This window comes from Musca autumnalis, unplaced genomic scaffold, assembly GCF_047663935.1.
Source record: "Musca autumnalis isolate F117 unplaced genomic scaffold, ASM4766393v1 scaffold_3, whole genome shotgun sequence".
Lineage (NCBI taxonomy): Eukaryota > Metazoa > Arthropoda > Insecta > Diptera > Muscidae > Musca > Musca autumnalis.
The window spans coordinates 139,029,307-139,101,395 of NW_027411866.1; positions in this window are offsets into that span (position 1 = coordinate 139,029,307).

Here is a 72,089-nt window from a genome sequence, read left to right on the forward strand (position 1 = left end):
AAGTGCTTTGGAGGCCAGCGATGTGTAAATTTATTTTTAGAAGGAAATAATTTTAAGACGTAATATTAAGAAGAAAGTTGTAAATATATGATACTGTCAGAAACTGACTGATGTACAAATTAAAAATTGACTTGTAAATAAATACAAAAAATTAAATTTTAAAATCATCTATATTTTTACTTATTTGCTTGGATGGCATTAGTTTGTTCACGTAGCTAAATAAAGAATACGATAGTCTTTATTTTGTAATAACAGCATAATATTTTTAAAGTTTATATTTGCTTGATAATGTCATTGTTGATGTACGACTTTTTAACATGGTGATTAATACTGCACTGATGTCATTGTTAATGTAGATTTGACTCATACTCAATACAATATGATCTTATGGTAGATTTGTCTCCGATTTTATACTTTTTTTCAACTTCGGATCAAAATGTGTATATTGACAGAAGGCTCATTATACAATCAAGGAATAAAGTCTACATACACCCTATAAATGTTGAGTTTAAAGGGTAAGGAAACATTTTTATGCTAATCCAAGTACATAGTTCTTTTTAATATCCACAATAAATAAAATTAAATACAACAAAAGTCTATTGCATAATATAAATAACGGTAAATTCTACAAACAAGGACAACTTTCAGTCCCACTTATTTTGGGAGGTTTTATAACGTACTAAGCTGAAAGAAATCTACAAAGGTCAGCTTTAACGAGCTATCAGCGAAATGTGACCCTAAATAACAATAATTATCCAGCAAAATCTGTTTCTACTTAGCCTGAAAGATATCATAGACAGCCAGAGACATACGCTAAAACTTTAAAATACAATTTTTTTTTGCTTTTTCCGTAAATTTGTTGGCAGTATCCATATTGCCTTGGGGTGTATGTACACTTTTTTCAGTAACATTTTTCAATGTTTCTAGGATTTACCGTTATTTGTATTATGCAATAGATTTTTTTGTTGTATTTAAGTTTATTTATTAGAGATATTAAATAGAACTATTTATTTGGATTTTCATAAAAATGTTTCCTTAACCTTAAAACTCGACATTTATAGGGTGTATGTAGACTTTATTTTTTGACTGTACCTTAACATTTATAAAGAAGGTATGTATATACAATTTAATATGACCAAAGAAGTGCTTCATCGAAATAGCTGTTTTAGACCCCAGGTATGTTTGGACGAAATTTGTTTCAGACAATTTGGAGTCGACTTAGCCATGTCTGTACGTCAGTATGTCTGGCTGGCTGGTGCGCATGATAACTCTCGAAAGGATCAACCAATTCGAACCAAATTTTGCACTCCGTAGTATTTTGCCCAAACTTAGTTTAAGGGGTTATACCTAATTGTCAATTTCAAAAAATCGAAAAAAATATTGGCTTATTTTGAAGTACAGGTCATGGCACAATTATCAGGTAGTGGCATCGTAAAATTTTGAATATGTTATGTCAAAACTTTCTTTATGTTGTTGGGGAAATTACAAAAAAAAATATATAAAGGGATTTGACTTCCTGACTACCTGGTAGTTCTGCCATGGTTACTACCTGTACCTGTAGAGTGTGCGGCAAAAAATTTCAAGTCGATTGGAGCAATATTGGCTGCGATATGACCTTTCAAAGTGGAGAACCCGTAGTGGTTTGTGTGTTTAGGCGTACTTTATGGTTTATTATACCACTTCTTTTTGCACAATTTTAATGTACCTCACAATGGCTACCTGTTGGGAATTCCCTGAAATGAATTTACTTGAAACCTATGAATGAGACTCGAAGAAATACACTGGCCTATTAAATTCTAATCCATATGGCGAGGTAGAAGTAATAAAGAAGGAATGTATCGGACAAGTTCCAAAGGGTAGGGGGTCCCGCCTTCGAAGTTTTGTAAAAAGTAACAAAAAGCTTGGAGGCAAAGAAATGTTGACAGAAAAATTTATTGACAAGCTCACTGTCTAATATGAACTTGAAATTCGACGCCATTCGAATTCATTTCACGATATGAATGCACACGAATATGCTAAAAAATCGAAGGCAACGACAAATTTCCATTTTACAAGCTGTATCGTCGGCGGAAGAGCTCCTGTATGGACCAGGAATAGATGACTCCTTGTATTTTTACCAAAAATACATTTTTATTGATGTATGTATATCGAAATAAAAACTTAAAATGCGTTTTTCTCGAAATGCCATTTTAAAGTCGGTGCCTACGATAGTTCGAAAACGGATAGACCGATCTTCCTATATTTTGGTGAGTCTCTAAGCGATACAGATGTCATTTTAAATTTTTTGGGCGATTTTTGAGGTACCCGAAGAAGTGGACTAATATACTCCATATTCGAATCCGATCTATATCTAGAAGGAATAATACGATGTGCAAATTTTGGACCGAATCGGTTGATCCATTCGAGAGTTATCGTGCGCACCAGCCAGATAGGCAGACAGACGGATGGACGGACATGGCTAAATCGACTCCAAATTGTCTGAAAAGAATTTCGTCCAAACATACTTGGGGTCTAAAACCGTTATTTCGATGAGACACATTTTTGGTTGTATCAAAGTGTTTATCGTCACCTGAAATGCCCAAAGACGTAACCCTCAAAGGGTTATGTTGAGCGTTACGTCTTTGGGCATTTCAGGTGACGATATACCCTTTCTAGCCTAAAGGCTCATAACACTGTGCAACAAAATGGAGGTGAAAGTGTGGGGAACGGAAAATTCCTCTTGGGGAAGAAAGGCCTTGGTGAGTATATTAAGAACCACGAAGGACAGATCCGCCGTGAGTCGAATTTCCGCGTTATGGCGTGATGAAATTTCTGCTGAAGACCCAGTAAAGCATCTGAAATTAGTATGATATCTTAGTTCACTGTTGGTTTAGCTTATTTTTGAGATGACATGTCTTCAGTCAAATCGAATGAGGATTATTTTCGTAGAGAATTTCGAGCAAACATGGGTAAATTTTAAAAATGACTATGAAAACGCGACAAAATCGATAAGTTGTCAATGAGAGCCGTACCTAAAATTTTCTGAGCGACATTTTTGCATAACATTTCGAAGCTGAAAAACGTCATCTTGTGGTACATTTATAGCGGCTCTTAAAATAAGGGACAAAAAAGGACATATAAGGAAGCGAGTTAGAAGGTCGAAGTGTTCTACGAAAATAATCCTCGATGTCATCTCAAAAATAACCTAAACCAACACAGAACTAAGATATAACGCTAATTTCAGATGCCTTATAGGGTCTTCAGAAGGAATTTCATCACGCCATAACGCGGAAGTTCGACTTACGGCGGATCTGTCCTTTGGGGTTTTTAATGTATTCATTTGGGCTTTCATCTCCAAAAGGAGTTATCTCTTCCTCAAAATTTGTGTTCACAGTGTAGTAGGTATAAACAAAAGTCACCTGCCTATTTTGATGGCATTGATATAGGTGATTAATCCTTAGAAGAAGTATCTGCTACCTATCCAAAAGTATACAAATATTCTGCCAATGTTAGATTGTCAGTAAAAATAGTATAGTAATGCTATGGGCGCGTAATGATTACATTTAACGCGGAATATTAAATTTGGTAACTAAAATGTTGAAGTAATTAATGAATTGTACTTTGGCATAGCCATAAGTTCAAAATCTGTTATGCAATTATGATAAAAAATCTAACCAACAGCTGCTACATTGGTCAAGTAAGCAGTTTTCTAACAAAGCCACTTTTCTACGGACAGACTTTACATTCCACATAGTGGTGATATTACCCATACTAAAAGTATGGTTACGAATATTCTAAACTGAATATTTATTTTTTCACACAAGCATACATAAATTGTTTGTGATATCGCATATTTTTCCCCTTCAAAAATATATCGTTTTATTAAATGGTATAAACATTTTTGGTACGTACATTTTTCAATTCCGGATTATTTGTTGATTGTTTTTATTTCTGAAGCGTGAAATACGTATTTGACGATAGGCAAATATTTGTTGTGCTATTGGGCGCATATCAATATTTGTATGCTGAACAATTTGTATAACAATATTTACAATTCTTTGTCATCATCGACATCAATATTTAGATATTCCCACGAACGTTTTTACATATGTATGTAAGTGCATGTGTCTATACATATGTGCATACGTATATACATATGTACGTATTTATAAGTATCACTGAATCATTGAAGTGTCATGACATGTGAAGAGTATAGCCATATATTTATGTACGTATGTGTGTATGTAAATACTTCCGTCTGTTTCACACAAATAATAGAATTTATGATTTTTGTTTTTTTTTTTTCATTTTGCCAGTCATCCATCATAAAGTGTGTATGTATGTGTTTTTCTATTTGCAAAATTGTTGTAAACGTGGTAACATCCTGAAACACCATTTATTTTGGGCGTGATGTATGTCATAAACGTTTCAATATCAATATATGATTTTGAATATATGTATGTATGCATACACATTAGGGCTATAACCAAAAAAATACCACCACATAGCCGTGTAGAGCATGGAAAACTATTATGAAATACGGCGTCAATTTTTCTCTGTCGCGAAAAAAGTTTCCGCACCAAATGCATTGAAGTTCAGTAATGCACTTTTTAATTTTAGCTGTTATGACAACATATTTGCTTTTAATTAAAATTTTTATTTTTTTGTAATCTAATTTAAAATCATTATGAAAGCGTTCTGGACCAATTTGTTCTCAAATCGCGCCATTTCGGAGCATTTTAGGAATTTTTGACACTATTGCAATTTTTGCTTTTTCTTTATAAACTCGTGAATTTTATGTTTATATTTTTTGTACCTACCGGACAAAAGAATATGTGGTCATTTGCAACGAAGTCGCGAAAGTTACAGGCTGTTTTTGTTGACTTTGCGTAATAGTTTTCCATGCTCTACACGGCTATGTGGTGGTATTTTTGATAATTGCAAAAAAGTGCAAAATGTTATAGCCCTAATACACATAAGTACTGAAACATACAAATATGTTTTTAGGAAATATTTATACTAACGAGTGTATATACACATTCATACGGACAAAATATGCTTCATCGAAATAATGGCTTTAGACCCCAAGCATGTTTGGACGAAATCCATTTCAGACAATTTGGAGTCGATTTAGCAATGTCCATCCACCCGTCTGTCTGGCTGGCTGTTGAGCACGAAAACTCTCGAACGGATGAACCGATTTGGTCCAAAATTTAGCCTTCGCAATATTTTGTCCCTACTTAATTTAATTTCGAAGATGGGCCATATCGGTCCACTCCTTCAGGCACCTCCCCCATAAAAGATAGGAAATGTTCGGTGCGAATTATAACTTTTAAAGATGGTAACCGATTTAGTCCATACTTTACACATCGTGAAATCACTACCAGGCATAGATGAGGTTCCAATATGGAATCTATTGGTCCACTCCTTCGGGTACCTCCAACAAAAAATTTCGGAAAAGTTCAGTTTGGGACCTGCTCTCGAATCGCTTTGATCTTTGTTGTAACAACTTGCATTTGGTCACCCCCATACGACGGTATAAGTTTCATCAGGCGCAAGTCTATACTTCCTGAGAAAATAGCTTGAAAGGTAAAAAAAACCTATGACACCGTGTATAGTGGATGGAGCCCAGGATAACTCTCGAACGGATCCTAATATATCTACCATATATCGATCAACTTCGAATATGTACTTCGTTTGTCCACTCCTTCGGGTACCTCCCACACAAAATTTCGGATAAGTTCACTTTTAGACCTGCTCTGGAATCATTTTAATTTTTGTTGAAGCAACTTGCATTCGACGGTAAAATATTATGTTTTCCGTGGCGATGACCCACTGAAATGACTAGTGGGCGCAATATCTATCGAAAAAGTATGCCGGCCAAAATAAGATCCACTTGCATAATGGACTATGTCGGTCCATTCCTTAAAGTCCAAAAAGGGTCACAAAATACTGAAAAGACCTAAATACATTCGATCTTTCCGTATATGAAAGTTTCAATTCACATAGGCTGAGGGTAAATCTCTGTCGGCAATAATAATAATTTATATAATATTTGTAATAATAATAATTTATACTGAAACTTTTTTGTGTGAGGGTTTCTACCCACCGTGAATACTGTTCTCTGGAGGCTATATGAACCCACAATTTTCTGGTGGAAAGTTTCATACCGCCAACTTAGACTACGCACAAAATTTCAGTTATTTTGTTGGGATGTTGAGGCAACAACTTCCAAAATACCGTAAATCGGGAGGTACCGTTCTATGGGGGCTATATAAAGGCGTGGGCCTTTACCGAACAATTTCAAGCGGAGAGTTTAAGGACCCCAACGAAGACTAAATGCCAAATTTCACACGTTGAGGGCACAATATTCATAATACCGAAAATCAAAGGTAGCGTTCTCTGGGAACTATATGAATACGTGGATATACACCGGGAAATTTCAGGTGGAAAATTGTATACCCCCAACGAGGACTAACGAGGAATATTGAGATCACAACCTAAAAATAACGAAAATCTGCAGGTACCTTTCTATGCGGGCTATATGAAGGCGTGGGCCTATACCGACCAATTTCAAGTGGAAAGTTTAATGCCCCCAAATTTCAGAAATTCAGACAACAATCTTCAAAATACCGAAAATCAAAGGTAGCGTTCTATGGCTACTATATGAAGACGTGGATATACCGGCAAATTTCAGGTGGAATGTTTTATACACCCAACGAAGATCAAATGAGGGTTTTATTGAGACCGAAGTGTACAAAATTCCGAAAATCGGGAGGTACCTTCCATAGTTCTGTCGGCTAAGAATTAAAATTAACAGAACCCATACTATGTACAGCTTTTTTTATAATACTTGGAATAAATTATGGTTTCGCTCTAATTCAAAATGCATCATTATAACAAACCTATACAAGATGTTTTTTGGCTGTAATTAAAAAATGAAAATTTTTGATTCTTCTTGTGGATTATTTTTATTTGGTCTTTTATTTTTTTTTACATCAAGTCGAGAATATGATGTCACCGCCGCCACAGTTTATTGTCATTTGAGTCCTTTTTATGACATTTTCCATCACTTTGGCCAAAAATTCCGGCGATAGGTCCTCACATTCTTGACGGATATTGTCTTTAAGAGCTGAAAGAGTCTGAGGCTTGTTGACATAAACCCGCAACTTCAAAAAGCCCCACAAAAAAAAGTCTGGAGCGGTCAAATCCAAAATCTGTGACGAAATTCACGTTGTGCAAAGTCACCGACCGATTATTGGTCAAATAAATAGTCACCAATATTCCGCGTTCTGGAGCAGTGTTGCGTAACATCGTTTATTAACGTGTATTTCGCATGTGTTTACTACACAAATGTCAAAACAGAACTGACATTAGGGGACAATCGCAAAATTGATAGCATTTTCTGATAGGAGGATTACTTTTGCGCCTCCTTGATACAATGCGACGGGCTTAGATTTTTGGGAAGAATGTCGAAGACGGATCATGAATATTTCCACAATTTGGTATGTGCGATTAGATGTTGTGCCTTTACAGAATATGTGATGACAATATTGTGGGGAGTTGAATATTTTAGACGAACTGCAATGAGACCGTCCAATATTTCATTTAAAACAGAGACTTTGGTTTTCACTCTCATTGTTCAAGTACACGAAGGTATCCGTCTAAGGGAAAGGATATGGTTAAAATCGCCTTCATTTTAGGATGGCATATCAAAGAATTACCTTCGAAATTATAGGTATACTTTTTTAAACCCATAATATTAAATTGAAATTTCACCGATAATTGTAATTTTATTCAATGATTATTGAAATAAACTTTGATTTTTTCTTGAATGTTCACTTTTTATGGAAGATGATTTCACTTAGATGTCAGATTTGGAAAAGGAAGTTTTCTAGCTAAATGTGTGGTAAGAAGCTTCAGTAGAATGCAATTGGTGAAACATATCTGTTTGCCGCGATCTATGAAAAACTAAATGTGGAATATGTTACCGAATATATGTAAACTTGCTGAATCGCTTATTGATCTGAATATACTCAAGTGTAGGCAACACGGTTAAAGAACCGGATTTGGAATTTAAGGATAAACACTATTGAAATAAATTTGAGTTTATTTCTCCTATTTATTTATTTATTTTTTTCTCCTTCTAATTATTTCTCCTCTTAAATTTCATCGATTAATATTGTTATTTCCACAAGTGATTTCAATATCGTAAAATTTGATACTCATGTTTTACTTTGTACAAGGCGAATATAATAACAAAGTACATAGGGACAAAAACAAACGTATACCATTTTTTATGCTTTATTGCTTTATTGATCGAGAATAATAATAAAGAAAGTAATTTTCAAAATAAAGAAATATTAATTTGTTCATAATGAATAAAATTGTCTTCAACCTAAAAAGGCAAGACATAAAATAAAGAAAAATATTTTTGCCGTAAGGAAATTACCCTCCGTTCAAACTTTCAGTATTGATTGGATGCTAATGCACAGGAGAAAACAAAAATATTCCCAAAAAGTAAAGGATTTTGCTAGATTTTGATCAAGTATGGAATTATGTAAAATTAACAGTCCAAAATTGAAACATATAATTTCATCCTAATATATATAAATTTGTAATCTATTTTTTTTAAGGAAATAGTGTACATAGATTTATGGTTTATTTTGAAACTCATAGTAAAATTTTGTGTAGAATTTTTCATCCTTTGACACTTTTCACCTATAACCAAGTTTTATATTACTTCCATTTATCAACTAGAAAAAAGAAGGAAAAAATTTTCATCAAAAAAATTGCGAAATATTTTCATGTTTTTTCAACGAAATTGATACTGATATTTTAATGCTTTAGAATGTAAATAGACATTTCACTTCTTTGGTGACCTATGGTGAAATTTGACGCAGAATATTTTTGTCTCTGACATCATCTCTCTAAAATTATGTTTTGTGGGACAATTTTGAATAAACTCAGATGAAGTCCGACTTTAACCCTAAAACGTGTTTTTCATTTTTAGAGATTCCTGGCGATCAGACAAGATATACAGATTTGGTGTATTCTGAGATCTATACGATACGATCACATTTTTAATGAGTTTTTGAAAGATTTTCGAAAAAAGGACAAAAAAGACCCCTTTGTTGAACCGCATGAGGGTTAAAATTTTTAACAAAAATATTTCCCACACTCTCCTTAGTAAAGTTGCGAAAGACACTATATGTCTGAAATGCAAGGATTCCAAGATATCTAAACTCGAATATTTCGAAAAATTTTAAAATGGGCGGAACTTGCCCCGCCTATTTAGGTAAACTTTAAAAACGCCGATACACGTGTTTCATATTTTTAGCTCTACTTTCATAATCTACTCTATTTTCCTTGTCATTTTTTTGGTTGTCGCACAGTGTATTTTGAGGGTATGTACGGACTCTGGGATTTGGATTTACTTCAAAATTTTTTTATTATTTGTTGATTTTCCACGAAAATAATAATAAATTTAATAACTATTTAAACATCTGCGAACAGATATGGAATGCTGTTAACAATTTATGCATAAACAACAACAATAAACAAGATATTTTTAAATATTTTTTATTTATATGAGAATAAAAACCGTTATAACTTTTGCGCGCATCGTCCAGCTTTGTGAACGCGAACAGATTTCAAACCAAAAGTTTTTTCTTAACCTCTAAGCCAAAAATTGTAGATGTGCTCGCAAACATTTTTTTTTAATTTTTTTCAAATGGAATTGCAAAGGATTTTTGGTTTTCTCCATATACATATGCAAAAGAGAAATATAGTTTTATCATGTTTGTGGCATAGTCATTGGAGAATTGAGTAATAACTTGCACCAAATCACCTTCAACAATTTTTAAAAACAATTCCAGGGTTTTTATGTAAAATTTCCTTATCACATGCTGAAATAATAGCATCGGTGTCTTCCAGATATTGCTTCGCTCTTTTCACTGACGTATCAAACCGTTAGTGAGAAGAGCAAAGTTACAATAACGCAAGTGCAATATCGTCATCGCTATCTGAAACAGTGGAATAAAGATTTCGAAAAAATCAGCTTTAACATTTAATAATGGAGGAGATACATTTTTAAAATTCCCTTCATCTACTCCAGGATCTTCATCTATAATGTAATTAGGAGGGCTTTTATTAAAGTTTCTGACCTAATAATGAAAACGCGATTATTTATCATCAAAAATAGTTCTGTTGTTTTCTAAAGTATTCTCCATCATGATTTGTACACTTTTGGCAGCACTAAAACCAATTGTTCAAGCACTTTTTCCACTGCGGATGAGACATCTTCAAAACATGGTTGAACGCTTCAACAGCATCTTCTGGCGACGAAAATCGTTGACCACACGGTTTTTTCTTGATGTGCGGGAATCAAATGAAGACATTGGGTTTCCAAGTCAGGGCTGTACGGCGGAAGACCCATCAATTCCGGTCAAAAATGCTTTGGTTTGAATCGATATGTAAGAGCTCAAATTGTCATGGTGCACAATGATTCGACTTTTCTTGTTCGTTTCCAAAGACATCAGAAGTTAAACAAATTATGTTGTATCACTCAGAATTTATCGTCATACGTTTTTTCAAGTCATATAGTCGCCATATGATCAGTTTAGCCGTAGAAACAGGTGACCATTTGTTTAGAAACGCTTCTTCAATGAACAACTTTAGTGCCGAACGTACTACATGTAGTACGCTAGGAAATATGTCAACTAAAATCACACATAATTAATTTTTTGACATATACTTTTGCTTCGTATTGATTTTTACAACTGTTAAAATTAGAAAAATATAGAAAACCAACAAAAATAAAATATGCATATGACATTTTTTTCGCGCCGATTGCGTGGCATCTTCACACTTTTCCAAATTTCACAAATTACAATTACTTTAGACAAAACTTATCAAAGTACGCTTTGTTCACCATTATGTTCTGTAGCGCCTCATCAAATTTATTAGAAAATTTAACGTAAGATAAGCTCAGAAACCTGCGAATAATAGGTGTACTACATGTAGTACACTAGGCATATCTGGGTTAAAATTTCCCGTAGATGGGACTATTATTGCGACCTACTGAACAGCTTCAAAATCGGGTAAAAAATTTGTTTTTGGTCCATTTCACCAGCTAAATATTTCACGATCATCACCAATTAAAATAGCGATCTATTCTGATGTGAAAGCGACCTCCATACCAAATTTCGTGACGATCGGTCAATAATTGCGGCATGGAGTTTGATTACAATTTATAATGGACATCGCTATATCGCTTTATCTCGTCGAGATATGAAAAATGGTATATAACATTGGGGGTCTGCGACGAATATTTCGCGGTGTTACATGAATTTTTAGCAAAACAAACTCATAATACCCTTCCCACATTGTGGAGTAGGGTATAAAAAGTATCATTCGGCTTTGCCGACAGAGATATACCCTCAGCCTGTTTGGACTTAAATACTTTTTTCCAAAAAAAAAAAAAAACGTATGTATTTAGGGATTTTCAAAACTTTAGGAGTATGAACCGACAAAAGTATGGATATGATTAAAGCTCTAAAATTTGCGGGGATATCGATAGATAGAGCTTTTTTATCACACTAGCCTACGAAAAACATAATATCGCTGTAAACAGCGCCCGAGTTTGAACATAAACTAAGTTTCAACAATATTTAGAGATCCAAAGTTTGGACCGCGCGTACCATTTTAGCGAGTATTTTCGAACGTTTGTGGGGGAGGTACCGGAAGGAGTGGACCTATAAGCACCACCTTCGAATTTCATATAATATTCGAAGCAATATTACAATATCCAAAGACGAACGCAGTATTCGGTTCGAGATCTCCAGCCACAACATATGTTGCCACAGAGGTTTTTTACAACTTTCGAGCTGTTTTCTCAAGAAGTATGGACTTGCCCCTGAAAAAACTTTTACAATCGTAATTGAGGCAGCGAATGCAAGTTGGTTCAAGAAAAACTAAAGTGACTCGAGAGCAGGTATTAAAGTGAATATATCCAAAATGTTGTGTGGGAGGTACCCGAAGGAATGGATAAATATAGTCCATATTCGAACCTGATCTATATCTGGTAGATATATTAGGATGTGTAAGGTATGGACCAAATCGGTCACTCCCATTAAGAGTTATCGTGCGCAAAATTTTTCCCATTATGTTTGAACTTTTGTGCGGGAAGGAGTTGACCGATATGGCTTATTTTCGAACTTAAACTAAGTTTGCACAAAATGTCACGAAGGCCACATTTTGGACCGAATCGGCAGATCCGTTCGAGAGTTATTTGCGCTCCAACCACTACATACGATGTCATAGGGATTTTTTGTACCTTTCAGGCTATTTTCTCAGGAAGTTTAGATTTGCCTCTGATGATACACCCTCGTATGGGGGCAGTGAATACAAGTTCTTACAACAAAAATCAAAGCGATTCGAGAGCAGGTTCTAAACTAAACTTTTCCGAAATTTGTGTGGGAGGTACCCGAAGGAGTGGACCGATTGAGTCCATATTGGAACATCATCTAAGCCTGGTAAAAATTTTACGATGTGCAAAGTATGGACCCAATCGGTTAATTCCTTCAAGAGTTATCGTGCGTACAAATTTTCCGAACATTTCCGAACTTTTTTGGGGGAGGTACCGGCAGGAGTGGACCGATATAACCCATCTTCGAACTTAAACTAAGTTTGAACAAAATATTACGAAAGCAAAATTTTGGACCGAATCGGTTGATCCGTTCGAGAGTTATCGTGCGCTCCCGCCAGACAGAAAGACGGATGTGGCTAAATCAACTCCAAATTGTCTGAAACACATTTCGTCCAAACATACTTGGGGTCTAAAACCATTATTTCGATGAGGCACACTTTGTCCGTATGAAAGTGTATATGGCAAAAACCAGAAATCCTTTGCAATTCCATTTAGAAAAAATGAAAAATTTTTTTGCGAGCACATCTACAATTTTTGGCATAGAGGTTAAGAAAAAAATCTGGTTTAAAATCTGTTCGCGTTCACAAAATTGGACTATGCGCGCAAAAGTTATAGCGGTTTTTTTCTCATATAAAGAAAAAATATTTAAAAATATCTCATTTGTTGTTATGAGAAAATGTATGCATAAATCGTTAACAGCATTCCATATCTATTCGTAGACTTTAAATAGTTATTAAATTTATTATTATTTTCGCAGAAAATCAACAAATAATAAAAAAATATTTAAAGAAAATCCAAATTATCCTGTCCCAGAGCCCGTACAAACCCTCAAATATTATACCAAATTTATAGAGATTGGGTACATAAATTGCATATTATAGCAACAACAAAAGAGAAAAACTTATTGTTGGAAAATATTGTTGCAAATATATTTTTTGGTTTTATTCGAAAATTTAGAAGAAAATATTTGGGAGTTCTCCAACTATTTCGCTAAAATCCCATACAATAATTAATGTGTACTGCTGAAACTTCATCAAGAAATATGGTTTACCATCGTGAAAGCTTATTTGCTTACTGTGATAACTTATAAGGATAGGAAATTAGCCAAAAACTTTAATGTGGGCAAAAATCGCGCAATTTGCATACGATTTTGATGCGCATCCGGTTTCAGTAGCAGCCATCAAAAATACGTCTATATACACACATTTCAAATAGATTCTTCAAGAACCGCGGATGTGCCTCCACATTCCATTTTTGGTAAAAAACCGATATTACTCGCGAATCTCTGTAATTTATGACACGCGTTTTCGCACATATTATAATCGCGTATAAAGGATTCCGTTTACGTAAAAATTTTTAAAGAAAATCGCGGTTTAATACGCCGATTTTTGAAAATACATTCTTGCCAATTTTTGTATTTCCAAGGTATCTATATCCGCGGTTTTAGTGGATGGATTCGATCGCGGAAGGTCTCATCAGATCCGTCGCGTAAAAAGACTAAATTCACGAGGGATACAAAGGAAATTGAATGGCATTTGTAAATTTTAAACGCAAAAAATAGGTTTTTTTCAAAAAATTCAAGCATCAAATATTGGCCTTTAGACCCCAATTACTAGGATGCTGTAAGGAGCACACTCGTGAGATATACATTAAACGTGAGATATACATTAAAATCACCAGTTCTATAATCCTATTATGAGTTTTGAATATTATCTTGTTGCGCGTCCAAATTATTAAAAAAATTCAAAAAACCCCGAAATTCCGGCTTCAAAATGTCAGCATCAATTTTAGGTGGATGCAGTGGATATATCGAAAAATGATACACTAGTTTCATATTGCCCATGAAGTATTCTTTGAGTCTTTCTTTGGGCATATGTCTATAAAATGTAAGGTTAAGCCAGAAATCGGAAGGGAGCATAAAAAAACATGTTGGCTTCAACCCATTTTTACCTATTTTTCTACATTGATGCCAACACAGCTTCCATGTAAATTAATTTTAATGGTCGACCTTATGGGATTCTTCCTAAAACATTTCATTTTAAGGAATTACAGTCATACTATACACGCAGAGAAAAAAATATGTTTGATCCAACAATATTCCAAGAGCAAAATATGTATTGTTAACATATTGTTGGATTCCTCATGTAGTATTGTAAATCCAAAAATAGTTTGTGTCAACTGAACAATATTTCTCTCTTTTCTTCGAAAATTTGTCTCTCTTCTCTCGCTATTCGATGCCGTGTTGAAAAAACAATTTTGGTGAGTTGTGGTGTGTTTGTATGACATGCTGCCTTTACCTTTGTTTTTGTGTGTATGTACTTGTGAGACTCTTGTTTTTATTTGTTTCTGTTTTGTTTCATTCTTCTTACCTTTTCATGTTTGTTATGGTGTTTAATTATTCCTTATGTTGTAGTGGGTTCTTGTGGCTTTTTGTTTGTCTTTGTTGTCAGCCAATGCAGCAAACTATGTATTGTGTTCATCAATGATTGCAATATTATACGCGACATTTATATCCAAGTTATGCGAAAAGTGTATATGAGAAGTATATGCACTCAAATCAAAAATTTCTGGGCTGGTTTTCTGTATTGACAATACTTTTTGTAAACAAAATTAGATTATGATAGTTCCTACAATCGGTATTGTTAACGATTTTGACAATATTGCGGAAATTCGAAAGTTGTTTTTGTTTTCTATGTTTGGAACAAATGATGGTATTTTTGGATTTGGATTACAATGTTTGAACAAAACAAATACATTTTTGGAACCAAAACATATATTTTTGTTCCAACAAAAGCGAAAAATATTTTTTCTCTGCGTGTATAGAATATGTTTATAGTTCGCGAATTCTGTAAGGCTGAAACTCGGATTCATCGATTCGTTTCAAACAATTTGGAGTTGATTTAGCCTTGATTTAGGCTGGCTGGTGCGCACGATAAATCTCGAACAATTCAATCGATTCGAACCAAATTTTGGGTATCGTAATATTTTGTCCGAACTTAGGTTAGGTTCAAAGATGGGCCATATCGGTCCCCTCCTTCGGGTACCTCCTCCACAAAAGTTCAAAATATTTCTGTAAACTGGTGTGAACGATAACTCTCGAAGGGAGCAATTGATTTGGTTCCAACTTTGAACCTTTTGTTATTTCTTCCAGGAATATATCGGGTTCGAATATAGACTATATCGGTCCACTCCTTCGGGTACCTCCCGCACAAAATTCGCATAAAGTGAAGTTTAAGGGCTCCCAACGGATCGTTTTGAAATTATCTTCTGGCGCATGTCCATACTTCTTGAAATATTGGCCTAAATGATCCAAGAAACACAGACAGCACCAACCAAAATGACAAATCCTGAAGATAATTCTTGCAGGGAGTTTCTGATTGGTGCAGACTTTTCACATCGTATTATTTTATCCAGTCATGTATCGGGTTGGAATATGGACTATATCGGTTGCGTTCTTCCGGTACCTCCGACACAAAATTTTGGAAAATTGCAGTATTAGGGCTCGTCTCGGATCTATTTAAATTGTTTACAGAAGGTCCCTATTGCAACGGTACAATTTTTTCCGTAGTAAGTCCATATTTCCTGCGATAATCACTCAATGGATCCAAAACAAACTTTTTCAAAAATTGTTTCCAAACATAGTTTAACTTAAGTAAGTATTTTGAGTTTTATGTGAAGTTTACTTACCAAAAATTGTTGGTATATGTCAATGATTTGGAAGACACACATTACGGTACCTATAGATTGCACGTATTTTGAAGCAAACTCGTGACAGAAACACAATATATTTGGTCAGAAGCTGAGGGTATATCTCTCTGTCATCAAAGCTGACCGATACTTTATTACTTGTTAATTTGAACACATTTTAAGGTTGTTTAATCAAATTTCTTATACGAATCTGCACCTAATAATTTCCAATTTGATAGTACGAGTATATAACCTGATTAATATCACTTAAATTACCCTTTTAGGTAGAGACACAATACATTTGTATGTACGTACATACACGCAAAAAAAAAACAAATATGTTTGGGTGCAAACATATATATGTTTGGGTGCAAAGATATTTATGTTTGGGTGCAAAGATATATATGTTTGGGTGCAAACATTTTATATGTTTGGGTGCAAAAAAATACAAACCCAAAAGGCACAAAAAAAAAAACAAACACATGCACCAGTGGGCGCTTACTGAGAGCAAGGGAGCGTAAAATTCAATGTAAAACAGGAGGAGGCATTGTGACTCACAAGAGAGCCAATGTGCTCTAAGTGAGCGTAAATTTGTTATCGCTCACAGCCTGTGTAGATGCTAACACGTTGTGAACAACAACAAATTTACGCTCATTGAGAGCACAAGAGAGACCCAAAAATGTTCTCTGCCTCACTCTGATGTAAAACACATTTGAAATGTGTGCTCACTTGCTCTCAGTAAGAACTCACTGGCTATCTCTATAGTATACACACAAATGTTGAGGTTGTTTATTAAAAGGCAAAAGAACAACAAACACATAGGTACATACAAAATTCCAAAGAAATACATAACACACTTTAATAAAAGAAAAACTGATTGAAATAATTTGTCACACTTTTAAAATGAAAAATATATAGACACGTAGTTGAACGCTTCTCCTTAGTTGTGAAATAAAACAAATTTAACTCAAAGTTGACATCATCAGTGGGGAATCGGCATCTGCAATCAAATGATTATGTAATAAATAAATATGGATATACCATATTTCAAATATACATATGTATGTAATTACCAATATTAAATGCGATTTCTTCCTTGTCCAATAAAATAATTCCATTCAACTTTTTGATTCAATTATAAAATGTATGGGGCATTTAATTTACTAAAAACACAATTTCTTTAAGAAAACACAAAACACTGATTTATTCACTCACTTTACCGTCTTGACTCTACAAAGGCATCTAAAACACTGAAGAAAGAAAAAAAATATAATTCATATCATTTCTTCTTTTCTTTTTCTCCAGCTAAGTTGGTTAACAACAACAAAACAAGAAACACACGAGTTTGACGCATACATGCCACCAAAGCCCCCCTTCTTCGCTTCTACGTCTTCTACAATACACACAACTCTTCATTATAAAACAACATTCCACAGCCGCGAGAGCACTATTATTACTCTCGTTGACAAACATCCTCTCTCCACCCATAAAAAAATGTTCTAACATAAAAAATATGTTTTACCCAAACATATCAAATTGAGATATGTTACAAAATGTTGCAAACATATATTTGTTTGCAACCGGTCCCAAACATATGTTTGTTTGGATCCAAACATATTTCTAACATAAATTTTTCTGCGTGTAGTACATACATATTAGATTCATATTCATTTTATTTACCACAGCCTGTGTATTTAAATGGATTTCGGCTGAGCCACAAAAGCTCTCCGGATATGTGGTTAACGGGTACATTTTTGGTGATTTTGTTGGGTGTTTCTATAGCTGCCAACCGTCGTCCATTTATCTAATTATAGACATTTTATACATATGTATGTATGTTAGCTGTGGTATGGTAAACCATTTTTGTGGCATCTTTAATAAGATACAGTACACTAATTACAAATTAAATTTCAATATTGCTACAAATCGTTTAAATTATTAGATAAAGCCACAATTATTGAAATAAAATTAAAATAACTTTTGTCAAAATGGCTAATTTGTTAATTTTTATTTTATTTATTACAACAGGCTATTGTTATTACGATTTCTAAAATGTTGAGAGTTCATGATAAAATGAAAAAATTCATGACATGTCTTGAGTTATTTCAAACACATATATACTTAACAAAACATAAATTACCGTGAATAACAACTGCAGTAAAAATGTCGTTAAGTGACCAAAATTTCATGGAATTACATTCAGTGTCGATAAGAATTGCCAATAACAGGTATATACTCGTAGTTATTTGTTTTGTTTTCGAAAACAATTACAATCCATCTCAATTTTACAACAAGAAAAAACATTGTTTGTTCGAGCATACATATATTTTGTCTAGATATGTTATCGTATTTTATATGAAATGAATGAAACACGAACACACTCACATACATGCTTACATTATATTCAACAAAGGATTAAAGGCTTTAGCGATAAAATATCACCAAAGCAATAACGTTTATTTCAATAAACAGTCAATTGTTTACTTTAGACATTCAGATAACCTTCAATAGAAAATTAACGTATTGTCTGGGCCATAAAATATTTATTAAGTCGTTATATTGAAGGAATAAAGATTTCGAAATTGATCAATGTTATTGCAATTATATAAATGTAATATTGTTATAAATCTAATTCACCAAAAGGAAAACAAAAAGCTTCTAATTTTTTTAAGGCAAGTAAATAATTCCAAATTACAATGAGGTTTTCTTGCAGCTCCCAAGGTTGACATTATCAGTCTGCATTTTAAGAAAAGTTTATTTACATCTTGAGCGATGTAGGGGATGATATGTATATACAAAGATTCAGCCCTGGTCAGCTTAAGCATGACATAGTTAAGATTTCCATTAGATGATCTAATGTTAAAAAGTATGTAAGAACGGCGTTGTATACGGCGCGGCCGAACTTTTTCTTCCCTCCACCATATGTTGTATTGAAGTAAAATTGAATATAATAAATTCCTCCATCACGTCAAGGCTTATTTTTAGGAGAAGTGAATTATGCTAGGTGAACAGTATAACTTTCTTTAAAACAAGGTTTAATACGAATAAGACATCGATGTTTTCTACACATTCAAAATCCGATATCAGTCATTCTATATCGACGATGTTTGCACAAACTTTCAAATCCATAAAATCGCTACACAGAGGGGAAAAACACATTGCGAAATCGATCACGTATGTTTAGCACAAACGTGTATGACTTTTTTACAACCTCGTATCACTGTATAATATAGCCCCCATATATCGGTACCTCCCGATTTTCGGTACTTTGAGAATTTTAGCCACAATTTGTAACCGAACTATCTGCAATTTGACATTTGAGGTTCTCAGTGGTCATGAAACATCTCCATTAAACATCGTCAACATAGGTCCATGTTTTGGTATAGCCCTCATATAACGGTACCTCCCGATTTTCGGTGTTTTGAGCATTTTAGTTACAATTTTTAACCGAACTAGCTGTACTTTGCCATTTGAGGTTCTCAGTGGTCATGAAACATCCCCACCAAACATCGTCAACATAGGTCCATGTTTTGGTATAGCCCTCATATAACGGTACCTCCCAATTTTCGGTATTTTGAGAATTTTAGCTACAGTTTTTAACCGAAATAGCTGTAATTTGACATTTGAAGTTCTCAGTGGTCATAAAACATCTCCAACGAAACATCGTCAACATAGGTCCATGTTTTGGTATAGCCCCCCATATAACGGTATCTCCCGATTTTCGGTATTTTGAGAATTTTAGATGCATTTTTTAACCGAACTAGCTAATTCATGATGGCTTACAGGGTCTCTTGCAAAAACTTCATCACGCCAAAAGGAATTATCTCTGCCCCAACATTTGTGTTCACAGTGTAATTTAAGCAATAGTGGGAGGCAGTAGGAGTCTATCCATTGTCGAAAAGTTGTTCCACCTTAAATTGTGAAAGGACCCTAATTATTCCATTTTAATTAAGACTATTTTGTGGTGGAGGGTATAAAAAGTTCGGCCCGGCCGAACTTAACGACTTTTTACTTGTTATTTTTCAAAACTTTTGAAAATTTTTTGAAGTCTCTGTAAGCAGATATTTAAGTGAAAACAAGTTATAGGGACCACACGACATAACCGAAATGACATAACCGTTTGTTTCTCACTATTTCATCATAGTATTATAACATATATATCACTTTATCTTCTGTATATATAAATTGATTGTTTGTACGTTTGTTTGTGCCTTATAGACTCGAAAACCCCTGAACAGATTTTACTGACATTTTTAGGGTACATTGCTTCATGGCCTGGAATGAAAATAGGCTATATCATTTTTTGAAAATCCGCGTCCATCTGGAGATATAGCATCAAAACGGGAGGTACCTCCAAAAAATTTATATTTTGTATGCAAATATCTTTAGAACTATTACAGATACAATCTCCAAATTTTGTATGTGTGACGGAATTTGATGTAGAAATAAATTTACCAAATTATATTCAAATCGGTTCAGATTTGGATATAGCTTATACATATATTTTCATCCGATTTCCTTATTTTATGCACCAACCACGCTATTAATGTCCAATTTCAATAAAATTTTGAATGTGTGACGGAACTTGGTCCAAAAAATATATGTACCAAATTATATCGAAATCGGTTGAGATTTGGATATAGCTCTCATATATATTTTCGGCCGATTTCCCGTATTTGATGCACAAAACACGCTATATATGTCCAAATTCGCTGAAATTTAAAATGTGTTACAGAACATGGTCTAGAAATATACGTGCCAAATTATATCGAAATCGGTTCATATTTGGATATAGCACCCATATATATTTTCGGCCGATGTTCTGTGTTTGATGCATCAAACACTCTATATATGTCCAATTTCAATGAAATTTGGAATGTGAGACGGGATTTGTTCTAAAAGGAAATGTGCCAAATTATATCGGGATCGGTTCATATAGGAATATTGCTCTCATATAAATTTTAGGTAGATTTCATGTTTTTAATACGTATGTCCAATTTCAACGAAATTTTTTAGGAACTCAGAAGTCAGTAGAAGTCATCATTATATACAGAAGTACATATAGTTGGGGAGGAATAGACCAAGTCTACAGCTATTAAATATCATATATTTGAAAGACTTCTTAAGAATAATTTTTATTATGATATATCTAAATCATTATTTAAGTAAAAATTATAAATAAAAGTGTGAGTTATCCTAAGAGTAATTTAAGATATCACAATATGTTAATATGTATATGACCTGGAAAAAAAACGCCACCTGTACATATAAAAGAAATTAAAACTATCCTCAAACTTAAGGTTTTCAAACCTGGTTCTATTCTTAATTTAAATCAGTCAGGTAGATCTAAATCCAATCTGTAGAAATAAAGTGTAAGATTATAAGGCTTTAGGAGGAGTGTTACCCACTGAAGCATACAAAAATACCATAGTAGCTCCATGACAGCCATGAATGGGCTCTCCTATATTTATACGTTAATACAGCCCTAGAAATAATTATATGGTACAAATATAAATATGTCCAAATTTTTCGTAAAAATGTACATAACCGGGATTTTTATAATTTATGTTTTTAGTGTATTAGGTGCTTATTATAACCTATAACTGTTCACCTTGTGGCATTTATACATATACCGTTATTTTAATAACAATATTGTTTTAAAGACTATTCTTGAGAAATATTTATATGGTACAATGTAAAATATGTATGTTCTTATATTAATACAAAAAGATTAAGTACAGATATTGACATGAATTTAATTTTGGATTATGCGCAACGCAGTTGCATGAACTTTAAGTACAATCAGAATGTTTTGTATATCATTCCGTCTCTTAATATGACCCTGGAAACCAGATGACAATTGCATATTGGCATATAGGCCGAAATTTTGTTATACTGCAAAGTTTAACCAAGGTTTTTGTACATTTTTACAAACATTTCAATTGAAACTAAATAACAGAAATAAATATGTTCAATATCAATCGTTTAATACATCCAAATTAGTCGTTTATAACCTGCCTGGCGGCTACAATTTGGGTCAGGACCAAATAAGTGACCTACAAAACGTTACGTAATCAAACAATATGCAGATTGTTCAACTTTAAATGATAGATAACTAACAGACGATTTGAAAAAATGTAAAAATTGGAAGTTTTCGTACTGTTCGAAAGGCCAAATTTAACACCAAACTTGTCCTTTATTGTGCCGAAGCATAATAAAACACATGTACCTGTTAGACAGATACATATGCACAATATAACGGTGTAATATCATTTAAAGTGACATAAATCGAGAAATTTAGATGATATATACCCGTTTCGAGAACGTACAATAGGGTACTATATCGAACAACTGAGTAAGCAACTGTACTGTTTTGCTCATTGATGTTTTCAGGTAATTCTTCTATTATTTTAGTATTTAACATTACTATAACTTGCCATTTTTAATTTTTATTTTATCATTTGTTTATTTTCTACAATTAAAAATTGTAAAAAGAGTGCACCGTTTGATTACATAAGTTTTTGTTAGTCACTAATATGATCCAGACCCAAATTGTAGTCGTAAGGCAGTTTACAAACACCTTGTGGGGGATGAGTTTCATCATTTATATTGAAAGTAGTTGCTTCTATTGGACAGATCTGATTTAAAATTGTAAGAAAAGTAAAAAATCATGATATAGTTTTTTTAGATTGCATGATTTCTGTCCATAAATCAGTTTTCACGATTTTATTGTTTCCCAGGGCCGCAGGCAGTGACAGACCCCAATAAGGACCATTCCAATTATTCCTAAATTGCATGTTTCTTTATTGTACTTAATCCTTAATACATTTTATGTCAATAATTTTGTTCAGGTCCTTTGTAGTGAAGTTATAACTTTAAAATTTTTCCCTGTACCATATAATTATTTCCAAAGAAAAATTAATTTGAATAATATTACGGATATGTATATAAGACACACAAGGTCGGCAGTCATAGGTATGAACAAGCACACTAACCACTACTATCGTAAATAAATAACATCTAGATAATAGTCCTTAACTATAAGTTTAAAGATAATCATGGCTGTACCATATAATTATTTCTAGGGCTGTATATAAAAAAGTTAATATAATTATAGCATTCCACTATATTTTATCTTTGTCGGGGTAGCGAAGCGCACCGGGTTTAGCTAGTATTATGTATAACTTTAGTTCATATATCAATCATCTACAAGATTGGTCTTTAAAATTTTTTTCCTAGAAGGAACCATTCTTGTGATATAGCTGTTCTAAAAAACATATCATTTTTATGAATTTATAAGAGAAATATGCACATATTCAGACGAACCGGAACTAAAGAGTTTCGGCCAGTGGCTGCCAGCCCAGCATCAAACCTATGCTTCTACGTAGGTTTCATGCTGCTACAACAACAACGAAAACTCTCGGATTTTTTTTTAAGTTTTGTCCGTAGGTAGGGTTTGTTGGCCTGATTACGGAAACGTATACTTTTCATGAGCGATGGATCCGGTTTGCCGGTTACTCCATCGTTTTCAAGTCGGAAAATGCCCCGAGAATTTAAAATGTGGACCAAGTTACGAGTATTAAATTTTGGATATTTTTCCCACAAAAATTATGGTCCATTTCACCCGCTAAATATACCCGCTCATTATCCAAAAATATTGGCATTTTCGTTGACCAAAACTCTTACCGCGTGCAAAACTGTGTCAGTATTGAAAGATATCTGCGACCCCTAGCGTGATTATGGTGACACTACACACAATTAAAACTGAAAAACTAGAATCCTTGTATATTCTAGGCTGCAACTCTGTTATCTGCTCACGTACATCAACGTTATTGACATCAATGGAAAAGTCAAAGGTTCCTTTTCTAAATATAACTAACGTTGGCTGAATAAAGCAGAATAAAAATATAAAATACATATTGAAAAGTGTTACCAATTTTCACACACAAGTTTTGGTCCGCGCCGATCGGACTATAATTGCGACCTACAGAGCCGCTACAAAAATGTGTATTATTGGTCAATTTCACCTGTTCTGGTCCAGATTCTACCTCCATTCAAATTTTCGTAACGATTGGTCTATGATTGTGGCCTGTCGTTTGATTACAATTTTTTGTGGACGGACGGACGGACAATTTCACTCAGAAATCCCCATATCGCTCATTTACTCAAAGAGTGACACATTTCAAAAAAAGCAAGTTTCGAGAAAAACGCGTTTTAAATTGTCGATTGAAATTTGACTTTCCAACTTAATAAGAGTATTACACAACAAGTAAAAAAGTATCAGTCGGCTTTGCCGACAGAGATATACCCTCAGCCCGTTCAGGAGATATCGTGTATGGCATTTTAGAGACATTTTCTTAAATATTGGGGGGGAAGTACCGGAAGTTGTGGTCCGGTATTGCCTATCTCCGAACTGAAACTAAGTTTGGACAAAATATGCCGAAGGAAAAATTTTGGACCAAATCGGTTGATCTGTTCGTACTCTTCAGCCACTACATATGGTGCCATAGGGGTTTTTACACCTTTCGGGATGTTTTCACAAGAAGTATGCCCCTGAAAAAATTTTTACCGCCGTAATGGAGCAAGCAAATTCAAATTGCTTCAACCAAAATCGAAGTGATTCATGAGCAGGTCTTAAAGTGAACCTATCCGAAGTTTTGTGTGGGATGCACCCGAAGAAGTGCACAAATATAGTCCATATTCGAACTTGATCTATGTCTGATAGATATATTAGAATGTGTAAAGTATCGCCCAAATCGGTCACTCCCTTCAAAAATTATCGTGCGCACAATGTTTCCGAATATTTTTGAACTTTTGTGGGGGAGGTACCGGAAGGTAAACTAAGCTTGGACAACATATCGACGCCTCCAAACAATAGTATGCTAAGTCGACTTAGCATGTTTTCAAGTTCTTTACATTTTTATATTTAACGTCCTTTAACTTAAATTCTGTAAAATTTTGGTAATGATCGGACAATCCGAACAGAAGTTATAAACAAATATTTACTTAGCATAGTACTGAAGTTCAAAAAAATTTCCAAACTTTGAGAGCTTCTCCTGCAAACCTCACTTTTTAGACTTAGCATACTATTATTTGGAGACGTCGATATAACAAAGGCCAAATTATGGACCTAATCGGCAGATCCGTTCGAGAGTTATATAGCGCTCCAACCATTAGACACGGTGTCATAGGGGTTTTTTGCAACTTTCAGGCTATTTTCTCAGGAAGTATAAAATTGCCCCTGATGAAACTTGTACAGTCGTATGAAGGCCAGTGAGTACAAGTTGTTGTGGGTTAGGTACCTGAAGGAGTAGACCGGTATGGGCCATCTTCGAACTGGAACTAAGTTTGGGCAAAATATTACGAAAGACAAATTTTGAACCAAATCGGTATATCCGTTCGAGAGTTATCGTGCGCACCAGCCAGCCAGACAGACAGACGGACGGACATTGCTAAATGGACTCAAAATTGTCTGAAACACATTTTGTCCAAACATACTCGGGGTCTAAAACCATTATTTCGATGAGGCACATTTTGCCCGTATGAAAGTGTATATACCCTCGTTAGCATAAACGCTGAGGGTATAAAAACTAAAATAACTAGTTGAACCATATTTTGCAGAGAATTAGCCAGATATCAGTGCTAAATTTCTGTGCAAGATCAAGCATGACTGAAGTGTTTTAGTGCTTCATAAATGCAAAAAAACTTTTTTGATGATTTATGCCAAACTCCTAGAGGATAAGCTGTATTTCGTTGAGTTTTAGAGATATCTACTTGAAAATTTGACACAACATAAAGTAAAAGTCGTAGACAAAATAGAAACTGCTAACTCCAAAACCCCTCTTTTTGAGTTATGCCACTCTTTGAGTAAATGAGCGATATACTTTTTGGAGTCGAAAATAATTATTTTGATGAATTATATTAATAATATAATAATAGTTGTTCCACAAACATCACATACGGGACAAGGGAGGCTTCTCTCATATCAATGAGTGCACCCCGATTTATATTAGCTCAATGATATGGGACCTACTGTTTATTGCCGAGTCCGAACGTAGTGTCTTAAGACACCACTTTGTAGAGAAGTTTTACATGGCTGAAATACTCAGGAAATGTCGCCAACAATATTGATAGGTATTTTGCCACCGTTGAAAATTTTGATGTTGACTGGCCGGGGAATCGAACTCACGTGCATGGCGGGTGTGCATACCATTGCAGACATTTTGATGAATTACATACAGAAACAAGTAAACACGTCTTAATTTCGTCCGGGTCGAACTTTTTATACCCTCCACCATAAAATAATCTGAAGTAAAACGGAATAATTATTTTCTTTCCTATCCACAATTTTAGGAACAGATATTCCGTGACCACTTATACCTAAATAAGGTAAAAAAATCATAAAAAATGTATTCAGTCGGTCGGGAGCCTTATATGGGGCTAAATAAAAGTATGGACCTATGTTTTTGGTGGAGAAGTTTTGTGTCCGCTAAGAAACTTTAATGTCGAATTGCAGATACTTGGATCAAAAATTGTAGCTAAAATCCAAAAAAACGAAAATCGGGAGATACCATTAAAAGGGGGCTCTACCAACACATGTGTCTATGTGGACAGTTTTTCGAATTACAGATAGTTGGGTCAAAAATGGGGAGGCACCGTTATATGGACCTACGTTGACAATTTAAAAAGGGGGTGGCTATACAAAAACATGGACCTTTGCTGACAGTTTTTGGTGGAGATGTTGTGTGACCACTGGGAAGCTTAAATGTCCACTTACAAATAGTTCGTTCGAAATTTGTAGCTAAAATCTTAAAAATACCGAAACGTGGACCTATATTGAAAGTTTTTGGTTGAGATGTTTTGTGACCACTGGGAACCTCCAACGGCAAATTACAGGTAGCTTCAATCCTCAAAATACCGAAAATCGGGAGGTAACGTTAAATGAGGCTATTCCAAGACGTAGACCTCTGTTCACAGTTTTTGAAGGTATTATTTTGTTATCACTAGGAACCTCAACTGTCAAATTACAGGTAGTTCCGTGAAGAAATTTTAGCTAAAATCTTCAAAATACCAATAATGTGGAGGTACCGTTATAATAGGCTATACCAAAACATGGACCTATGTTGACAGTTTTAGGTGGAGATATTTTGTGATTACTAGGAACCTCAACTGACCACTGGGGACCCCAAAAGTGAAATTACAGGTAGTTCGGTGAACATTTTTAGCTGAAATCCTCAAAATATCAAAAATGGAGAGATACCGTTATATGGGGGCTACCCCAAAACGTTGACCTATGTTGACAGTTTTAGGTGGAGATGTTTTGTGATTACTAGGAACCTCAACTGTATTACAGGTAGTTTGGTCAAAAATTGTAGCTAAAATCTTTATAATACCGAAAATCGGGAGGTACCGTTATATGGAGGCTATACCAAAACATGGACCTATGTTGACGGTGTTTATATATAATTGTTCCACAAACATCCCAGATGGGACAAGGGAGACTTCTCTCATATCAATGAGTGCACGCCGATTCATATTGGCTCAATGATATGGGACCTACTTTTTATTGCTGAGTCCGAACGGCGTGTCTTAAGACACCACTTGTGGAGAAGTTTTTCAAGGCTGAAATACTCAGGAAACTGAGGGGGAATTTTGCCACCGTTGAAAATTTGATGTTGCTTGGCCTGGGATTCGAACCGCAGACCTTCTAAGTGCAAGGCGGACGTGCTAACCATTGCACCACGGTGGCCCCATGTTGACGGTGTTTAGTGGAGATATTTTGTGACCACTGGGAACCCCAAACGTGAAATTACAGGTAGTTTGGTCAAAAAATGTAGCTAAAATCCCCAAAATACCAAAAATCGGGAGGTACCGTTATATGGAGGCTATACCAAAATGTGGTCCGATATAGCCCATCTTCGAACTTGACCTGCCTATGGAAAAAAGACATTCGGGTGCAAAAATATAGCGCTCTAGCTCAATTATTTCGAACGCTAGAGTGATTACAACAGACGGACATAGCTAGGTCGTCTTAGAATACTGATCAAGAATATATATACTTTATATGGTCGCATATGATTAGTTCGATGTGTTACAAACAGAAAAACAAACTTAATATACCCTCCATACTATGGTGGATGTAATAATAGTTGTTCCACAAACATCTCATACGGGACAAGGGAGACTTCTCTCATATCAATGAGTGCACCCCGATTCATATCAGCTCAATGATATGGGACCTCTTTTTAAAGTTTTTTTTTATGCACTATTTATGTGAAAACGGTTAAAAATATATACGGCTATATCCAAATCTAAATCGATTTTCATCATTTCTGAAAAAAATACTTTCTCTCCCTTTTGCGTTTATATATACATTCAGCATTGCATTGCATTCGCCATTCTCTTCCTTTGAAAGTGTAATTAAATGCTATTTATTCATTAGCACACACATGATTGGTTATGTATTGTGTTAATTATGTTCAAGTGGTGGCCAAAATTTCCCTGTTTTAAAAGAAACGTGTAAACATTGTCCCCTGCAGAATTACGTAATTGTCAAGACCACAATCAAGTAACCTGCCATTTAACGTTCTGATACGCAAATGATTGGTAAACACTGTATGCATCCTCTTTACATTTTACTGATAAATCTGATTTCCTTCCCGCTTAAATGTTCTTGAGTTAATATTTGACTTTGTTTTTGTCCAGAAAGAACAAGCGTTGCAAAAATTAAATGATTTTATGTCAACAGGAAGAAGGGTGTGAATATTTTATGCATATCTGTCGACATGCTGCTCTTCGGAATTTACAATACTGTGATGCAGATTACATTTTACATGACATTTTTTTGGGAGGAAATAAATCAATGAAAATATTGAATTTTAATCACAGAGTATTTCCTGGTAACAACATTACAATGTTAATGTGTAATTGTATAATGGTTGTATGCGGACGAACATCCGTAAAAGTCAAATGAACGAATTTGGTAAAAAGAAAATTTATTTACTGATATGTCTGTTACAGTGTATGGAATTTTCTGCAGTAAAAATGAGTGCAGGGCGATCTTAATAATCTCAATGATTTGGGAACTTACGTTAATGAACCACAATGTGGAAAGGGTTTATGTTCGTCTAGAACGGTCATCAAATCAATTTATAATACACCAAATTAATCATGTTGTGGTAGATAAAATGAAATTACTATCCATATACGGAGATGACATCGATAAGCAACTATCACAATACGTGCTTAAAACAAACCGCAATGCAATGTATTGCTTCCTTCCATGCAAATACTTGAAAAATCAGTGCCAATACTTAGGACATGAGAAACGTGCGAGAGCCAGTAAAAAACTATCAATCGGCTTGGCCGACAGAGCTAAACATCCAGAGAAGTAACACACAATAGTTCTAACGTCTAGATAATACGATGTACAACGTTTGGATTAAATCCGTTTCTCATTTCGAAGTTTATCGTACATACTACCCAGTATAGTTGATGCCGCAAGGGTTTTTTGAACCTTTTGGGCTATTATCTCAAGAAGTAAGGACTTGCCCCTGATAAAAAATGTACCCATTACGAGGACAGCGAATACAAGTTGTTACAACAAAAACCAAAAAGATTCGAAGTCCAAATTTTGGACCGTTCGAGAGTTATCGAGCGCTCCAGCTACTATAATTGGTACCATAGGGGTATTTTAAAACTTTCGAACTAATTTCTCAGGAAGTATGGACTTTTCCCTGAAAAAAAACATGTACTGTCGTAATGGAGGCAGCGAATACAAGTTGTTACAAAAAGAAGAAAAACCATTTGAGAGCAGGCCTTAAACTGCACTCTTCACATATTTTGTGTGGGAAGTACTCAAAGGAGTATACCTATATAGTCCATATATATAACGGACCTGATCTATGTCCATAGAGATATTACGATACGAAAAGTATGGACCAAATCGGTTACTCCCTTCAAGAATTATCGTGAGCACAATTTTTCCGAACATTTTCAAACTTTTGTGGGGGAGGTACCTGAAGGAGTGGACCGATATGGCTCATCTTCGAACTTAAACTAAGTTTGGATAAAATATTACTAACGCCACTTTTTGGAACATATCGGTTCATCTGTTCGAAAGTTATCGTGCGCACCAGCCTGCCAGACGAACAGATATGGCTAAATCGTTTCCAAATGGAAAAAATTAGGAAGTAGGCGTTTCAAAAAAAACTTTGTCGTTTTTTCGGCCGCCCTAATGAACATACCATCGCTATATGCCTGAAAATAGTTTCCCTTTGCAGGGCAATAACCATCTCCTGACCGGAGGAGTCAGCACGGTGAACGAAGACGCTCGAACGAGGATAAGAAGAGATTGTCACAGCTCGCCAAACATCACCATTGCGGCACGGTGTGATAAATGACGTGTCTTTGCAACCTGTTATTTCCCTTGGCTCAAATCATCTTCCGGTCATCGTCTCCGTAAACAGACCACCCACAGGGGTTTGAAGTCACTTTTCTGAACCATGAACTAATTGGCAAGGGTTCAAAGAATTTTACAATCACCGCTTCGCTGATCGCTGCTGCTGCACCTCGCTAGATACCGGTCGAATTCCCGAAATCTGACCAAATTTTCCAGCAGAAGCGACGAGACTAGCATATGAGCGTGATGAGTTTCGTCCTACGAACCCTGATGACCCAAGAGTCAAAGAACATGCTCTTGAAGTCAACAGGCTAGTAGGCGAACATAAGCGCAAAAAGTGTCTAGACCACCTGAAGCAATACAACATTGGTACATGATTAAGTAAATTGTGGGCAACCGTTAAATCACTCTCGAATAGCGGAAATAAGGATGATAAAACGGCTCTTACTTTCAACGGCGTGTGATTAACAGATCCGAAGGGGTGGGCGTGTTATTTTAACCTATAGAGCACCCCGAAAGTGATAGGGCGCGTAGAGGAGTGTGTTACGCCGTATAAGAACACTCCCAGCCGAGGATCTACCACCACAATATACGATGAGCGATTTTGCAGACGTCGTCCGAACCACGAAATTCAATGGTAATGTGTAGGGAACTGTATGGACCCAGGGTTCAGAATTTAACAAGAGTTCCCAATCTGTCGTTAGCCACAGATATTGTAGCAGAAGCCAGGAAAGTTGGCAGTGTTGTCTCGCTACAGAAGCCAGGATGCCAACAGATGTGAATAGTACAGGCCAATATTCCTCGTGTCGCCAGTAGCGATGATTCTAGAGGTACTACGTCTGCATGGTCTCCTAACATACACAGCACCACAATAGCATTACTCGCCATATTCACACATGTCAGCCGAGGACTGAAACAGAACAGGTCGTGCGACCGAATAGTTATGTTGGCTTTTGGCCTATCGAAAGCTTTTAATATCATCAACCAAGCCAAGCTGTTCGAGGATATAGAGAAGACATCCAAGCTGGTCGAGGATATAGAGAAGACATCCCTCTAGCCGTGTTTGAAATGTTGGATAATCAAATACATTCGTTGGCCCCAGTCGTTTGCAGAAGTGGAGTTCCCCAAGACGGGATGATATATCCCGAACTTTAAATCCCTACGTTTCTGAAATGCCACACCCTCCAGATGGCATAGAGATCGTAACGTATGTAGATGATTGTACGATCTTGGCTTCGGCTACTATCGTCGATTACATACGTGATAGATTAAATTTCTATATTGCTGATTGTGTGCAATTCTTGACACAATCACCGACCCGGTCCGCGTTGCTGGCCCTTAAAACAGTTTTATGTTATGTTTATGTTTTAGTTTAACATACCGCCAAAGAACTAATGACTTAAGGGATGCATTTATTTCATCTGCTGGAGGACAATAACTGGAAGTGTTTGTCTGAAAACTAAACGCGGATTGCTTCTTAAATCGCCCAAGAATCGATCTAAAGCTTCTAGGGAATTTTTATGTGCAATCGTACGTACATTCGTTCCAAATGACAACTTCTATTTAATATGGCAGGTGTGCCCTTCATTCAAATGAATGTCCAGTGGCAACTTAAGGGTCCACTGTATCATCCTTCCACCTTATTATAATATATGTTAAATACCTGAGCTATCGATATGTAGTCTTCTAATTTAATACTTGCTTTCCAATAAGACCAAAGCTTTGTTATGCTGGTATTTCCATTAGTTTGCAACATATTGAAAAAAATAGGCGTGGTCGGGTCTTAAGAACACAAATAACACAACCATCATTGTCTATCGAATTAATTTTTAAACCCCGCTAGTTTATTTTCACCAGGGGACATCCCTGTACATCATCTGAAAAATACATGAAAATCGGTGCAGAAGTTTTGAAGATATAACATATTTAAATAATTCATGTCGGGCATTTAGGTCCCAAATAAGGACTTAAGGTGAGAGACACAACCACCATTGCAAATTCATTTTCAAACCAATATGTTCGCAAGATTAACAAATGAAGCGTTTTTAAAAAATAGGACCGCCCCCTTCTATATTCAACAAAATATATAGCCTATTTTCACCAGGGATCATCCCTGTACATTTTCTGAAATTTTCAGGAAAATCGGTTCAATAGTTTGGGGTCTTTGGGCCCTAAATAAGTACATTGGATCGGAGATTCAATCACCCTTGCCTCGCAAATTTATTTTCTAACCGATCGTATTTTTTTCGAAATTAGTGTTTTTTAAAAAGAAGGGGCTAGGGGAGGTACCCCATCCGAAATTCAACAAAATATATAACCTTTTTCACCAGGATGGTGAAAGTTCGGATGAAATAATTCAATCGTTCGTTTCAGTTTTGCTAAAATAGCTTTTATAAAAATTGGGCATAGCGGAGGTACCCCGCCCTTCCGAAATTCATGCAATGAATTTTTCAGGCAAATCGGTTCAGTATTTTTGAAGAAATAACGTATTTAAAAAAGTGGGCGTGCTTAAATAGCGTTTTAAAAAAAGTAGGGCATAGGTGAGGTACCCCGCCCCCTACGAAATTCAAAAAAATGTATAGTTTTTTTTTTCACCACGGGTGTTGCCAGTATATTTTCTGAAAATTTCAAGAAAATCGGTACAAACTAACGAACACACATTGTCTTTTATATATAAACTCTCGAATAGAGTACAGTCTAAGAGTAAAATTGAGTAACGTCAATTTGTGGGGTGGAAGTTCGGAGGGGGAAGTTCGGAATGGGGTCGTTCGGAGCAGGGTGGTTCGGAGCAGGATGGTTCGGAGGGTGGAAATTCGGAGTAGAGTAGTTCGGAAGGTTGAAGTTCGGAAGGTTGAAGTTCGGAGCGGGGTTGTTCGGAGGGTGAAACTTCGGAGAAGAGTGGTTTGGGGGGTGGAAGTTCGGAAGAATTAACTCAATCGTTCGTTTCAGTTTTGCTAAGATTTCGTGTTTAAAAAATGGGCCATGGCGGAGGTACCCCACCCCGCCCCTCCGAAATTCAACAAATATGTTTTCACCACGGATCCTCCCTGTACATTCTCTGGAAATTTCAGGAAAATCGGTTCGGTGATTTTGGATATACAACATATTTAAAAAGTGGGCTTGCTAAAGTCATTTTTATACCCTCCACCATATGGAGGGTATAATTAAATTTGTCATTCCGTTTGTAACACATCGAAATATTCGTCGGAGACCCTATAAAGAATATATATTATTGATCAGCATAAAATTCTATGTCGATTTGACCATGTCCGTCTGTCCGTCCGTCCGTCTGTCTGTCTGTTGAAATCAAGATACAGCTCGCAATTTTAAAGATAGAGAGTCGAAATTTGGTACAGAAGTTTTTATTACTTGCAGGATGGTTGGTATTGAAAATGGGATATATCGGTCCACGTTTTGATATAGCCCCCATAGAACGGTACCTCCCGATTTTCGGTATTTTTCAGGTTTTAGCTTCATTATCCTACCAAAATGGCTGAAATTTGGTACGTAGTCTTCTTTAGGGATATAAAACTTTCCCCCAGAATTTTGTCGGTATCGGTCCACACCTTCATATAGCCCCCATAGAACGGTACCTCCCTATTTTCGGTATTTTTAAGGTTTTAGCTTCATTATCCTACCAAAATGGCTGAAATTCGGTACGTAGTCTTCTTTAGGGGTATAAAACTTTCCCCCAGAATTTTGTTGGTATCGGTCCACACCTTCATATAGCCCCCATAGAACGGTACCTCCCGATTTTCGGTATTTTGAAGGTTTTAGCTTCATTATCCTACCAAAATGGCTGAAATTTGGTACGTAGTCTTCTTTAGGGGTATAAAACTTTCCCTTAGAATTTTGTTGGTATCGGTCCACACCTTCATATAGCCCCCATAGAACGGTACCTCCCGATTTTCGGTATTTTTAAGGTTTTAGCTTCATTATCCTACCAAAATGGCTGAAATTTGGTACGCAGTCTTCTTTAGGGGTATACAACTTTCCCCCAGAATTTTGTTGGTATCGGTCCACACCTTCATATAGCCCCCATAGAACGGTACCTCCCGATTTTCGGTATTTTGAAGGTTTTAGCTTCATTATCCTACCAAAATGGCTGGAATTTGGTACGTAGTCTTCTTTAGGGGTATAAAACTTTCCCTTAGAATTTTGTTGGTATCGGTCCACACCTTCATATAGCCCCCATAGAACGGTACCTCCCGATTTTCGGTATTTTGAAGGTTTTAGCTTCATTATCCTACCAAAATGGCTGAAATTTGGTACGCAGTCTTCTTTAGGGGTATACAACTTTCCCCCAGAATTTTGTTGGTATCGGTCCACACCTTCATATAGCCCCCATAGAACGGTACCTCCCGATTTTCGGTATTTTGAAGGTTTTAGCTTCATTATCCTACCAAAATGGCTGAAATTTGGTACGTAGTCTTCTTTAGGGGTATAAAACTTTCCCTTAGAATCTTGTTGGTATCGGTCCACACCTTCATATAGCCCCCATAGAACGGTACCTCCCGATTTTCGGTATTTTTAAGGTTTTAGCTTCATTATCCTATAAAAATGGCTGAAATTGGGTACGTAGTCTTCTTTAGGGGTATAAAACTTTCCCCCAGAATTTTGTTGGTATCGGTCCACACCTTCATATAGCTCCCATAGAACGGTACCTCCCGATTTTCGGTATTTTTAAGGTTTTAGCTTCATTATCCTACCAAAATGGCTGAAATTTGGTACGCAGTCTTCTTTAGGGGTATACAACTTTCCCCCAGAATTTTGTTGGTATCGGTCCACACCTTCATATAGCCCCCATAGAACGGTACCTCACGATTTTCGGTATTTTGAAGGTTTTAGCTTCATTATCCTACCAAAATGGCTGAAATTTGGTACGTAGTCTTTTTTAGGTGTATAAAACTTTCCCTTAGCTTTCCTAAAAATGGCTGAAATTTTGTACGTAGTCTTCTTTAGGGGTATAAAACTTTCCCCCAGAATTTTGTCGGTATTGGTCTACACCTTCATATAGTCCCCATAGAACGGTACCTCCCGATTTTCGGTATTTTGAATGTTTTAGCTTCATTATCACACCGAAATGGCTGAAATTTGGTATTTAGACTTCGTTGGGGGTACTCAAACTCCCCTTTGAATTTGTCGGTATAGGTCCACGCCTTCATATAGCCCCCATGGAAAGGTACCTTCCGATTTTTCATATTTTGAAGGTTGTGTCTTCAATATTCCACCAAAATGGCTGAAATTTGGTATTTAGTCTTCAATGTGATATAAAACTGTTCGTCAGAAATATGTCTGTACAGGTCCACGCATTCATATTGCCCCATTTCTGACTAACATTCGTCGGTATAGGTCCACGTTTCGATATAGCCCCCATAGAACGGTACCTCCCGATTTTCGTAATACTGAAGATTGTGACGAAAATATCCAACCGAAATGGCTGAAATTCGTTATTTCGTCTTCCAAGAGTTATAAAATATTCCAGAAGAGTATTAGAAGCGTACTTCTTGTTTTTCGGTATTTTTTAAGTTTTAGTCACATTCACAAGTCTTCTTTGAGCCTAAAAACTTTCCGTCAGAAATTTGTCGGTATAGAACGACGTTTTGAAATAGCCCATATAGAATGGTGCCTCACATTGTTTTACCGAAATTGCTGAAATTTAGTATTAAGTCTTCTTCGTACACGAAAGGAAACTAATTATTCCATTTTACTTCAATACAACATGTGGTGGAGGGTATAACAAGTTCGGCCCGGCCGAACTTAACACCGTTTTTACTTGTTTTAAAAAATATATGGCATGAGGGAGGTACCCCGCCCCCTCCGAAATTCAAAAAAAATATGTAGCCTATTTTCACCACGGGTGTTCCCTATACATTCTCTGAAATTTTCAAGAAAATCTGTTCAGCCGTTTTGGAGTTTATACGGAACATACAAACATACTAACATACACACATTGCCTTTTATATATAAGATATATCAAAATAATTCGATTTCAGGGGGAGGTACCTGAAGTAGTGGACCGATAGGGCTTATCTTCGAACTTAAACTAAGTTTAACTAAGTATTCCGAAAACCAATTTGGGACCGAATAGGTTGACCCATTCGAGAGTTATCGTGCGCTCTAGCCACTTCATATGGTGCCATAGTATTTTTTTTGCAATTTTTACCCTATTTTCTCAGGAAGTATGGAGTTGACCCGGATGAAACTTGTACCGTTTTATAGGGGGAGTGAATACAAGTGGTTACAACAAAAATCAAAGCGATTCGAGAGCAGGTCCTAAACTGAACTTTTCCGAATTTTTGTGTGGGAGGTACCCGAAGGATTAGACCGATTAAGTCCATATTAGAACCTCATCTAAGTCTGGTAGAAATTTCACGATGTGCCAAGCATGGACCAAATCGGTTACTCCTTTCAATAGTTATCGTGCGCACAAATTTTCCGAAGGAGTGGACCGATATAACCCATCTTAGAACTTAAACTTAGTTTGGACAAAATATTACGAAAGCCAAATTTTGTGCTCCAGTCAGCCAGACAGACAGCTAGGCGGACGTGGCTAATTCAACTCCAAATTGTCTGAAACGGATTTCATACAAACATACTTGTGGTCTTAATCCATTATTTTGATGAGGCACATTTGTCCCGTATGAAAGTGTATATATACCCTCGTTAGCACAAATGCTGAGGGTATTAATTGTTTTTACTTAAGCCAGAGACTTTTAATTTTTTTACGGTTTTTAGGTGAAAAATATAAAATGTTTATACCCTCCACCATAAGGTATATTAAGTTTGCCATTCCGTTTGTAACTACTTGAAATAATCATTGTAGACCCCACAAACTATATATCGACGCCTCCAAACAATAGTATGCTAAGTCGACTTAGCATGTTTTCAAGTTCTTTACATTTTTATATTTAACGTCCTTTAACTTAAATTCTGTCAAATTTTGGTAATAATCGGACAATCCGAACAGAAGTTATAAACAAATATTGACTTAGCATAGTACTGAAGGTCAAAGAAATTTCCAAACTTTGAGAGCTTCTCCTGCAAAACTCACTTTTTAGACTTAGCATACTATTATTTGGAGGTGTCGATATATTCTTGGTCAGCGTGCAATTCTACATCGATATAGCCATGTCCGTCCGTCTGTGTAAATCACTCTAGCGTCCGAACGGATTGACGTAGGTGTATGAAATTTTGGGAAAATCCATTATATGTACGTAGGACTTTTGGTATTGAAAGCGGGCTATGCAGGTCCACGCGTATAGCCCCCATACAAAATGACGCGTGACACGTCGTCGTTTTAATGAATTTTTAAGATATTTGTCCCATTTTACCACCGAATTGGTTGTAATTTGGTATTTTGTGTTTCCAGAGGCCAACAAATATTCCTACCAAAGTTGGTTTATATAGGTTTTGGTATGGCCCTCATATAACGCCCCACATAAAGTACGCGTCGTTTTAACATATTTTGAATGTATTAGTCCCAATTGACAACAGAATCGGTTGCACATTTGTATTTTGTGTTTCCATATGCTAAGAAACATTTCTACCATAATATGTTTATATAGGCCCACGTTTTGATATAACCCCCATAGGACGATATCTCCCGATTTTCGGTATTTTGAATGTTTTGGCCTCATTATCACACCGAGATGGCTGAAATTTGGTATTTAGTCTTCGTTACAACTTTCTCCCAGAAATTTGTAGGTATAGGTCCACGCCATCATATAGCCCCCATAGAACGGTACCTTCCGATTTTCGGTATTTTTAAGGTTGTGGCCACATTAATCCACCGATATAGCTGAAATTTGTGGTGGAGGGTATAAAAGGTTCGGCCCGACCGAACTTAATGCTTTACCTACTTGTTATAGTTAAAATTGAAATTTTGACATCGACAATTCATTAATTTTTAATTTCAATTCGCTTATGGACAAGATTAATAGGTTATTAATGATCCCACAAAACATATCCTGATCGGTTTACTCGATTTCGAGTTACCGTTGGCACCGCAAACTGCTTTAGTAAAAACACTGTCTCGTAAGCGGCCATTTGTCAGAACACTGTGCCATATTTTTCAACAACGAAAATTTCGAAAGTAGCTTAAGGTGTGATCTTTCAGATGAAAACAATATCTACTAAAACAGTTTGGTAGATTCCTTAAGTCCGGAAAATTCGGCGGCCTGTTGAATAATGGCTATGTTGGACCAAATATTGTTTCAAATTGTAGCTACTACGGTAACTTTAGGATCATTTTACTAGTACCTATTTTTTTTTTTTTTTTTTGAAACGTCATGCAAAATAACAAACGATGTGGGTCATTTGAAAGCGAAGGTTGGCGTTCAGTCGAACTTGTTTAGCACAACTATACATTTTAAACAAGTTTAAAGTTTAGCTTACTTTCAAGAATACATTTGAAATGAAATATCAAAAATAATACTATTTATTAAAACCGGTTAACCGACATAAATAACCGGTCTTTCGGTTAACCGAAAATTAGGTTTTTGGCGAAAACCGGTTTTGGTATTGTAACTCAAAACCGGATAACCGGTTTTGACTCCCTACCCAGAATTTTGTCAATAGAGGTCCAGTACAGTACCGCCCGATTTCATGATTTTAGCCGTATCATCGTACCGAAATTGATAAAATTCGTTTTAAAGGTGTTACACCAATCGGTGCACCTATGTCGACAATGATTCTACTTTCTACTGGGTATGTACATACCCTGTAGGAAATGTAAATAGTGAATCTATACAGACTTACTACTGACATTGCCAACAATACTACTGACACATTGTAGACAAGTCATGTAATTTCCTATAGACATTTTGTATGAACGCATCATTTGAAAGTCACTAGTGACATTGGAACCTGTCCCAGTAAAATTTGTAGAAAGGGATTCCATGCGATGACGTGATTTCATGGCATCTTTTGCATTGGTTCAAAAGAAGTCGTGAAGGATCCAATTTTTTCATCAGCATTTAAACCCATTCCATTGATTAAATAGAGGCGAATTTTGTGTTTTTATACCCTCCACCATAGTATGGAGGGTATATTAAGTTTGTTTTTCCGTTTGTAACGCATTGAAATACTCATTTGCGACCCTATAAAGTATATATATTCTTGATCAGGGTAAAATTCTGATCGATCTGTGCACGTCCGTCCGGTCGTCCCTCTGTGGTAATCACTCTAGCATCCAAAAAAATGGAGATAGAACGCTGAAATTTTGGGAAAATGCGTCTTTTGTTTGCAGGCAGGTCAAGTTCGATGATGGGCTATATCGGTCCACGTTTTGGTATAGCCCCCATATAACGGTACCCCCCGATTTACGGCATTTTGCCGTTTTTAGCTACATTTTCAGACCGATTTAGCTATAATTTGACATTTAGGGTTCTTAAGTGTCAATAAACTTATATAACACAAATTCTGGACATAGGTCCACGTTTTGGTATAGCCCCCATACAACGGTACCCCCCGATTTACGGTATTTTGACGTTTTTAGCTACATTTTCAGACCGATGTAGCTATAATTTGACATTTAGGGTTCTTAAGGGTCAATAAACCTATATAACAGAAGTTGTGGACATAGGTTCACGTTTTGGTATACCCCCCATATAACGGTACCCCCGATTTACGGTATTTTGACGTTTTTAGCTACATTTTCAGATCGATGAAGCTATAATTTGACATTTAGGGTTCTTAAGTGTCAATAAACTTATATAACAAAAGTTGTGGACATAGGTCCACGTTTTGGTATAGCCCCCATATATAACGGTACCCCCCGATTTACGGTACTTTGCCGTTTTTAGCTACATTTTCAGACCGCTTTAGCTATAATTTGACATTTGGGGTTCTTAAGTGTCAATAAACCTATATAACAGAAGTTGTGGACATAGGTTCACGTTTTGGTATACCCCCCATATAACGGTACCCCCGATTTACGGTATTTTGACGTTTTTAGCTACATTTTCAGATCGATGTAGCTATAATTTGACATTTAGGGTTCTTAAGTGTCAATAAACCTTTATAACAAAAGTTGTGGACATAGGTCCACGTTTTGGTATAGCCCCCATATAACGGTACCCCCGATTTACGGTATTTTGACGTTTTTAGCTACATTTTCAGACCGATTTATCTATAATGTGACATTTAGGGTTCTTAAGTGTAAATAAAGTTATATAACAAAAGTTGTGGACATAGGTCCACGTTTTGGTATAGCCCCTATATAACGGAACCCCCGATTTACGGTATTTTGACGTTTTTAGCTACATTTTCAGACCGATTTAGCTATAAATTGACATTCAGGGTTCTTAAGTGTCAATAAACTCATATAACAAAACTAGTGGACGTAGATCAATGTTTTGGAATAGCCTCTATATAACGTTACCACCCGATTTCAGGTATTTTGACGATTTACATATGTCGCATTTCTAGACCGAATTAGCTATAATTATTGATATTTAGGGTTCTTAGTGACCAAAAAAATTATATTCGAAAAAATTATGAACATAGGTACATGTTTTGGTATAGCTCCATATAACGGTATCTCCTGATTTTCGGATTTTGAGATTTTTACCTACAAGTTTTAACCGAATTAACTGTAATTTGAACATTTGACATTTGAAGTTCTTAGTGGTCACCACACCTCTCCGCCTAAATTGTCTGAAATTTTGGGAAAATGCGTCTTTGGTTTGCAGGCAGGTCAAGTTCGATGATGGGCTATATCGGTCCACGTTTTGGTATCGCCCCCATATTACGGTATCCCCGATTTACGGTATTTTGCCGTTTTTAGCTACATTTTCAGATCGATGTAGCTATAATTTGACATTTAGGGTTCTTAAGTGTCAATAAACTTATATAACAAAAGTTGTGGACATAGGTCCACGTTTTGGTATAGCCCCCATATAACGGTACCCCCCGATTTACGGTATTTTGACGTTTTTAGCTACATTTTCAGACCGATTTAGCTATAATTTGACATTTGGGGTTCTTAAGTGTCAATAAACCTATATAACAGAAGTTGTGGACATAGGTTCACGTTTTGGTATACCCCCCATATAACGGTACCCCCGATTTACGGTATTTTGACGTTTTTAGCTACATTTTCAGATCGATGTAGCTATAATTTGACATTTAGGGTTCTTAAGTGTCAATAAACTTATATAACAAAAGTTGTGGACATAGGTCCACGTTTTGGTATAGCCCCCATATAACGGTACCCCCGATTTACGGTATTTTGACGTTTTTAGCTACATTTTCAGACCGATTTATCTATAATGTGACATTTAGGGTTCTTAAGTGTCAATAAAGTTATATAACAAAAGTTGTGGACATAGGTCCACGTTTTGGTATAGCCCCTATATAACGGAACCCCCGATTTACCGTATTTTGACGTTTTTAGCTACATTTTCAGACCGATTTAGCTATAAATTGACATTCAGGGTTCTTAAGTGTCAATAAACTCATATAACAAAACTAGTGGACGTAGATCAATGTTTTGGAATAGCCTCTATATAACGTTACCACCCGATTTCAGGTATTTTGACGATTTACATATGTCGCATTTCTAGACCGAATTAGCTATAATTATTGATATTTAGGGTTCTTAGTGACCAAAAAAATTATATTCGAAAAAATTATGAACATAGGTACATGTTTTGGTATAGCTCCATATAACGGTATCTCCTGATTTTCGGATTTTGAGATTTTTACCTACAAGTTTTAACCGAATTAACTGTAATTTGAACATTTGACATTTGAAGTTCTTAGTGGTCACCACACCTCTCCGCCTAAATTGTCTGAAATTTTGGGAAAATGCGTCTTTGGTTTGCAGGCAGGTCAAGTTCGATGATGGGCTATATCGGTCCACGTTTTGGTATCGCCCCCATATTACGGTATCCCCGATTTACGGTATTTTGCCGTTTTTAGCTACATTTTCAGATCGATGTAGCTATAATTTGACATTTAGGGTTCTTAAGTGTCAATAAACTTATATAACAAAAGTTGTGGACATAGGTCCACGTTTTGGTATAGCCCCCATATAACGGTACCCCCCGATTTACGGTATTTTGACGTTTTTAGCTACATTTTCAGACCGATTTAGCTATAATTTGACATTTGGGGTTCTTAAGTGTCAATAAACCTATATAACAGAAGTTGTGGACATAGGTTCACGTTTTGGTATACCCCCCATATAACGGTACCCCCGATTTACGGTATTTTGACGTTTTTAGCTACATTTTCAGATCGATGTAGCTATAATTTGACATTTAGGGTTCTTAAGTGTCAATAAACTTATATAACAAAAGTTGTGGACATAGGTCCACGTTTTGGTATAGCCCCCATATAACGGTACCCCCGATTTACGGTATTTTGACGTTTTTAGCTACATTTTCAGACCGATTTATCTATAATGTGACATTTAGGGTTCTTAAGTGTCAATAAAGTTATATAACAAAAGTTGTGGACATAGGTCCACGTTTTGGTATAGCCCCTATATAACGGAACCCCCGATTTACCGTATTTTGACGTTTTTAGCTACATTTTCAGACCGATTTAGCTATAAATTGACATTCAGGGTTCTTAAGTGTCAATAAACTCATATAACAAAACTAGTGGACGTAGATCAATGTTTTGGAATAGCCTCTATATAACGTTACCACCCGATTTCAGGTATTTTGACGATTTACATATGTCGCATTTCTAGACCGAATTAGCTATAATTATTGATATTTAGGGTTCTTAGTGACCAAAAAAATTATATTCGAAAAAATTATGAACATAGGTACATGTTTTGGTATAGCTCCATATAACGGTATCTCCTGATTTTCGGATTTTGAGATTTTTACCTACAAGTTTTAACCGAATTAACTGTAATTTGAACATTTGACATTTGAAGTTCTTAGTGGTCACCACACCTCTCCGCCTAAATTGTCTGAAATTTTGGGAAAATGCGTCTTTGGTTTGCAGGCAGGTCAAGTTCGATGATGGGCTATATCGGTCCACGTTTTGGTATCGATATTAGGGTTATGATATTTAGGGTTCTTAGTGACCAAAAAACTAATATTCGAAATAATTGTGAACGTAGGTCCGAGTTTTGGCAATTTTAGCTACAATTTTTAATCGAACTAACTGTAATTTGATATTTGAAGGTTGTAGTGGTCACCACACATCTGCATCAACAATTTTCAACATAGCCCCAATATAACGATACTTCCCGATTTTCGGTGCTTTGAGGATTTTACTTAAAATGTTTAACAACGTAGGTTCATGTTTTGGTATAGCCCCAAAACAAACCTCCCGATTTTCCGTACCTTAGCTTTATTTTTTGGACGAACTTTCTGTAATTTGAAATTTAAAAGCCAACAAAAATTCTGCAACAAAAAGTGTACATTTAAGTTCATATTTTCGTATAGCCCACATACCTCCAAACTAGCTGTTAATGACATTTGAAGTTCCCACGTTATGTACCGATTTTCGGTATTTTGAGGATTCTAGCTAAAATTTTTAACCGAATTAGGAGTAATTTGACATTAAAGGCTCCCATCAAAAACTGTCAACATAGGTCCATGTTTTATTATAACCCCTATATAACGGTACCTCCCAATTTCTCGCCCACCAAAAATTGTCAACATACATACAAAGGGCCTCCCGAATGAAGCATTTTATGTACATTATCTGACTTTTTAACGTACCCACTTAAAGTTGGGGACAGGAATGAAAACTAATTATTCCATTTTAGTTCAGAATATTTTATGGTGGAGGGTATGAAAAGTTCGGCCCGGCCGAACTTAACGCTTTTTTACTTGTTATTTATACACATTTTTCTAAATATATAAGATTAATTATTTACAATATTGTGGGAGAATCAAAATCACAGTCAAGGTTGTTAAAACTCTTGTCGTAATGATAATGTCATTGCAAAGGGTTGGTGAGCATTGGCGTAAATGACATGCTTTGGATCCAAAAATGAATAGCATATTTTCGATATCGAGTTTCTGACAACTTCAAGCCTATTGTAAATAATTAATTTTATATATTTAGAAAAATGTGTATAAATAAAAACACTAAATTCAACTCTATTGAATCTATGGAATGGGTTCAAAAGCTGATAAAAAGATCGGATCTTTCACGAGTTCCTTTGCATGGGTTCAAATGCTGATGAGAAGATCGGATCTTTCACGACTTCCTTTGCATTGGTTGAAATGCTAATGAAAAAATCTGATCTTTCACGACTTCGTTTGAACCAATGCAAAAGATGCCATGAAATCACGTCATCGCATGGAACCCCTTCCTTCAAATTTTGCTGGGTACATACATATTTTCAGATGGTGTTTGTTTGAAAACACAATTATTTCCCATAGTTTCCCAACATACAATTTTGTGTTGTTTTATGAAATAACAAAAAAATATTTATAAACATATTCATCTTCTACACAGATAAACCTACAATAATTGTGAATATTAAATACATATTTTCCATAGGATATCGTTGAGATAATTTTAAATTAGTACACATGCATTTTAAAACTTGTTATAATCTACACGACTATGAGGGGAGGGTATTATATGTTGGTTTTGGCCAAAAAGTTTGTAACGCATCGATCGTAGACCCATACATATCTATATCAAAATGAATGTCTCGAAGAGCTGATCACACTACAGGTCGCAAGTTTAATCCGATCTTCACAAAATTTTGGGTGTTGATGAAGATCTCGGAGGGGAAGAAGCCTATTAATTTTGGTGATGGTCGGATAATATTCAGGGGTCGGAATGGACATAAAACTTATTTGGAGAAAAAGTCAACATTTTATTTCAAAGCGAATATCTCCGCTTCTATAAGGGGTATATCAAAAGCAAAACCTGCTAATGAAAGTAGAAAATATCACTTTTACAACGATATAAAGTGGGTTGTCATAGATCGTAAAACAACAGAGATATCGCAAGATAATGCATCCCTTTTTCCATTTTTTGTGCAATCACACAACAGGTGGCAATTTTGATCGGATTCTCACGACATTTTGGGGGTTGATGGCGTACATCCCACTTTTTCATTTTTTATTTAAGTTGTACTGCGTTTCAGCAAAATTGACCTGTATTAAGGAAGACATTCAGAGCAAAGACGATAAGCTATCCCAATTTTAATATTTCGAATTTTACTAGTCAAAAGCTTATGCACAGGAGTAGTGGTGTAGGGTATCACATAGTCGGCCCCGACCCGACTATATCCTTGGCTCATTTGTTTGTAATATTACCTCAACTAATTTTGTTATGTTGGGTTGGCTTTTGCCATAGAATGAACCAAGGTATATTTATATAAGGTAGATGCATGATTACAACAACTAAAACATTTACAAAAACAACACTATTGTTATTGAAAATTAAATGTCAATGAAAATATTGAATATATTGTCGTTCTAAAAATGTTCTCCTGATAAACAAAAATACATTTTGAAAATTCTCTAAAATAGAACAACTTTCAATTAAAATGTAAATATAAAGCATTCAGAACTGTCGTAGGTCATTTTCATTACACGTTTAGGATGAAAAGAAGTATTTTATGGTAGCAAATTTCGAGCCATTACACATAAAGAAACGATGGAAAAACTATATTGAACAATTATTCACTGACGACCAACGGTCAAGATATGATAACAACATAAATACATCTTTAACGGGAAACCCAATTACCAAATCCGAAGTAGAATATGCAATTCAATCACTAAAAGATAGGAAATCAACCGGACCCGACGAAATTCCTTCTGAAGTCTTACAATTAATAGATGGTGATAACATCTCACTCATTGTAAGACTTTTCAATCATGTGTATGATACTGGCCAATATCCAAACGAATGGCTGAAATCAACTTTTATTGCGATACCAAAGAAATCTAATGCAAAAAAGTGTTGTGACTACAGGCTTATTAGCCTTATGTGCCACATATTAAAAATTTTTTTGAGAATAATCCACAAACGAATTTACACGAAATGCGAAAGTGCTATGGGAGAGTCCCAGTTCGGCTTCAAGGAGGGTATGGGCACCAGAGAAGCCATATTATCCATCCAAGTACTGGTACAGAAATGCCGCGAAGTTCAAAAAGATGTTTATATATGTTTCATTGATTATGAAAAGGCATTCGATAACGTCCAACACGACAAATTGATAAATATACTAAGGGAAATTGGAATACAAGAAAAAGAAATTAGATGCATACGCAATTTATATTGGAACCAAACTGCAAGAATTGAAATAAATGGTGATCTGACTGACGAAATTCCCATATCAAAAGGAGTCAGGCAAGGATGCATACTATCGCCGCTTCTTTTTAATATATACTCCCAAAAGATATTTAATGAGTCAATTGAAGGAGAACGAATTGGAATAAGAGTTCAGGGTAAAATTATAAATAATATACGCTATGCTGATGATTCCACAATTATTGCTAGCAGTATATCTGGGCTGCAACAACTCTTAGACAAACTCACGTACGTAAGCGAATCATATGGCCTCAAAATAAATATAAAGAAGACAAAATATATGATTGTAAGTCGAAAATATGTCAGTTGTGAAACGTCACTAAATATCAAAAACGAAAACATCGAACGCGTAAAATCTTTTACATACCTCGGCGTTTTAATTAACGACCAATGGAACACATCAAACGAAATTAAGCGTCGAGTGGAGATGGCCAGAAATGCCTTTTTTAAATACAAAAAAACACTTACAAACCATGAAATTGGTCTCAAAACGAAGGCAAGATTTGTCAAATGCTACATTTGGTCTATACTACTATATGCAGTAGAAACCTGGACCCTAAAAAGTGCAGATGAGAAAAAAATTGAAGCATTTGAAATGTGGGTATACCGAAGAATACTGAAGATACCCTATACATCGCATATTACGAATCAAGAAATTCTAAGACGAATGAACCTCGATAGGCAACTTTTACGCACCGCAAAATCAAGGAAAATCGCATACCTGGGGCACCTGATGAGGAACCATAAATATAAATTTATACAAGCCATTATTAAATGTAATATAGAAGGACACAGAACAAGAGGCAGAAGAGAGACGTACTGGTTAAGGAACATCCAAGAATGGACAGGATACTGGGATGAAACGAATCTAATATATGCTGCGAAGAATCGAGAGCTGTCAATAATTTCATAACATAAAACATTAAAATATATTAATTTGTAATACATATAGTATTGTATGATCGCTTATATCCGAATAACGGATCCGCAAATAAAGAAGAGAAGAAGAAATTTCGAAGTTTTAAATTTCATGAGTAGACACTATTACATTTTGAAAACCAAAGTTTCAATAAAAGGAAAAATACCACTGATTGTCACTTCTACCTTTTATAAATGTACCATGGAATGAATTTGTGTTTTGAAAATTTTCAAAACAAAAACGAATGTTCTCTTTTTGAATTGTGTGAGCAAATTGACGCACACTGACAGTAGAAGGGCATCCTTGAACACCCCTGGTATATAGTTCAATTCAATTTGTATAACATTATTTGCAATATTTGCCCCGCTCAAATAATACACAGACAGAGAGAAAAAACCAATTGTTTGGTTTACCAATTGAAATCATTGAACTGTATGAAATTCGTGAAAACAATAACAACAAATTCAAATATAATTTCAACGAAATGATATAACCAACATGATGAATGGATGGATGGTTAGATGGTTGCAGAAAAGTCAATTGCAAAAATGTATGTATGTGCATACGAGTATGTGGTTTGAACATTTCGTCAGAGTTATATGCAAATTTGAAGAATACATATACCATACATACAAATCTGGCTAAATAAGCATCCTTATTTCGAAAGGAGGAGGAAATACATAATAAAAGGCTTTTGATAACATCTTTCTGTGGTTAAGTTTGTTATTCGGCAGACAGAAAAAGGGCAACAGAATCAATAACTCGATGACATTTTTTCATTGTTTTTTTCATCTTGCTTAAATTTCTATACTTTTACTGGATGACAATTTTCTTAAGAAGAAATTGTTAAGCATTATTTAAGATGAATTTAAAATAAGAATGTAGATTTCGTAGACATGTATATCTCTCGAGAATGTTTTTCTGGAATAGGGGGATGATATAGGAGAACGTATGCTAAGCGACGAATTTGATACGCTTTAAGTGGAAGTGGAAGTGGAAGTCATCCCCACTTGTAAATTTCAGAAAGTTGATTATTTTTGCTTTGTTTTGAAGTATTAGTAGAATAGAAAGGCCGGTCAAGGCGATAGTAGAGCTGGCAAAAATCGATAGCACTATCGATTCTTTTTTTAAATCGATACAGATAGGTAGTTTTGTCTATAGATATTATCGGACTAAAAACACATAACCTAAAATGTATTCAAATGATCAGAAATTACGCGGTTTTTGGGCAGTACACAGAAAAAATAATTACTGCATTTCAGTAATAGTGTTCATAAAGTCTTGCCAAGGTTCAAATTTCTGAATTTAAGGAACGCTTTTCATAATGCAAAAAAAATAGAAATGTTGATCTAATAAAATAAAAAAAGCATACAATTGACAGCTCCAATCAGTATTTATAATATTTTAAAATTTGGAAGTTGCCTGTGTGCAACATTGGGCCACTGTGGTATTAAAGTTGTTACATTAGTGGAAGTCGAAAATTCTGGTTAGTGGTATTCAATGAAGAGGGTCAATGAGACATTCGAGCTTGGGAAAAATGTTATATTTTTATTATTATTTGAATACTGGACTTAAATTAAAAGGAGATTGACACATTTTTTGGTTAATATACATATTACGTATTATGAATTTTCAAGATATCAGGAGAATATCTGTTCAAATACCGATGATGTTAATTTTATATATTGGATGAAGGTCAATACTATCAGGTTTAAACTATGCATACAACATATAAAATAGTTTTCAAACGCTTCTACTCTGAAAAACATCAATATGAGCATTTCAAATTATATGAACACCACCATATACGTCAAAATTAGCTAGTTCGTGAACTATATATGATAAATATAGACCAATTTTCCATTCCATTCCCATCAATTTTCCTCTAGAATTAAACAATTTTTTTATGCTTTTCCACATCGTGAATAATAAAAAATATAACGATAATACAAAGACTTAAGAAATAATCTTTGTTAATTTTTATAACCACAATGGCCCAATGTTGCCCACAAGCAAAATTTGTTAACTCCCTAACCACGAGAAATCTTTAAGAATTTTTTTTTCGCCGATTACATATTTTTGCGACTACTAATCATAATAAATATGAAAAATATTTTTATCTCTACGGAAAAAAATTCGGTGTTCAAAGGGTTAAAGAAATTGACAAATTGTAGATGCGAACTTTTCGACACCAAACGCACTGTATTTGTTTGGTTTGTTAGTTAAATAACAACAATTGTTGCGACCAACAGTGGTAGTTGAGGTATGTGGTTACGGTGTGCATGTGTGTGTTGTGGTTTGTTAAAACATTGTCAATGCGTTGGTGAGACGACGAGACGATTCAAAAGGAAAAGAGAACAATGTTGAGAGCATTTAACAAAGAAGAGAGGAAATATGAGAGCGAAGTAGGGAAAAATATGAAAGTGATTTTACATCTCATGAAAATCTTATGTACCTGTACAGTATGAAAAACTACATCACGAACGAAAATATGTAAAAATTCTTGAAATATTTTTTTCTGTGTACTTTTATCATCTAAAACTTCTATACAACTGGTGTATTTTTATGCATAGTTTTTATTTTTAAGGATATAAAATTTGTAGCTTATGTACAAACATATATTGATATCCCTTGTCCATGGGACATGAGCCTCTTATGACTCGCGATAGAACTTCAGAATTCAAATGTACTCGTCTCATTATTTAGCGATTTCTATGAACACCACCATATAATTAAATTTGTCATTCCGTTTGTAACACTTCGAAATATTCATCGGATAACCTATAAAGTATATATACATATATTCTTGATCAGGGTAAAATTCTAAGTCGATATAACCATGTGCGTCTGTCCGTCCGTCTGTTGAAATCAAGATAAAGCTCGTAATTTTTAAGATAGAGCTTTGTAATTTGGTATAGAAGTTTATGGGCTATATCGGTCCACGTTTTGGTAAAGCCCCCATAGAACGGTACCACCAGATTTTCGGTATTTTGAAGGCTTTAGCCTCATTATCACACCGAAATGGCTGCAATTTGGTACTTAGTGTTCGTCGGTGGTATAAAACTTTCCAGCTGAAATTTGTCGGTGTAGGTCCACGCCTTCATATAGCCCCTTCTAGAGCGGTACCTTCCGATTTTCGTATTTTGAAGGTTGTGGCCACAATAATTCACCAAAATTACTGAAATTTTGTACTTGGCCCTGAAATTTTGTACTTGGCCCTTGAAATTTGTCGGTATAGGTCCATGCTTTTATATAGCCCCCATAGAACGTACCTCCCGATTTTCGGTGTCTTGAAAGTTGTGGCCTCAATATTCCTCAGAAAAAGCTGAAATTCGGTATTTGGTCTTCGTTGGGGTATAAGACTTTTCTCCAGAAACTTGTCGGTACATGTCCACTCCTTAGTATAGCCCCTTAGAACGGTACCTCCCATTTTCCTGTATTTTTAAAGTTGTGACCTCAATGATCCTCAATGATGGATGAAATTAGGTATTTTGGGGTATTAACGGTTCCATATGAAATTTGTCGGTATAGGGCCACGCCCTAGTATAGCCCTCATAGAACTGCACCTCCCTATTTCCGGTATTTTGAAGGTTGTGGCCTCAATATTCCACCGAAGTGGCTGAAATTTGGTATTTGGTCTTCATTAGGGGTATTAATGGTTCCATATGAAATTTGTCGGTATAGGTAAACGCCTTCATATAGCCCCATAGAACTGTACCTCCCGATTTTCTGTATTTTTAGGGTTTAAGCCTCATTATCACACCGAAATGACTGACATTAGGTACATAGTCTTCATTGGAGGTACTCAATTTTCTCCCCAAATGTTTAAACGTTCCATATGAAATTTGTAGGTAGAGGTTTACTCCTTCATATATATCACCCATAGAGCAGTACCTCCCGATTTTCGGTATTTTGAAGGTTGTGGCCACAGCAACCCACCGAAATGCTTTTTTTTATTGAGATAGGAGCCTTTCCGACTGAAATTCGTCGGTATAGGCCCACGTTTCGATATAACCCCCATAGAACAGTACCTCCTGATTTTCGTAATTCTGAAGGTTGTGACGTCAATATCCCACCGAAGGACTAAAATTTGTTATTTAGTCTTCTATGTGGTTATAAAATATTCCAGAAGAGAATTATCAGTATAGGTCCGCGGGTTCCTATATCCCCCATAGAAGCGTACCTCTTGATTTGCGGTATTTTGAAAGTCTTGCCGAAATATCTGAAATTTGGTATTTAGTCTTCTTTGAGTCCAAAATCTTTCCGTATCTCCTGAATTTCGGTACTTTGAAGGTTAGCCACATTGTTGTACCGAAATTGCTGAAATTTGTTTTATAAACGAAAGAAAACTAATTGTCTGAGTTTACTTCAATACAACTCGTGCTGGAGGGTATAACAAGTTCGCCCAGGTCGATTTTCAAACTGATTAACTTCAGCTGGGGTGAGCGTAATATACATGCAAAAGCAAAAAACGTAACAGAAAAACAGGTAGAGACATTTATGACTTTAAAGGTTGTAAAATGAACATACATAAGCCTGTATGTTAAAATGACGTGTTTAAGTTAATTTTTATGATCCCAAAGTAATTTTCCAATAAGGACCCTCATACAGGTAAGCTTGCTTAAAACCATTTATTATTAATTGAAATTACCTTTTCCAAACTATCCTATGTATGAAGTGGCAGTATTAGACAAAATCTGGGAAATTCAATTTTACTAACCCAAAATGCAAACGGATCAACTGTATGTGTTCGTTTCCATATAATAAATTTATCGCATCTACAGCGCAATTATTCTCACCACATTATTTTCCAAACGTAAACGTTTTGAAAGAAATTTCAAAACGATCCGAGGGTATCTCTTGAACTTCACTTTATTCGAATTTTGTGCGGGAGGTGGACCGTCCATATTTGAACCAGTGTTCGAAAATAAACACTATGGTATCGTACCGTACCGTTCTGTACCGTACCAAGGTGGATACGTACGCTACGATAATGTACCGTACCGGTACACAAGCACTAAAAAATATTTTAGTGATACTGTACCGAAGCACAACGAAAATCTTACTGTACCGACTGCGGTACACAACGACTTTTAGTGTACCGACTGCGGTACGCTACGATTTTTTAGTGAACCGACTGCGATTATCGTAGTGTACCAGTGGTCGGTTCACTAAAACATAACGTATAGGTAATGTACCGTACATGTGTATTTTGTAAATTGTGATGAAAAATTATATGTTTGATGTTTTTGAGAATAAGGCAAGAATAGTAACAAAAATTCAAGATTATATAAATTAAAAGCACGAATGTGGTAAATTCGGTCGGTATACGAATTTTGAGAATATTAGTATGAACTATGAAAATAGCTAAAATTTCCAACCAATACATATTTTAATTAATTCTATAAGAATTTTTAAGTGAACCACCCTTTATTATGGCTTTAGGTTTAAAACCCATATTATTAATGAATGTATTTATATTTACTCGCTTTGAGAAAATTTTATTATGGACTCATTAGAGTCCTTGTAGTCAATGTACATATTAAAACACTGTTTTTATACCCTCAGCCTTTAGGCTAAGGAGGGTATATACACTTTGATACGATGGTTTTAGACCCCAAGTATGTTTGGACGAAATGTGTTTCAGACAATTTGGAGTCGATTGAGCAATGTCCGTCCGTCTGTCTGTCTGTCCTGCTGGCTGGAGCGCACGATAACTCTCGAACGGATGAACCGATTCGGTTCAAATTTTGGCTTTCGTAATATTTTGCCCAAACTTAGTTCAAGTTCGAAGATGAGCTACATCGGTCCACTCCTTCCGGTACCTCCCCCACAAAAGTTCGAAAATGTTCGGAAAGTTTGTGCGCACGATAACTCTTGAAGGGAGTGACCGATTTGATCCATACTTTGTATAGCGTAAACTTTCTACCAGAGTTATATGAGGTTTCAATAGGCCCACTCCTTCGGGTACCTCCCACACAAAATTTCGGAAAAGTTCAGTTTAGGGCCATATCTCGAATCGCTTTGATTTTTGTTTTAGCAACTAGTATTCACTGCCCCCCACACGGCGGTACAAGTTTTATCTGGGGCAAGTCCATACTTCCTGAGAAATAGCCTGAAAGATGCAAAAAGCCCCTATGACACCGTGTGTAGTGGTTGGAGCGCGAGATAACTATCGAAAGCATCTGCCGATTGGGTCCAAAAACTTGGCCTTCGTAATATTTTGTCCAAACATAGTTTAAACTCCAAGATAAGCCATATCGGTGCACTGCTTCAGGTACCTCCCCACAAAACTTAGAACTGTTCGGAAAAGGTGTGCCCACGATAACTCTTTAAGGGAGTGACCGATGTAATCCATACTTTGCACATCCTAATATATCTACCAGATATAGACCAGGTTCGAATATGGACTATATTTGTCTACTCCTACTGGTACCAGTCACACAAAATTTCAGTTAAGTTCACATTAAGACCTGTTATAGAATCAGTTTGATTTTTGTTGAAGCGATTTGCATTCGCTACCTTCATTACGACGATAAAAGTTTTTCAGGGGCAGGTACCATATTTCTTGGGAAAACAGCCCGAAAGATGTAAAAACCCCTATGTCACCGTATGTGGCGGTCGGAAAGCACGATAACTCTTGAACTGTTCAACCGATTTGGTGCAACATGTGGTCTTCGTCATATTTTATCCAAACTTAGTTTCATGGGGCAATATTGGCCCCCAACTTCCGGTACTTCTCCCCAATATTTAAAAAATGTCACTAAAATGTTAGGAGGATATCACTTGAATGGAGCACCCAATTTGGTCCGAACTTTGGATCTCCTAATATTTTGTCAAAATTTAGTTTAACTTCTAAAATGGCCCCACAAAAGTTCAATATTTGTGTTAATTCCTAATCCACATTTTTGTCGGCAAATTCAAATGTTGAAAAAGGGCCACAAAATTCTGAAGAGACGCTAAATACATTCTATCTGTCCGTAGATGAAAGTCTCAATTCACATTGGCTGAGGGTATACTTCTGTCGGCAAAGCCGACTGACACTTTTTTACTTGTTTAAATATTATTTCCTAGTTCCCTAGTTAAATAATTAGACAGTTTTTACAAGTAAAAAGGGGTGATAATGCATGTGTCATAAAACCATTTCTATGAATGGAACCGAATAACGTTAATATGTTGGTGTCATAAGGACCTTTATTTGCGGCAAAAGTCAATTCATAAAAAGGTTATGTTTGTTGTCCAATCCACATGAACAAACAAAATAGCCACAGTCGGATCACTAAAGATTGAGTCTCCAGCTAATATATTTTAAATTTTTAATATGTTTATTCTGTAGAAGTTTTAATGTTGATATGTTTGAATTAATTAAAATAAAATTTTATAAAACATAAAATCCGTTTGTAATAGGTAACGAAACAAAATGGTAAGAATATGAGAATAATGACTCAAAAACTCAAACTTTAGTGAGCTTCTTCGTAGTGGTAATTCCTGCTGGTAGAATACGTTTACGTTTCACAGTGGAAAAAAAGTACCGATTCAGCACGCCAAAAATAAAAGTCGATGTTATATTGTATGTTTGTCCATAATTTGGATAAGAACAGCTCTAGATTGACAATTGTACTTCATTTATTATTATATTTAGTAAATTTGTATTTTTACCCATATAACGGTACCTGCCGATTTTCGGTATTTCAAAGATTTCTACCACATTATCCCACAGAAGTGGTTTAGATTTGGTATTTAGAGTCCGTTGGGGTTATACATTATTTGTTGAAGTTTGTTGAAGCTAAAACTTTACAAATTTGGTAAGAACTATATGTACTAAAAATAAAATAAAAAATCTATGCGCCATCCTGCGACACTCCCTACTAAATAGCTTTAACAAAGTACACAATTTGAAAGAAAAGCGGATGTCACGTTTCTAGTCATTTTCTCAATATTTATTAACGATTAAAATGTAATTAATTTATACAATATTGAATTTTATTTATTATACTTGCCTTCTTTGCCAAAAAAAAACATATAACAATTCATATTTCCTTATAAATAAAAACACATGTGTGGAACATTACCGGTACGTTATCTTTTTAGTGAACCGACCAGTGGTACACTACGATATTTTAGAGTACCGACTGCGGTACGCTACGATTTTTTAGTGTACCGACTGCGGTTCACTACGATTTTCGTTGTGCTCCGGTACGGTACGCTAAAGTATTTTTTAGTGGTTGTGCTCCGGTACGGTACACTAAAATATTTTTTAGTAATACCGTACCTGGAGCGGTACGTTATTTTAGTGTACTGTTTCTTTTCGAACACTGATTTGAACTCGAACTATATGTGGAAGAAATAATACGATGTGCAAAGTTTGGACCAAATCGATTGCTCCCTTCGAGAGTTATCAGAACAATTTGAACTTTCGTGGGGGAGGTACCCGAAGGAGTTAACCGATGTGGCCCATCTTCGAACTTAAAATAAGTTTTAACAAAATATTACGATATCCAAAATTTGGTTCGAATTGGTTTTCCGTTTGAGACTTATACTGCGCACCAGCCAGACAGACGGACGGACATGTCTAAATCGACTCCAAATTGTGTGAAAAGAATTTCGTCCAAATATACTTGGGGTCTCAAACCGTTATTTTCGATGACACACATTAGCATAAAGGCTGAGGTTATAAAAATGGACAAATGGAAAAAAAATATTTTTTGTCGAGTGACAAGGTCTACGCTATCCCACGGTTATTAAAAAATACTGCTTGAATTTTAATCTAAAGAATACACCAGCGAATTTTTTAGATGGTTGTGGTCTTAACCTGTATCAGGATCTACGAATGTTTTCAACGTACTTCCCCGTTTTTAATGGAGTACTTTATCTGCAGAAATTTATTGCCATGAATATGTATATGTTTGAGGTATAGGTTCTTGTATATATGTATATATCAAGCTTTTTGTAGAAAATTAACTTATGTTGAAACTGAGGTATGGGGTATTGTAACTCGCGATCAGTTTTACTATACCATAACTTTTGACTGCATTTCGGCAAAATAAACTGTTTTAGCCCGATTCACCGAGGGGTTTCTTAAAATAATAATTTGAGCGGAAGCTGTGGTCGTACTAATGTAAAAAAAATCGGAAAAAATCGTTGAAATAAATGAGTTTCATTATGTTATTTTCCAATTAGTGGTTTTACAACACAATGTAGACCTTAATGCTCAAAGGAGAAGTTAAAGAGCACACTTCAGAGTTGAAGTTTCTAATGTATGATTTTTTAATATATCCACTGTATCTACCTCAAACGGATGCTGACATTTTGAAACCTGAAAAATGGGGTTTTTTGAATTTTTGCTCTAATCGGGACGCGCAGCTGGATTTCTCTAAAAGTCTATTGTTATGTTGTAGTACTCGCGATTTGACATTTTTTAATGTATAACATGAGGGTGTAGCCCTCACAGGATCACAGTAATCTGCACCTAAACACGAAATTTTTGTGCGTAAATTTTTCTCAAAAACCTATTTTTTTGGTTTAAAATTTACAAACATCATTCGATTTCCGTGGAAACCCGCGTAAATTTAGTTTTTTTACGTTCTGAATCTAACAAGCCACGACGCGTAAAAATCCACCCACTACATCGGTGGATATGATACCCCTCAAATTTCGAAAATTTGCAAAAAATTATTTTGAAAATATCGCATATTAAAACGCGTTTTGGATGTGTCAGTTCAACTTAAATAAATAGATCGATACGCGTGTTTAAACTGCGCGAAAACAGATATTTAAAAACTATCGCTAATCCAGAGATATAATAGATTTTTTCTAAAAATTAAGTGCGATGCTACATCCACGGTTCTTGATGGATCGCATTGAAACGGCATAGAAGGATGTATTTTTTAATGGTGATTATTGAAATCGGATGCGCATAAAATGTAAATGAACTTCGCGGAAATTATGACCATTTTACTGTATTTTGCACCCTTAAATGCAGCAGATGCTACATCGTGGCCGCCAAATAGAATTTGACAAACTGTACATCAAATAAAAGGGATTAATTAGCTGTGTTGGAAAATCGGATGCGCATCATGTCATTTTCATAATTACACGGTTTATATGCGTCTCAAATGTTGTAATATTCAATATAACATTATTTTAACGTTATGCCACAATTGGAATTCCTTGTGATTTAATATAAGGTTCTAATAATATTATCCAATAGGAAAACTATAAGCGAAAAATTTGTTACAACGGAATATCGTCATTATTGCGTGAAATTTTGACGAAAATGCCGAAGAACTCAAACATTTTTTCTCCAACTTTTCCCATAAAACCATAAAAAAATAAAATTAGAATAATATGATTTTAATTTTTTCATAATATTTTCTTCGTATTTTTGCAAATAACATGAATACTATAGCTCCAACCTTCACAACTTAGGTTTCATTTTATTCCTCAAAATGTCTGGATGCTGTTATTATTTTTTTTTATATATTTTTCGTAACTATGAGCGCTATTGTTTCAAAAATATGTTTGTAAATACGTTAAATTATTTAACAAATTTGATTTTTCGCGAATCCATTGAGACTTTGCGATCATTTTTTGCATCATCGCAAAGGGTACGAATTCAGTTAACGATAATAGGATATAACAGCTAACTATATTAAGACGCGATTTTTTTAAAATTTTTTCTAATTATCATAATTAAAACGGTCATATCTTTTGCGCGCAACGATCAAAGTTAGTAACGAAAACAGATTTGGAATGCTGATTTTTTTCTTAATCTATGTACCAAAAATCATTTATGTAGTATCAAAATTTTTTTTTTTTGATTTTTTTGAAATGGAAAAGACAATTTTAGACATTTTTCCTGATATGTATATGTTTTTTTTATTTTAAAAATGTTTTATTTGTCAGTAACTGACCATTTTATTTACATATATTTACTTACTTTAATAATTTTTAAAATTACTGTATTCTATTTTTTAATTTTAATATTTTTATAATTACTTAATTTTATAATTCAGCTTCCTCTATAGCAGACGTTATTATTGCCATTTGTTTCTTAGACATAGTTTTCGTGGTATAGGTTTTGTTTAAATCAATTTCGTCAGAAGCATCTAGAACATCTTCGTCACTCTCGCATTCCATGGCTTGACAGGCACTTAAATCAAAATCAACTGTGTAATTTTTTAAAGGCAAATGATTTTGCATGGAGAAAAGTGTCTCTTGATTTTCTTGATGATAGACATTATCAAATGTTTTGCTACCAATATGTGGAATATATTCAATAGTGGATTCAAAATTGTTGACAGACTTAAAAATTGTGTAGTTTTCCATTTCTTTATATTGGTTTTGAGTTATTACTTGAAATCAAGAACTTGTTGTATGTTTAATATTTAGTTTCCAACTGACTGACTTCAGCTGGGGTGAGCGTGATTTATATGCAAAAGAAAAAAACACGTAGCAGGAAACAGGTAGAGACATTTATGGTTTAAAAGGTTTTAAAATGCACATAGAAATAAGGCTTCTGGGTTAAAATGACATGTTTAAGGTAATTTTTATGATCCCGCAGAAATGTTTCAACAAGGATCCTTATGCAGGTAAGTTTATAACCATTTATTATTTTACTATCCCATATATGACGTGGGAGTATTAGACAAAATCTGGGAAATCCAATTTTACTAACCCAAAATGAAAACGGATCAACTTTATGTCTTCGTTTCCATAGAATAAATGTATGGTATTTACATCGTAATTATCCTCTCCGCATTACATTTCCAACATAAACGTTGTAACTTTATAATTTTAACAATATCGATGTATAACTGGCACAGTTGGTATATTCGATTTGTGTTTATGTCTTTCAAAGAATGGTTCCTTATACCTATTGAAACAGGTAGATGTCCATCTGGTTTACGCAGAAAGCCATTGACTCGTTAACAAGGGTTACCATCCGTGTTTGCAGAGTGTGTATGTTGTCTAACGAAAAGTAGTTACCTAACTTTATAAATGGAATAATTCGAATTAAAATGATTCGAATTGCAAATGGAATTCACTCAATTACAAATTAAATGTTACGAATTCTCGAATTACAACTAGAATGAATCCAAATACATCTGACAAATGTGTATTTATAATTCGAATTATTCCATTTTTGGTACAAATTTGACCACCTTCGCCAACCTACCTTGTTTCAATGTAAACGTTATATTTTCTTCTTCCATTGGCTTTTGAATATCCCTACTAAACGGAGAACATACACGTCAGAATAAAACATTGTATTACTCCCCACATAAGTTATTGCCCATACTGAACCTTGAATATTATCCGACCAACATCAAAATCAATAGGATAGGATCATCCCTCTAAATTTCGCAACGATCCGATCAAAATAAATGGACAGACGGACACAAATAGCCAGATCGATTCAGCTCGACGAAACATCCTTTTTGGTATATCCCAGCTAAATGTTCGATGCCAAAGATGCCATTCAATTATGGGTGCAAGTGATTGGAATTTTATATGAGCGTGAACCCCAAAAGATGCTATTCATTTTTGGATCCAAAGCATTTACACCAAAGCTTTGACATGTCACTTTCATCAATGCTTTGGCATGTCATTTCCACCAATGCTTTGACATGGTTATATTATAACCCAGCAAAATTTGAAGGAATGGGTTCCATGCGATGACGTGATTTCATGGCATCTTTTGCATTGTTTCAAACGAAGTCGTGAAAGATCCGATCTTTTCATTAGCATTTAAACCAATGCAAAGGAAGTCGTGAAAGATCCGATCTTTTCATCATCATTTGAACCCATGCAAAGGATGTCATGAAAGATCCTATCTTTTCATTAGCATTTGAACCCATTCCATCGATCCAATAGAGATGAATTTTGTGTTTTTAGTTATACACATTTTTCTAAATATATAAGTTTAAATATTTACAACTAGCAAAATGCCCGCTACTTTGTATGCGGAAAAGAAACAATATACAAATAAGCAATATTTATATGGTGAACACTGAAAATTTTGATGTACTAATACCTATTTGAATTGATATTTAATTTTATTTAAGTACTGTTCGTACACCTTTTGTTCGAATTTCAAAAATTTCATTATTTTTACAATTTTATCAAAATTTTTTATCCCATTTTCCAATTTTGGAATTTGTGATCTCAAATTGTAGAAAACCCTTATTCAAAAGATGTTACCCTATATTACATTTAATATTTGAGACATTTTATTTTAGGCCTTTTTTAAAACCCTTCTTGTAAATCATAAGCCACATAGATCTACCTTTTTAAATGAACTTACTATAACGTTCAGAATAGAAAAAAAAAAATTACAATTTTGTTGAAACGATACGTTTGAATTTTTGATTTCAGTATATTATTTAGAAACCAATTTCTAAAACTCAGGACCTTTGCTAAAAAATTTCAGGTTTAGCTCTACTTGTTCACCCAATGCCAATGGTACTACATGTAGAAACCTTTCATACATTTAAAGGCGGATTTTAATAATCATTCTGATCCAATCTCAACAGTGATTCTCATAACAAATTTCATTTATGGATTTACTTAATACCAGTGCTTCAATATTTAGTATTATTTAATACTTCTAGTACACTTATTGTACGACCACCGAATTCTAACAACGAACCTGGCAAATCAATAATATATCAGAATTTCACTTCTATTCCTTAGCCCAATACCAAATTTATTGCAATTTTGTACTTTTCACACACTAATTATTTAATTCTAGCTTCAACCAACGTCAAATAAATGGTATACATTTGGTATTTTTCAATAAATCAGCCAGTCCTCAGCCTAATTTTAGAATTTGTATGCATTTCAACAAATCCTTATCTAAACACCAACACAAATCCTCATACAACTATCCGAAATTCCACCTATATCCCTTCATGCAACACCAAATAATATGTATTAGTTTCAAAAATTACTTCCTTATATCCAAAACTATATCCCAACCGCGATTTAGTATTTTTCATATACAAAAGTTCGAATTTCCAAAACTTCCTCTCTATCTCCTCTCTAAACGCAAACTGCTATTCTAATACCGAATATCACAATTTCAGCTCTACTTCTTTACACATTAACAATTTCAACCAAATTCTGTGCCACAACCACATACATATCTCAACCCTACACACCAACATCGGCTATAATACCAAATTTCCGAATTCCATCTCCATTCATAATATCATTAATACTTTTCGTATGAAAGCACGAATTTCAATAACTATCTCCAATAGTAGTAATTCCGAATTTTCGGATTCCACCTCTATCCGTTCACCCAAATCTAAAATGTACCAAATTTAGTACCATTTAGTACTTTTCGTAACAATAAGTACGAACTTCCAAAACTATCTCAGTCCTAGACTGCAATAGTAATCTAAATTCCAGATTTCAGGATTCCAGCCCTCCCCGTTCACCCAAATCTAAATTATACCATATTTAGTACTTTTCGCACACATAGGTATGAATTTCCAAAACCACCTCAAACTAACACTCCAACAGTAATAATAAAAATTTAATACCATTTATTTCTTTCCGTACTCATAAGTACGAATATCCAAAACCACCTCAAACCTACACTTCAACAGCAATCTTAATTTCAAATATCAGGATTCCAGCTTAGTACTTTTCGTACCCATAAGTACGAAATTCCAAAACTTCCTCAATCCTTCAATCTAACAATAAACTTAACTCAAAATTTCAGAATTCCAGCTGTAACTTGTACAAAATATAGTACCATTTAGTACTCTCCGTACCCATAAAAATATCCAAAACTACCTCAATCCTGCACTCCATAAGTAATCTTAATTATAAATTTCAGGATTCAAGCTCTATCTGTTCACCCAAACCCAATTGTACCAAATTTAGTACCATTTAGTACTTTCCGTACCCATAACTATGAATTTCCATAATTACCTCAATCCTATACTCCATAAATAATCTTAATTCCAAATTTCAGGTTTCCATGTCTATCTGCTCACCCAAATCCAAATTATACCAAACTTAGTACCGTAACCATAAGTACGAATTTCGAAAACTACTCCATATCGCAATCCTATACTGCGTCAGTAATCTTAATGCCAAATTTCAGGTTTCTAGCTCTATCCGTTCACCCAAATCCAAATTTAGTACCATTTAGTACTTTTCGTAAACATAAGTACTAAAACTAACCCATATATCAATTGTACACTTCAACAGTTATCATAATTCAAACCATTTCCTTTTATAAACACTACTTCCCAACCGTCATTTCCATACCAAATTCCAAGTTTCTATCTAAATCCGTTCAAAATATACAATTGGTACTAAATTTAGTAATTTTCGTACACTTAGAGGTCGAACTTCCCAAAACCCTTTGGTACATCTTTCTAGCTCTCCATCAGTTACCCTCATTCCAAATTTCAGGATTCTAGCTCGTCCCGTTTGCCTAATACAAAGGGTACCATATTTAGTACCTTTTAGTACTTTTCGTACCCTTCTAGGACGAATTTCCAAAAACCCAGCCTTATCTCACCCCTACACACCGACAGCAACCCACAGTCAAAATTTCAGCTTCCTAGCATCAGCGGTTTCGTCTGGGCGATGATATACATGTCACTCACTCACTCACTCACTTATCACTAAGCTCTTTTATATATATAGATAGGCTTGATGTTGTCGGAGATTTAAAATCACAACCAACGTTGTTAAAATTCTCGTCGTAATGATAATGTCATTGCAAAGGGTTGGTGAAAATGACATGCCAAAGCATTGGTGGAAATGACATGCCAAAACATTGGTGAAAATGACATGTCAAAGCATTGGTTTAAATGACATGCCTTGGATACAAAAATGAATAGCATCTTTTGGTCCACGCTCATATACATAAAATTCATCGATGAAGATGCTAAAAAATGACATGCCAGATCACTTTCACCCATGATTGAATGGCATGTTTGGCATCGAAAATTTTGCTGGGAAGTGAGTTTCTGAAATAAAGGGCAGTTATTCACGCCTTACCTTAAGTTGAATGATTTAGAGTATCTACAAAGCTTCGTTTTCCTACTTGTAACAATTCCTTTAATTTGCAAGGGCTACCAAATTATTTAGTTACAATATTGGTCAATATGAACATATTTAATATATGTAGATGTATACATTTCCTTCAAGTTTTAGTTACTTTGTAAGCATATGAAAGAGTCGCCACTAGTACCAAAATAAAGCAAAGGGCCCGTATATTTCAAAACTGTTTAGACTTTTTGACCGATCTTTTCATTAGCATTTAAACCCATGCAAAGGAAGTCGTGAAAGATCCGATCTTTTCATCAGTATTTGAATCATTTGTACAGATCACTAGAAACAAACAAGTCGATTTGTACATCCCTGCATGTAGCGACATCAAAACAAAAGAGTATACATTTCCAAAATTTTTGTTATAAAATTACAAATTAAATGTAGGTTCACGAACTAGAAATTCTTAAAGTAGTGCTGTTGGAGTCTATGTCGAAATCTGAACTGGTGATAAGAAGATAATAGAAAAGCTTTTGTAAATGAAACAAAATCAGTGGCTGAGAGTGGACGAAGTAAACTCTGTTGCGGTGCAGCGGCGGTGATAAAATTGAAATTTTGGGTGTAAACTTTATGCTGATAAATTATTTCTAGTTACTTCATGAATTAGTTTGAATTAATAAAGAGTTTGGTTTGTCATGAAAATCATATTTCAATACAGAATTTTCCATTTTCCAAACAAGACATGAAAATGTCATGCCAAAGGGTAGGTGAAAATTACATGTCAAAGCATCGGTCAAAATGACATGCTTAGGTTCCGACAATGAATGTCATATTAAGATCCGAAAATGAATGTCATCTTATGGTGGTCACGCTCATATAAAATTCATGAGTGAAAATGCTAAAAAGATGACATGCCAGATCACTTGCACCCATGATTCAATAGCATCCTTGGCATCGAAGATTTTGCTTGGGTACTAAATTTGGTACAATTTGAATTTGGGCGAACCGATAAAGTTGGAATTCTGACATTTAGAATTACTTTTACTGTTGGAGCGTAGGTTTGAGATATGGAGGTAGTTTTCGAAATTCGTACATATGGGTACGAAAGGTACTAAATAGTACCAAATAAGGTAATATTTGGATTTAGGGGACACGGATGGAGCTGTAATCCTGAAATTTAGAATTAGGATTACTGTCGGAGTTTAGGATGGAGGTATTTTGGAAATTCGTACTTTTGGGTACGAATAGTACAAAATGGTACCAAATTTGGTACAATATGAATTTAAGTGATCGGATAGAGCTGGAATTGTGAAATTTAGAATTAAGATTATTATAGGAGTGTGGGATTGGGATACTTTTGGAAATTCGTATTTATGGCAACGAAGTACTAAATTCGTACTTGTGGGTACAAAAAGTACTGAGTGGTACCAAATCTTGTACAATTTGGACTTGAGTGATCGTATAGAGCAGGAATAGTGAAATTTGAAATTATGATTACTATTGGAGTGTGGGATTGGGATACTTTTGGAAATTCGTACTTATGGCAACGAAAAGTACTAAATGGTACCAAATTTGGTACAATTTGGATTTGGGTGATCAGATACATTTGGAATCCTGAAATTCGAAATTAAGATTACTTTTGGAGTGCTGGATAGAGGTAGGTTTGGAAATTCGGACCTATGGGAACAAAAAGTACTAAATGGTACTAAATTTGGTACAATTTGGATTACGATAATCTGATGCAGCTGTAATTCTGAAATTTGGAATTAAGATTACTGTTGGCGTGTAGGATTGAGGTAGTTGTGGATATTCGTACTCTTGGGTACGAATAGTACTAAATAGTACCAAATTTGGTACAATTTGGATTTGGGTGAACGGATATAGCTGGAATCCCGAGATTTGGAATAAGGAGTACTGTTGGAGTGCAGGATTGATAAAGTTTTGGAAAATTTTAGTTATGGGTAGGAAAAGTACTAAATGGTACTAAATTTGGTACAATTTGGATTTCAGTGATAGGATACATTTGGAATCCTGAAATTCGGAATTACGATTTCTGTTGGAGTGTTGATAGAGGTAGGTTTAGAAATTCGTACTTTGGATACGAATAGTACTAAATGGTACCAAATTTGGATTTGAGTGATCTGATGCGGCTGCAATCTTAAATTTGGAATTAAAATACCTGTTGAAGTGTAGGATTGAGGTAGTTTTGAAAATATTTGGTTATGTGTGCGAAAAGTACTAAATGGTACCAAATTTGGATTTGAGCGAACGGCGAGAGCTGCAATCTTGAAATTTGGAATTGAGATTACTGTTGGAGTTTGTTTTGGAAATTCGTACTTATGTTTACAAAAAGTGCAATTAGGATTTTATAGTCTTAGGGGTACGATGATGGTTCAATGCATGATACAATTTTGTATTGGACTAACGAATAGACCTGGATTCGTGAGATTTAGAATTAAGATTACTGTTGTTATTTGGTAATAACGTCGGATTTAGGAACTATGTACCATAAATATGCGAATTGTACTACATGGCACAAGATTTGGTACAATTTGTTATTGTGTAAAGGGAATTTTGAAATATTAGGAGGGGGTTCGTATTTATATGTAGAGTACTAAATAATACTATAAATGGTTTTACGGGAACAGATAGAGCTGGAAATGAGGATCGCGGTTGGTGGGTTAAGCCACTTGGCGCTGAGCACCCCAATTAAAATATCTCAACAATTATGGCTGGCTCTTGATGTGTAGGCGTGAGGAAAATCGGACTTATGTGGTACAAATAGTACTTACATGAAAATAAATATCAAATAAAATAGGTATTAGTACAAAAATTTGTCTATGTTCACCGTTCTATATTATATATTTTTATTTTATTTTGTATATCCTTTCCGCATACGAAGGAGCGGGTACTTTGCTAGTTTCTTTATAAGTTGGTTTTCTGAATTCTGAGTTTATTATTAAAACCCAGTAGGTTTAAATATTTGGTTAACATCTGTCGAAATATATCGAGATATAAATCATATGGGAGTATACCAAACCATGGATCAATACTGATCATTTTTCGCGGGGAGGTTTACCATGCAATAAGAACTCCTGGTACCGTCTTACAGCACATTCGATTGAACAATGTGTTCATAACAGTAAAATACTTCAATGCAGGATGATTCGTTGTATGGGAACCACGCGAAAATTTGGACCTAGGACTGCAATATTTTTGTTACAGTGTTTTTAAGTCACTTACCCATTGATACAAATTTCACTTTGATATATTATCTAGAATTATTTTTGTTTTAGTCACACCTTCCCATATACATAAGTGCCACCACTGTGTAGGGTATAATGAAAGAAATCAATAATAATTATCCTTAAAGTTCAGTTAGTTCCTACTTATGGGGCACAGTAGGCTCAGGGGATATGTACCTCCATTCTGAGGAAATAGTGTAAGAGTTTTAGAATTTGAAAAATGTGACCTATTTCCTTCCTTAAAGTTAGGCACAAACGAGTGCCACCTCCTGCAACATACAAAGATACCATATCTCTCCTATATAATCTAAAGTACACCATCGATTTCTTAGATGTTTGACGTCTAAACCTGTATTAGGATTCACGATTTTTTTCAACGTACTTCCACGTCTTTTAATGGGGTACTTTATCTGTCGAAATTTATTGTCATGAAGTAGTGGTGGATTGTATCACATGGTCGGCACGGTGCGTCTATAGTATTTTTCTACTTCTTTTGAATATATTTGAGGTATAGGTTCTTATTCTTCTAGTTAAGACAGTATAATTAATAACGCATATTTATGTTTTTTTTTTTCATTTTAAAAATGTTTTATTTGTCAGTAACTGACCATTTTATTTACATATATTTACTTACTTTAATAATTTTTAAAATTGTATTCTATTTCTTAATTCTAATATTTTTTATAATTACTTAATTTTATATTATCCAGTTTCCTCTATAGCAGATGTAATTAATGCCATTTGTTTCTTAGACATAGTTTTCGTGGTATATGTTTTGTTTAAATCAATTTCGTCAGAAGTATCTAGAACATCATCATCACTCTCGCATTCCATGGAGTGACAGGCACTTAAATCAAAATCAACTGTGTAATTTTTTAAAGGCAAATGATTTTGCATGGAGAAAAGGGTGTCTTGATTTTCTTGATGATAGACATTACCAAATGTTTTGCTACCGATATGTTGTATATATTCAGTAGTACATTCAAAATTGTTGACAGACTTAAACATTGTGTAGTTTTCCATTTCTTTATATTGGTTTTGAGTTATTACATGAAATCAAGAACTTGTTGTATGTTTAATATTTAGTTTCCAACTGACTGACTTCAACTGGGGTAAGCGTGATTTATATGCAAAAGCAAAAAAACGTAGCAGGAAACAGGTAGAGACATTTATGATTTAAAATGTTTTAAAATTGACATATAAATCAGCCTTTAGGTTAAAAGATAAGTTTTATGATCCCGTAGGATTTTTTTAATAATGAACCTTATGCAGGTAATTTTATAACCACTTATTATTAATTTGAAATTACCTTTTCCAAACTATCCTATGTATGACGTGGGAGTATTAGACAAAATCTGGGAAATCCAATTTAACTAACCCAAAATACAAACGGATCAACTTTATGTCTTCGTTTCCATGGAATAAATGTATGGTATTTACATCGTAATTACCTTTCCAACATAAACGTTGTAACTTTATAATTTTAACAATATCGATGTATAACTGGCACAGTTGGTATATTCAATTTGTGCTTATATTGTTCAAAGAATGGTCCCTTATATCTATTGAAACAGGTACATGTCCATCTGGTTTGCGCAGAATGTCATTGCCTCGTTAACAAGGGTTACCATCTTTGTTTGATGAGTGTGTATGTTGTCTAACGAAAAGTAGTTTTCCTAACTTTAACCAAAATAGCATTTTTCTTCATATTTCAGCATTTATAGCAATTGTTTAAATCATGTTGGTATCGAAACGGTAAGAATGGGATATAGTTGGATGGGGTCAACATGTGATTCCCTACCACTACACCTCGGCTCTAGCTCTGCGCTGAATTTCATTTCCATGCTACATACATATACGTTGTTGTATATGATAAAATACCAGAGATCCAAGTAGAATGCAAGCAAGTACACACCATCTCTAACAAAATAGGCGGGCGGGGTCTCCTTGAATCAAAATCAGCTTGGGAGCTTTTAAACGCATTAAAGTTTATGGTAGACGTAGACATAAGAGTATTTGCAATAGGACGCCAATATTCAATATTGGATGTTTGATTCATTATATACAGGAGAGCCTTCAAATTTAGCTGCCCTGAAAGAAAATAGGCGTGTAGACATAAAAGGAACTGTAACCTTATAGGTTTTATATTTTAATATTGCTCATCTAAATCATTATTGGAGCAAAGGTACAAAAAAGTTGATGTAAGCACTTCGAAAATATTAACTCCATAGGATAAAAATTAAGGAGAAAAATAATAATTATCCTTAAAGTTCAGTTCATTCCTATTTAGGGGGCATAGTAGGCTCAGAGCAGATGTACCTCTAATCTGAGGAAATAGTGTAAGAGTTTAAAAATTTGGAAAATGTGCCCATTTTCGTTCCTTAAGATTAGGCTCTACATCCAAATATATCATATGTTAAGATACATACATCATATTTACGAGGGGCACTAGAAAACCTTCTGGCCTAGGCAACAGTGTCGCCAGGTATCATTTAACATTTTTTTGGAAAGTTGGACAGTTTTTAGCCACGATAGAACAATATAAGGTAACAGAAATACCCAGCTGATTGAACTGGGCTCTTATGTTAGTGTCAAATTCCGTACGACATTTTACATATTTATTTATATTATTTTCGTTATATATTCGGGATATATAGTTTTTGAGGAAAAAAAATAATTCAGAAAAAACTATTTCCCATAAAGACTTCTTCATATTAATGACATGTAACCTCCTCCAAGTATTAACGACGTACCGAACACTAAAACACCGCTTATGGAGGCGGGACAACATTCGTTAATATGTGCGGTATTTTGTTAAGTTTGAAAAAAAAACTAAAGCCCTAATAAACATGTGCTTTTTTTGATTTCAGAAACAAAATATTCAAACACCTTATTATTTTTCAAACATTTTAGGAAGAATTCTACCTTCTGCCAGAAATTATCCATTTAGTGCAATAATATGGGAACATTCAAATTGAAAATGTTAGCAATTTTCATTCATGTTTTTTAAAATATTCAATCAAAAGTGAAAAATATTAGTTTTTAAATTCCAATAATTTACACTAACAATTCAAACAAGAACAAATTTCTGTGTGGTTGTTGTTGAGTTGTATTTGTTGTAGTATTTACTTTACCTTGTTTGTTCTACCATGGCGTTTAGCCTAAGTCCATATTTATATTAGGCAATTTTCCTTGCGGCAATTGACAGTTTGTGGATGGGAGAAGGTATTGAGAGGCAAGGGGTTACCATATGCCTCACTTCTCTCTCCAACAAACTGACAATTGCCGCAAGGAAAATTGCCTAATACAAATATGGACTTAGGCTAAACGCCATGGTAGAACAAACAAGGTAAAGTAAATACTACAACAAATACAACTCAACAACAACCACACACACACACTGTTGCCTAGGCCAGAAGGTTTTCTAGTGCCCCTCGTAAATATGATGTATGTATCTTAACATATGATATATTCGGATGTAGAGCCTAATCTTAAGGAACGAAAATGGGCACATTTTCCAAATTTTTAAACTCTTACACTATTTCCTCAGATTAGAGGTACATCTGCTCTGAGCCTACTATGCCCCCTAAATAGGAATGAACTGAACTTTAAGGATAATTATTATTTTTCTCCTTAATTGTTATCCTATGGAGTTAATATTTTCGAAGTGCTTACATCAACTTTTTTGTACCTTTGCTCCAATAATGATTTAGATGAGCAATATTAAAATATAAAACCTATAAGGTTACAGTTCCTTTTATGTCTACACGCCTATTTTCTTTCAGGGCAGCTAAATTTGAAGGCTCTCCTGTATATAATGAATCAAACATCCAATATTGAATATTGGCGTCCTATTGCAAATACTCTTATGTCTACGTCTACCATAAACTTTAATGCGTTTAAAAGCTCCCAAGCTGATTTTGATTCAAGGAGACCCCGCCCGCCTATTTTGTTAGAGATGGTGTGTACTTGCTTGCATTCTACTTGGATCTCTGGTATTTTATCATATACAACAACGTATATGTATGTAGCATGGAAATGAAATTCAGCGCAGAGCTAGAGCCGAGGTGTAGTGGTAGGGAATCACATGTTGACCCCATCCAACTATATCCCATTCTTACCGTTTCGATACCAACATGATTTAAACAATTGCTATAAATGCTGAAATATGAAGAAAAATGCTATTTTGGTTAAAGTTAGGAAAACTACTTTTCGTTAGACAACATACACACTCATCAAACAAAGATGGTAACCCTTGTTAACGAGGCAATGACATTCTGCGCAAACCAGATGGACATGTACCTGTTTCAATAGATATAAGGGACCATTCTTTGAACAATATAAGCACAAATTGAATATACCAACTGTGCCAGTTATACATCGATATTGTTAAAATTATAAAGTTACAACGTTTATGTTGGAAAGGTAATTACGATGTAAATACCATACATTTATTCCATGGAAACGAAGACATAAAGTTGATCCGTTTGTATTTTGGGTTAGTTAAATTGGATTTCCCAGATTTTGTCTAATACTCCCACGTCATACATAGGATAGTTTGGAAAAGGTAATTTCAAATTAATAATAAGTGGTTATAAAATTACCTGCATAAGGTTCATTATTAAAAAAATCCTACGGGATCATAAAACTTATCTTTTAACCTAAAGGCTGATTTATATGTCAATTTTAAAACATTTTAAATCATAAATGTCTCTACCTGTTTCCTGCTACGTTTTTTTGCTTTTGCATATAAATCACGCTTACCCCAGTTGAAGTCAGTCAGTTGGAAACTAAATATTAAACATACAACAAGTTCTTGATTTCATGTAATAACTCAAAACCAATATAAAGAAATGGAAAACTACACAATGTTTAAGTCTGTCAACAATTTTGAATGTACTACTGAATATATACAACATATCGGTAGCAAAACATTTGGTAATGTCTATCATCAAGAAAATCAAGACACCCTTTTCTCCATGCAAAATCATTTGCCTTTAAAAAATTACACAGTTGATTTTGATTTAAGTGCCTGTCACTCCATGGAATGCGAGAGTGATGATGATGTTCTAGATACTTCTGACGAAATTGATTTAAACAAAACATATACCACGAAAACTATGTCTAAGAAACAAATGGCATTAATTACATCTGCTA